Source organism: Astatotilapia calliptera, chromosome 18 (genome assembly GCF_900246225.1).
Source record: "Astatotilapia calliptera chromosome 18, fAstCal1.2, whole genome shotgun sequence".
NCBI classification, from domain to species: Eukaryota; Metazoa; Chordata; class Actinopteri; order Cichliformes; family Cichlidae; genus Astatotilapia; species Astatotilapia calliptera.
In genome coordinates this window covers 2,403,460-2,475,548 of record NC_039319.1, presented here as the reverse complement: position 1 = coordinate 2,475,548, position 72,089 = coordinate 2,403,460, and the positions used below count along the sequence as shown (strand labels likewise).

Sequence of the window (72,089 nt, the reverse complement as noted above, 5' to 3'; positions counted from 1 at the left end):
TCCAGCCACTGGCTCACCAAAAATGTGACACACAACCACTCCCAACCCAGTGCAACTTCACACAATAATATGGAGCTGAATTAACACAGGCACATTAGTCTACCATGTTACATAAGCACCAGTCCATTTATCCCAGCAATGATGCACCACTACAATGAAACATGCTGCTGATAGTATCATGGTTTGGCCCATCTGGCTCACCATCATTAATCACACAATCAATTTTGAATTCAACCAGCAAATTGTAAAGAAAACTATCAGAACATCTGTCTGTGAACTGAATCTCAGGAGAAAGTGGGCCATGCAGCAATGGAGCTGTCAGCAACAGGTTCTCTGAGCAGAAACGTTGGCAAACTTAACATATCTCCTGAAAACGGCAGCTCTCCGCGGATACTAAACTTTGAGAGCGTGTGTGGGAAACCGTCCAGAAGTGGTGGCTCATCATTTGCGACCTCTCGAAAACTCAGAAGTTGATGTTTTTGAACCGTAGCGGTGAGAGAGAGGAAGGACGCTAGCATCAACTAGCTAGCCGGTCGTCACGGCAACGCTACAAGAACGTCTCTCAGCATGGGCCCGAAAAAAGTTCTGTCAGCCGAGGAAGGTGACGATATTAAGAAGTCGCTGGAGTTTATGACAGAGGAGATTTCTGCTGTCAAACTGCAGCAGAAAGCCATCCTGGACCTGGTCGAGGAAGTTAAGGCTCTCCGCATCCAGAACGCCGAGAAGGATCGGCGGCTGGCGTACCTGGAGAACAGAGTGGCGGATTTGGAGCAGTACACCCGGATAAACGATGTCATCATCACGGGGCTTCGCATCAAACCCCGGTCATACGCCCGGGCGGTCGCCGCTGACAATGTAGGAGGGCCAGGAGAGGAAGATGTCAACTCCATGGAGCATCAAGTGGTTACCTTTCTACGGTGTGGAAGTGGATTATAACAACATTGAGGCTTGCCACCCTCTACCCCGAAAAAATGACAGTGACAAACCAGCCATCATTGTGAGATTTGCAAACAGAAAACAGAAAACAGCACTGTTAAAACAAGGAAAGAAACTGAAAGGATCCGATGTCTTCATGAACGAACATCTGATAAAAAGAAATGCGGACATTGCCAGGAAAGCACGTTACTTGAAGAAACAGGGAAAAATTCAAAATACATGGACCACCAACTGCAAAGTATTCATTAAACTCAATGGAACACCGGAACAAGCCAAAGTGTTGGTCATCAGAAATATGGAAGAGCTGGACAAATACTGAGGTCAACTTACTCACATGTGTATGAATACACATGTGACGTGACACACAACACAACACATGGCACAGTCCAAAAGAACTTCATCTGCATCCGGCAACAATATCAACATAACTCATTGGAATTCTCTTTATGATAATCTGGAACTGGGAACATTTCGATACACAGACCATAATGCTCTAGACTTAGAAAAGGATATAGACCCGGAAAATAATTTCTTCTACAACATCAGCTGTAACTGCTGCTACTTCACTGATGAACAGTTTAAGCACACCATCAACACGGAAAATAAATTATCAATAATCCATTTTAATAGCCGAAGTCTGTATGCCAACTTCAACAATATAAAGGAATATCTAAATGAGTTGACAAATCCATTTGGAATTATTGCCATTTCTGAAACATGGATCAATGCGGACAAAGGACTGGACTTTGGACTGGAGAGTGTAGAATGTTTAGCTTATTTTAGAGTTTAGAAATGTGTTATCATAGAATGTAGAACTATTGTAGAGACACTGCCCTCAATATAATAAAGGCTGATTGTGTCGTGAACTTAGGAGTAGATTGTAGGAGACCCCTCCCCCACTTGAGCTGTGAAAGTAAAACAGAGAAGAGTTAATGCTGAGTGGAAATTCCCCAGAGGATGTATGGGTGGGGGTCTCAACATTGTAACTGGATACCTGTGGTCTGGAAGGGAGAGGGGTTTTATGACCTCTAGGGAGTTACCTACACCCACAGTGTTTTAACTGTCACGCACACACATCCACACGCACACTCACTCATGTGCACTCACACATACACACAGGTATGTGCACACAGGCACACACTAGCACTCACATAGACACATGGGAACGCGCACATGTAGGCATTCATGTGCTCGTGCACATAGACACAGACAGAGTTTGCGGCACACCGTAGGGGTTTTATGATGGGGTCGCCCCTATAAAACTGTGTTTCACAGACAAAGGGGTGAAGATTTTTGCAGAGGGACACCGGCCTCGTCTTCCCTTCTAGAGGTGCATGCTTAAATGAAGATAAATGAAGATGAGTAAATGAAGATAAATAAAGATGAATAAAGATTTTGTGAAAATGACTACTGAGTCCGGTGCCATCTCTGGACGCTCGAGGAATAAAAAGAACCGGGGTAAAACTGATTTCTCAACAAGGGTTATGAAGTGAATTTTGTAAATAGAAGGAACAAGAGTGGAGGGGGAGTAGCTGTGTATGTGGATAAAAACCTAAATTACAAGGTGGTAGAAAGTATGACAACTGTAATTGATAATTTATTAGAATGTATAACAATTGAAATTTATAAGGAAAATGAGAAAAATGTCAAAATTAGCTGTATATATAGAACACCTGGCTCTAGTATTCAAGTATTTAATGACTTCATAGAGGAAATATTCTCTAAAACAAATCAAAAAGTTACGTTTATCTGTGGTGATTTTAATATTGACCTGTTGAACCTGAAAAAGCATAAAATGACCGACGAATTCCTAAACACTATGTACAGTTTGAGTTTACATCCTAATATAAGCAGGCCCAGCAGAATTACACCACATTGTGCCACCTTACTTGACAATATTTTCACTAACAATATAGAAAACAACATTGTGAGCAGAATATTAATTAATGACATCAGTGATCACCTACCAGTTTTTGAAGTTTATGACACTAATTATAAGAAAAATCAGCATGAAGAACAACTGAGATACAGACGTGTAAGGACAGAAGAAACTATGACTGCATTTAAGAACGATCTATTAAATCAGGACTGGGACAATGTGCACAAAGAAGCTGATATTGATATTGCATATGGCATATTTTTAAGAATGTTCATGGAGTTATACGATTAAAAACTGTCCAACAATAAAATACAACAGAAAGCACAAATATTCAGATAGACCATGGATCACTGAGGGTTTACAAAATGCATGTAAAAAGAAAAATACACTCTATAGGGAATACCTAAAACAAAGAACAAAAGATGCTGAAAATAAATATAAAAAATACAAAAATAAGTTGACCAATATTATACGTGTATGTAGAAAGGAGTATAAAACATTGAACAACAATAAAGATAATATGAAGGGATATGGGATGTTTTAAACGGTATCATTAAAAATAATTCTGGACAACAAAGTTGGCAATATTATGGAAAACACTGCTGATAAGGTCAACAGCTTTAATCATTATTTTGTAAATATTGGACCAAAACTGGCAGAACAAATTCCTGAGTCACTGCCATCAGTAGACTGTAGTGAAAACCTGATTGATAGGTGTTAGGTGTGGCTGTGTGCAGGCAGGAATAGGACCCAAGGTGCAGACTCCGGAGACAGACGTGACCTCAAAAAAGGCTTTAATTTAATACTCAAAATATAACATAACTGAAAAAACTCAAAACAAACTTAAACTAGAGAAATGACAGAACACACAGCTAGGAAAACGGTAGATCACGACACGGACACAGAGAAACACTGGGCTTAAATACACAGAGGGAGCAATCAGGGAATGGGTAACAGGAGGGAAACACAGCTGGGGCAAATCAGGCCTAACGAGACAAGAGGAAGCAAAACCAGACACATTAACATCAGACATGGACTTTCAAAGTAAAACAGGAAACACATAACACAGACTGAACAAAGACACAGACTCATATGCAGGCACTACAAAGGGAACAGAGACGTGGGAACAGGGCAGACACAAACACTGACTGAACAAGGGGATATAGGAACTTAGGATACACATAGACGCGAACTAGACAAGGGGATGCAGGTGATAGGGGAGACAGAGCAACTAAAGAAGACAGAGACATAAACCATAAGACAGAACTCAAAGAAACCAAAAACTAGGAAGCTTAAATCTAAGTAAAACTAAAATTATCTTATTTGGGAATTCCCTTAGAAATGCACAAGTGCAGATTCATGTAGATGGTGTGGAAATTGAAAGAATACTTGAACATAAGTTTCTTGGTGTGATTATAGATGATAAATTAAACTGGAAGTCTCATATAAATCATATACATAACAAAATTTCAAGAAGTGTTTCAATCTTGAGTAAAGTAAAACACATTCTGGACCACAAATCACTCCACATTCTCTATTGTTCCCTGATTGCACCGTATTTGAATTACTGTGCAGAGGTTTGGGGCAATACTTACAAATGTTCGCTATCATCAATCTTTATATTACAAAAAAGGGCCATAAGGATAATCCATAAAACTGGTTACAGAGATCATACAAATCCACTATTCTTAAAATCAAAAATTCTAAAATTCACAGATCTGGTTCATTTTCTCACAGCACAAATTATATATAAAGCAATAAATAACCTGCTTCCTGACAATATTCTAAAAATGTTTTCTAAAAGGGAACGGGGATACAATTTGAGGGGGGAATTAAATTTAAAACATCCTCGTATCCGTACAACATTAAAAAGTTTTTGCATCTCTGTGTGTGGAGTGAAGCTGTGGAACAGACTAAGTAAAGATATGAAGCAATGTCCGAGCATGGCGCAGTTTAAAAAGCGGTTTAAGGATATGGTTTTTACAGGGTACAGGGAAAAGGTAGAGATTTGATAGGGTGTTCTTGTCTAATATTTTCATGTGTGTGCGGGTGCACGGGTATGTTGGTATGGGTATATATATATATTTGTAGGTTGTGTATCCTTTGAGGTGTTACTGGGGTTATTGAAAATGTGTATATGTGCGTATGTATATACACATACGTTATGCTTCTTCCTGCTCCTTTTTGAACATGAAAGTTATTTGTAGTTGTGGTTGCTCGTTTTCCTTTTGTTTTGCTTGGTTCATTTGTCTCTTTTAATTCTATGTTGTTGTACTTTTTCAACATGTTCAAAATAAAGATTCAATCAATCAATGACAAAAAAGGAAAGATCGATGGTGGGTAGGCAGCAGAGGATCAGGGGACCATAACACCATCTTACACAGTTATTAACTAACGAGCTCATTGACTAATCTGAAACATCACTTTGATTTTTCTAACAGCTTCATTGGAAGTTCAGCTCACAGTGGATCTGCAACATGAGCAGCTGAAGACCTTCAAGAGCTGAACTTGAGGTTATAAACACACAGTTGTACAGAAACTTTGGCAAAATGGTTTAAGGGAAACAACATGACGTTATCAGAGTGACCGTCACAAATCTGATCTCAGTTCATTAAAAAAACAAAAAGTTTCTGATGGAAGAAAAGTGAGAGAGGCTGAAGTCTCCTTCACTTTCCCCTGTCATCACATCTTTGAGGGGGTAAAAGGATTTAACATCCAGCCTCATGTGTTAGACCCAGATTTGTGGTATCACTGTAAGAAAAGAGCTTTTTCCCCATGTGCTCGTAGTAAATCATCTTTATTTTTATTCAAAGTTATAATCAAAGTGTGATCCTGATCAATATGTTAAATAATAAATGTAGTAAGTAAAATAACTGCTGATCTTCTGTAAACACAGTGATTGGTGACGACCTACCAGGGGGAGGAGAGGTGGGGTGAGTGAGCACTTGTCAGAGCATAAATTGGAGCCTCAGAGATGTTCAGGTTCTGTTTCCAGCAGTTCTGTGTGATGAGCAGTTCAGATGATCGGATACCAGAAATTCACCTTTGGAAATTCTGGCAGAGACACCAGAGACATCAACCAGCTGCCCAGACAGTGGACATAGACATTGGATTTGGCTCCATCCATCTCTTTGGACTCCCATCATTCTACTGGTGGATTGCAGCTTCTCCCAACACTGAGAAGATCTGGGGTCTCGCTGTTTTCCTGAAGTATCGAATATTCAAGGATTCCTGCTTTCCTGTTGGATTGTTTCCATTAGCACAAAACACTGAGATGAAACAAAATTCAGCACAAGATCTGCTCATTCTCTCCTCCAACCTCTCTCATCCTTTAAAATCAGCATTAGCTCAGAGTAGGTTAATGAGATAAGTATGATTGATGTGATTTGCTTATTATTTTGTGACTGTTATTATCATTTAATTCTGCCTCTGCTTCTCTCCTGCCAAATAAAGTAAAATATCCTGTAATTACAGTCTAAATTGTGGACATACCCTTTTTAAACCTTTGTGAAATAGTAAAGGTAAATATAAGAATATTAATCATTTTATTATAAAGAGTTCTTAGAGGTTACTCTGGGCCTTTAAATATAACTCTCCCTTGGGGCTGACTGTTCAGGCCTCTGACATAAACCCTGTTACTAACAAGTTCCACGATCTAGGGGGGAGCTGTCATACTGAGGGGACTGGTAGGATTTGACCTGCAAGGCTACTCAGCTCTTTGTTTCTTGTCAGTGGACAGAGGGACAACACCTGGACTTTGGTCATTAGAGCTGGGCGAGTCCCCTCACCCACACCGGCTCCATGTGAACTCTACAGACCAGCTTAACTATAAATCAGCTGTGCAGATGTGAAACTGGTGATCGTTGCATCTCCACTTTTTACAGTATCTATGAAGCGTCTTGAGGCAACTTTTGTTGTGATTTGGCGCTATATGAATAAAATTGAATTGAATTACTGTGTGTGGCTGGGGTGTGTTCGTTACCTTTGTGATGGGGAGCCTTTGTCAGCAGCCTCCCAAGTTTCTGTTGCCCCGATCCACAATGGAAAAGCTCTTCTGCGGTGACTAGCTGCAGGTCGCACACTCGGTGCTTGTCGAGGGTCCTGCAGCCAGCGTTCCCCTGGAATATTGCTCGTGGCCTCGCAGGTTCACGTATCCAGTGGATCCGCTGTGGATCACCTGCCCAGTGTGTGGGAGTTCTCTGGTGGACATGGAGCTGTTCTCACAGTCTCACGAGTTCGTGCTCGGTGCCCTCTCCATGCTCGCTGCTGGGAACATGCCAAGCAGAGAAGGGAAGCTCTGCAATCCTGCATGGACTGTTTCATATTGCCAGCACATACCAGAGAGGCTCGTGCTCGCTTTATTTAATCTAAGCGTACCAGCCAACCACTTCCCGACATGCCTAAGGCTAATGTAGGGAAGGTGGATGCCTCACAGGCAATGGCAGAGTGTCCTCAATATGCTGGGTAGCCAGCTCCCTCTCTCGCCAGCCAGGGGCTACTGGAGGAAAGCTATCAGGAGGACTTTGAGGCTGAGTCCATCCTCTACTCCGCAGGCTGCTACCTAAACCAGCTCATACTTTTTGAGGTGGATAGGGCATTCACAGCTCTGGATATTAGGTTGGGTTGGCCTCCACCTCTGTGGAAAGTGTGGGGCAGCCAATCAGCTCTAGGATGGATCCTTGGTCACCTCACGACAGCCTTCATCTCCCGGTCGGCTTAGCGTCTTGCTGGCTGATCATAGCGACCTGCTCCGTAAAAATGTTTTGTATGTAAAAGATTTTGAGCAATGGTTCAGTATTAGTGCAAATGTTCTCACTGTAACTGAAACACTTTAGAAGATTTTAATGATCACAAAAACCAGCTGTTGGTGGTGATATGATAATAAAGATAATAACACTCACCTTTCTCTGTGGATGTCCAACCAGGGTCACACACAACAATCCCAGCATGTGGGACCATCATCTGTGGGATGTTCTCCTTAAAAATCTCTGTGTTGATGAGCTGAATAATGTGGACACTTGATCTGCCAAAGAAGCTCAACACAACATCATCAATGTGACCCCTGGTGTTGTTAACAGAAAATACAAAGTTACTGTCACATAAAATATAAGAAAGGTTTAGAGAAAGTTCAGAGAATAAGATCCACACCCACTTGCTGGCACAAAAACACAACCTGACATCCAAGGTGAAATTCTGTGATTTAGAAGTGGAACTACAGAGAGGAGTGGTGATATCACGGCCACTGAGCTGTGATTAAATAAATGTTTTAAAGAACAAACAGTGTGCTCTGTAGAGCTGTTTGATAGCCAGAATACACAGAAGTCCTGCTCTCACACTGACAGCAGTGATGGACACGTACAGCTTCATGATGGCTGCCAAACACACAAAGAACACGACAGGATCAACAACCTGTGAAACAGTTTAGCAGTTTTTATACAAAATGTCATCTCTGTCATTCTAACTGTAAGCGATCATTAGCTAGATTAGCCACACGGTATTAGAGGGTTGTTGCTAGTTAGCGATGCTGCACACCTGTTACTCCCGTAGTCTTTATGCTTCAATGATTCCACAGGTCTCATTTTTTCTTATCCTGTTTTAGACAGAGATGACATCAGCAGCAGACTCCACAGAGACCCAGAGTTACTGTTAGTATCTGAATGATATGGATTTAAACAGTTTTAGATTCAGTTCACACAGAGCGCTCTACAGCCTGCTAACATGGAAAGTTAAATGAAATAAAGCAGACTGACAAAAGGTTTGATAGAAGTGTAGTTTGTTCTTTTCATTTAATAACAGAGTCCAAAGTCCACATTATTATCAACAGCTACATTCATCCTGGGGAGCAACAAGTGAACGTGACCATGAGGACCAAGCTGGGTTTCCTGGGTCCAGAGGTTTGAGAAATGTCCTCCCTTTCATTTATCACAGCTTCTGTTGACCCATGGAGGAAGACTCCTGATGTGTCATTTCAGAAACATCAGGAACTGAAGGTCACCGCAGGGATCAAGCAGAACTCGCCACCTTCACCAGCAGCTTCCTCAGAGGGAAATCTTCAGACCTCCACTAGACGCCCAAAATAGAAGATGGACAAATCTGCATTTCATGAGCAGTGTGATAGAGACCTTTACTTTGTGTGATGTTAGAAGTTTTCACATCATCCTCAGATGAAGCACAGAGACTCTGGACTTTTACATAATGATGTTATATTCAGTCCTGTAGAAAGTTATATTGTATCAGAGAAAATCTCACGCCCGCTTTATGCAGCTGACTACATTCATGTTTAAAACAGAAGCTGTGCAGGTCTGAGATCAGCAACTTTCTGAAACACCAAACTGAGTTAATATTTATGCTCCTATATAGTGACACAGTTACATGGATGATTAATCCCTTTGACTTCTTGTCTTTAACTTTATCAATCAAACAGCTGCAGCTTCCACTGACAAAGAGAGAACATGTAGGAAAAGACAAAGTCTTATATACTAACATTACATGTAACTTTGTGAACAAGACCTCATTAAGAATAAATCAGACTGATCTTTAACCTGAATATTTCAAACAAATTCAGTAGAGTAAAATCTATAAATAAATATACAGTCTGTGCTAAAAAAGTCTTCAAAGGAAAAATTAAATATAAACTCTGACTTCAGCTCCAAACTGTTCCGTTAGCTCAGCCCTTAGCCCACTGTGCAGCTCAGCCAGCTCCCCATTGTTCAGCTCAGTCATCTGTTCCGTCACCCACTCAGCCTTCTGTTCAGCTGGTGGTCTCTGCACCTACTGGTCATGCCACGTCAGCTGGTGGTTCCAGAGAACCACACCAGCCTCATGCCTCGTCCGCTGGAGGGTCCGAGGGGCCCGTCCAGCCTCACGCCTCGTCAGCTGGAGGGTCCGAGGGGCCCGTTCAGCCTCCTGTCTCCGCTGGAGGGTCCGAGGGGCCCGTTCAACCTCCTGTCTCCGCTGGAGGGTCCGAGGGGCCCGTTCAGCCTCACGCCGCATCAGCTGGAGGGCCCGAGGAGCCTGTCCAGCCGCCACCTGCGACCGCCTCGTCGTCGCCTGGTCCGGCTGCATCCGAGTCTTCGTCGTCGCCTGGTCCGGCTGCATCCGAGTCTTCGTCGTCGCCTGGTCCAGCCTCTGCCTGTGCTTCTGCTACGCCTGGGCCAGCCTCTGCCTCTGCTTCAGCGTCGCCTGGTCCTGCCTCTGCTTCAGCGTCACCTGGTCCTGTGCCCTCCAAGCCTCAGCCGGTACGCCTGACACTTGAGCGCCGCCGCTGCCTTCCGCGCGGCCAGCCCCCGGATCGCCATCGCCTGAGTCGCCGCCGTCGCCTTCCGCACGGCCGGCCCCCTGATCGCCATCGCCTGAGTCGCCGCCGTCGCCGCCGTCGCCTTCCGCACGGCCGGCCCCCTGATCGCCATCGCCTGAGTCGCCGCTGTCGCCTTCCGCACGGCCGACCCCCTGAACTGTTTCCACGCCGTCGCCTTCCGCACGGCCGGCCCCCTGAACTGTTTCCACCCCGTCGCCTTCCGCACGGCCGGCCCCCTGACCTGTTTCCACGTCACCGCCGTCGAGGTTGGCCCCCTGATCGCCATCGCCTGAGTCGCCGCCATCGCCTTCCGCACGGCCGGCCCCCTGAACTGTTTCCACGCCGTCGCCTTCCGCACAGCCCGCCCCCTGAACTGTTTCCACCCCGTCGCCTTCCGCACGGCCGGCCCCCTGACCTGTTTCCACGTCACCGCCGTCGAGGTTGGCCCCCTGATCGCCATCGCCTGAGTCGCCGCCGTCGCCTTCCGCACGGCCGGCCCCCTGATCGCCATCGCCTGAGTCGCCGCTGTCGCCTTCCACACGGCCGGCCCCCTGAACTGTTTCCACCCCGTCTCCTTCCGCACGGCCGGCCCCCTGACCTGTTTCCACGTCACCGCCGTCGAGGTCGGCCCCCTGAACCGTTTCCGTGTCGCCGCCGTTGCCGTCCGCACGGACGGCCCCCTGATCAAATGAACTATGGACTTCTGGACCGTCACCCTCCGGGTCGGCCCCCTGAGGAGTTGTGAACTGTTCCCTGCGCTCCTGTGTTTTTGATGGACATTGTGTTTTTGTGGCTTTGTTTCTGGCCCTCCGTCCTGGACCCCCGCCGCCCGCCCTGGGTGGGTTGTTTTTGGTTTTGTTTTGTTTTTCCTGGTTTTGGGCGTCTGGAATCCGCCCTTGAAGGGGGGGCTCTGTCACGATCCTGGGTCTTAGGACCCAGTGTTTTGAGTTTTAGTTCATTTTGATGTTTATAGTATGTTTAGCTCATTAGGCCTCCTATGTTGATTTGCTTATTAGTTCCCCCTTGTGTTTCAACCCATGTTAAGTCTCCCCTGCCCTTCATGTCTCTCTGTGCCCCCTCTGTTCTGTTTATGGTGTGTCTTTGCATGTTTGAGTTTCTTGTTTTCTGTCACCCTGCATTGTGCATTATGTTCTCATGGTTGGTCTTTTGTTACTCCCTCTAGTCTAGTCTCTTGTGTTCAAAGCTGAGTATTTCCCTCTGTGTATTTTGGTTCTTAGACCTCTGCCTTATGGTTTGTCTCTGTTTCTTAGTTGCTGTCTCCACTGTGTCTAGTTCGCGTCTCTGTGTGATACTTCCTGTTTTACTCTGAAGGTCCATGCCTCATGTGAGTGTTTCTAGTTTTGCGTCTCTGTCTCGTCCAGTCCTGATTTCTCCCAGCTGTGCCCTCCTTCTGTGTCTCATTCCCTCGTTATCCCTCTGTGTATTTAAGCCCTGTGTTTCTCTTTGTCAGTGTCGTAGTCTCCACCATAGCTGTGTGATTTTTCCCTGTGGCTCCTTGTGCTTTAGTTTTCCCAGTTTAGTTTATTTTGTATTGTTTTTCGTGTCCCACTCCACGCCAGCAATAAAGCTGTGTTTTTTGAGTTTACCTTTTGTCTCTGTGAGTTTGCGTTTGGGTCCTACTTTTGCCTGCACACAGCCGTACTGTGACACAAACGTCTGTAATATGTTCCAGTGCATCAATGTTGGGCTTTGTTATTTTAATGGTGTTTCTTGTATTTTGTGGACATCAGCTGTGTCAGTAACAAACACATCAGAAACTGGAGCTGATGTTACAGTCTGTGAGTGAAGAACACTGTGAGAACATTTTCAGTCCTCAGTGATTCATCTTCAGTTCAAACTGTTTAATCTGCTGTTAATGATTAATGAGGGATTATTGAAGTGCAAGTTTGGTGCTACTGTCCTTACAGATGTGGAGGCAGAAACATGCTGCTGTTTATATTTAATAATCAGTTCTGCACAGGAGCTGAAGGAGAGTCCAGCCTGTCGCTCTTACAGTCTAACACTCATAATAAAAGTACAGTAACGTTAGTCAGAGACTGATCGGTGACTTTTCTGTTTCTCATATAAACGTTTCAGTGCCTCATCTTCAGCTGCAGGTCTGAACATCCTTCAGTTCAGTTCAGTCAGAGTAGCAGAGCTAATGTCAGAACTACAGCACTGACTTTAATCAGCATTCAGGCTCACAGTGATTTCTTTAGTCAGGGTAAATTCACTCATGTGCACTGACGGCTGTCACTGGATTACTTTAATGCTGAAGAAATCTTAAAAAAATGAGGATTCATATAGTTCTGAAGCCTCAGCGCTCCTGTTCCATTACTCTCTTGAACAATATCACCTTTTATGGTTAAAAACAATTATCATCACGAGGAGCACACATCATTCCTAGTTTTCATCCTTCATTGTACAAACTGTGAGCAAATGTAAGAGATGCATATGTTGTTGCCAGAGGGCCACTCAGTAAACATCACATCTGTTCACATCTGGCTGTAGAGCTCCACCCACTGTGGGTTCAGGCTCCACTGTAATAGTTCATGTGATAATATTACAGGTTCTCTGAACAGGCAGGCTGTGGAGTGGACAGGAGAGGAGGATGTGACGGGCTGTCCTTTCACAACGTGACAACAGTGAGTGGCTCGTCTGTCTGATCTGAACTAGTGTCTTATAAAACAGTGAAGGCTGTTGCTGCTATTCTCTGTAAATCTGAAGGGTCTCATAACTATAATACAAACCATCCTTGTGCTACGTTTTTTTTGTTTTTTTCCCTTTTTTTCCTTTTAGTTGTCTAGATGCATGCAGGAGGTCAAAGATCGGTTCCTGAGTAATTCTCTTGTTTTGAATGATAAGAAGACTGAGACTGTGGTGTTCAACAGTAAAATCCCTCGTGCCCAACTCTGTGCTGCCCTGGGTTCCTTTGCTAGCTCTTCCTGTGACTATGTCAGTAACTTGGGTGTACTGCTGGATAGCTCGCTCAAACTCGATAAGCAAGTGTCTGCTGTAGTGAGATCTAGCTTCCACCAACTGTGCCTTATCTCTAAGGCTAGGCATTATGTTCTGCATGAGAACCTGGAGAAGCTTATTCACGCTTTTGTGACCTCCAGGTTGGATTACTGTAACTCCTTGTACTATGGTCTTCCCTCTTCTCTTCTTCTTAGACTGCAAACAGTCCAAAATGCAGCAGCCCGCCTCTTGACTGGTACCAGGAAATTTTGCCATATTACTCCTGTTCTAGCTAGCTTGCATTGGCTGCCCATAAAGTACCGTATTCAATTTAAAATATTACTCCTTACATTCAAAACTATTAATAAATTAGCGCCAAGTTATCCTAGTGAACTTCTCAAACCACATACTCCTGCTAGAACACTCAGATCTGCCACTCAACTACTTCTGACCCGACCCAGATCTCGGCTGAAGTCCCGGGTGACTGTGCGTTTGCTCTGGCTGCCCCGGGACTGTGGAATAACCTTCCTCTCGACCTCCGCGCATCTGATTCCATTGCACTGTTCAATCACGACTAAAAACCCACTTATTCAATCTTGCCTTTCCCTCTAGTTAATACTTCTTTTATGATTTTATATCATGCACTTTTATGCTCATTTAAATTCTTGTTTGCTCTGTACCTGTTGCTTTCCTATGTATCGGTGACAGCTACCTGCTTGCATACTTAGTACTTGCTTTGGTCCTATTTCTATTATCCTCCTCCTATTCTCTATCTTACTTGTTAAGCACCTTGGCATACCCTTGGTTTTTAAGTGTGCTTTATAAATAAAGTTTATTATTATTATATTAATAATATTATCTCTGTGCAGCTAACCTTGGAGGAAACACTGAGGACACCAGAAACACTAGAAGAAATAATAAAATCAAAACAGGAACCAAAACTAAATGAAAACACAAGAATTATAAACTCAGCACATAAACAAACAAACAAAACAAACAGGCTAATGGCCGTCATATCATAAATGTGTGTTCAGTCTCCTGTAAATGAACAGACTCTGTTTTGAAAAGTGCAAATCAGTCCCAGAACAACAGCAAAGGAGCTTCTGAAGATGCTGAAACAAGGACAAGGTATAAGTTTACTTCACAAGGTGGCATGAAGAAGAACACTAATGTGTTCTAAGGTCATCATGAGGAAGTGAACAAATAGACAAAAACTGCAGTTTAAAGAAAGCAAAGTCAAGTTAGTAGAGCGACCATCACATATCTGATCTCAGTTCAGTAAAAATTTATGGAGAGAAGCAAAATTGAACAAAGACTCATAAAAGCTGATCCAGTTCCAGCATTTCTGTCAGGAGGACTGGAACAAAATCCCAGAAACTTCCTGTGATTAAATGACTAAGATTCAATTTGAGGAAATGTGAAGTTATGCGAGTTAAAACTGGTGAACGAGAGTGTTTTACATGGAATCACTCTTTCTGCTGTTAAATCTGTGTGTTTGATCCAGTCAGACTCTGATTCTTCTTCAGCAGCGATGCTGGAAATGAAATTAAGCAGCCAAAGCTGCTCAAATGTGATTGGTCAGAAACACAAACAGAGAGCAGAAATCTCGTCCTGTGATTCCAGATTTGACATATTCAGATACAAAATCAGTTTTTTTCTATCAGAGAGAAAAGAAGGTGACAGAAAGATGAGGCACCGTGACTGATTCATCCTCTATAAACATCCACAGGAAACTGATGGAAATGTGTCCAACAACATCAGCGTCCTAATGAGCCGCTGCTAGAAGGACAAGATCCTGACCTGACATCAGTCCAAGTGTCTGGTTAAATGTACTGAAAGGTGTTAAACAACAAGTGCTGCTGGAAGAGTTTTCATGAAGAGAACATTAACACTGTGAATGAGGGATGGACTTTGACTCAGTTTGACACAATCTGTTTTTCTTTCACTTTGAATAAATGTTTTTGTGGGACTGAGGATACATTTGTTTACATTTGGAAGTTTGATGTCATCTGTTCCTCTTGTTTCTGTCTTAAAACAGGATGAAAAATCTGTTTAAACAGAAATAAATCGAATTGAATTTCTGACAGCAGTAAATAAAAATGGTCCCTGAGCTCAGTATGTTTGTGACTCTGAGATGGAGGTGAAACATGTGAAGCTGGGCTGTGGTTTACTGCTCTCTTCCTGTCACAGACACTGTTTGACATCTGTTCATCTGTTGGTTTTTGTTCAGGCTGCAGGGATCATTTCTCACTGTGGGGAGCATCCTTGTAACAGGAGCAGTAGTAGGTGGCTGAATGATCGAGTTTAATACGTTCTATTCTCAACTCATAGGTGCTATCTTTCTTCTCAGCTGAAAAATCATCTTTTTGTGGATGTTTGTAATAATCAGAATCTACAACACCACTACTCAGATCTATATCAAGAATCACTCTGAATGTTTCTTTTTCTTTCTTCTGGTACCAGAATACATAGCTGCCATCACACTGTTCATTTCCTCCACAGCTGAAGGAGACACTTTCTCCAACTCTCCTGGTCAATGTTAAATCCTCCTGAATCAGCTGTTCTGCTGCCATGGTAACCAGTGCTGTAGAGACACAGACAGATAGATGAAGGTTAGTGTGACAGTGTTTGTTACAGGTTGACTTTGTTGGCTCCTGATTGGCTGGAAACACTCACCTGAACACAGACAGCACAGAGCAGCAGCTGGGAGGAAAAGCATTTTGTGCAGTGGTGTTTCCTCTGGTGAACCTGGGGAGAAGTGGCGCTCTGATGCAGCTGAGGCCAAACAAGGACGAGCTGTGAGATCAGACGAGGGCCACGTGGTTTCTAACAGGTCCTCAAAGCTCCCATCAGCCCCTGCGGCCCACAGATAAGACTGCTGCTGCTGATTGACAGCTCAGCTGAAGCTGCTGTGGTTTCATCGTCTTCATTTCAATCTGACAGCAGATCCAAAAATCTGGGTCACATGATGCACAAACACTCAGAAACATTCATGTTGCTGTGAATTTACTAACACACACTGTTATCTGTGGTTTAACAGCTGTGATGAAAACACTAAATATACAAACTAAATATAACTAAACTATTAATAAAAATACAAATATTAAACATTATTATGCTGTAAAAACATTTAAAAGTAAAGAAAACATTGTAAATAAAATAGATTTAACAATATTTACAATGAAATCTTATTTTTAACAAACACATGTTGTTCTGTTGTGTGTTTAAATATGTGCACACTGTGGTTCTGTTGTGTGTTTAAATATGTGCACACTGTGGTTCTGTTGTGTGTTTAAATATGTGCACACTGTGGTTCTGTTGTGTGTTTAAATATGTGCACACTGTGGTTCTTTCCCACATCTTCTAATGTGTTTTGTTCCAAGTTGGTTTCAGACTGAAGGATTCATTAAAGCCTTTTTAAGAATCATTAAAATGATGATCATCAATTCTAATATCTATAAACAGTAATAAAAACAGGGCTGTGTTTCACGTCAGCTTCATTTATTTGTAGCCATGGTTAGATTTCATCTGCAGCAGGCAGTCATCCACCTTTACACACACATTTACACAACAGTACAAAAGTACTTTTTGATTCCTGAAAGAGAAATAAGACAAATGTTGCCTTTGTATCATCTCTGATATGGAAGGGATCATTTGAAGATGTGAGTGAAGGACACAAATATTTGGATCTGGTGTTGTTCTACATTTTAGGACTAAAAGACAGAAGGAAGAAAGTGAAAGTGACTGTGCGAGGCGTTGAAGTCATGAAGTCAAGTGGAGGCCGCTGACTGCTGTTACTTTCTGCTGTACAGGTTCAACAGGGACTCACAGTCAGCCTGCTAGAACATTTGGATGAAGAGAAAAAGGAGGAAAAAGACTTTGAGGGACAAATCCAATAAGATCAGCATGTTTTGAATGTGGGAATACAACAGTTTCCTCCACCATGACACACACTGGAGCCTCTTTTTGCTCACAGCTTCACTGTTTGTCTCAAAGTTCAGTTTGGAGGCCAAAATTGTTGCAACACATTTGTAAGTTTGCACTAATTTCACTGTGTGACCCTTAATGGATGTAATGAAAGAATCAGTCAGTGAAATATGAAGCTGTGCTGTAAGTTTGGAGGAGAAAAGTGTCTGAGTGACTTTAATGAGGTGAACACATGAATACAGAGCACTGACTGACACGTACACACTCCTTTAATGAGTCGCACACATTTTTGTGACTTCATGAAATGTCAAAAATGACACAACACACAACAAGCTGCGAGCACATTATTGTGTGTTTGCTGTTTGTGTGCTTTGTTTGCTGTTATGATAGCAGGCATACAGCCATGTTCTCAATGTCTCAGCTATCATTGATTATTGCTGCTCTTCCTCTTCTATTAGGCACTTCAACTCAATGAATGACACACAGAAAGATTTCATGACTGTGTTCTTCACAATAAGGAGAATATGTTATCTGCATCTGAATGACTCATGTTGCCTTGTTTCTACTTTGTTTGCATATTTCTGCTTGTTGGAAAGGATTTTCTGAATCATTCAGTAGTTTTTGTAATAATAACGACATTTAGCAAGACTTCAAAATGATTCTCCAACATTTGCTGTTCAGACTTGATCTGTTCTTACGTGTGTGATATCCAGAATGAAAAACTCAGCTCAGGTAATAAAATGGGAGCTGAGCAGACTGCAGGGGCTTCATGGTCTCTCCTTTGATTCCATTAAAGTTCATTTGTCAGCTGTGAGTTGAGGATTTGAGCTGTTTCTCTCACAGGTGAAGAACACAGATCCTTCCTGGAATCATTCTTGAAGCAGAGTTCCTGCTTGTAACTGTCATTGTGTTATTAAAGTGAAAGCCACAGCTAACGGTGTGGAGGCTGCAGAGCAGAAACCCACACAGCCCGTCTGCTGCAGGAGAGCAAGTTTGGATACAGTCAGTTTGTGCTTCACTCACACGGGTTGTTGTTGATCACACAATGAAAGTAGAATCAAACTCTTCATCTTCAAATCTTTATTGTTCACACAAACACAACTACACTGTTTGACATTTGAAAATCAAACAAAAACTTGTGATAAAAATATTCCTGATGGTTTTTGTTACTACAATAAAAGTCACAATAAGCACAAAAAGAATTCTAACTCAGAGCAACAATACATGTAAAGATGTATTTATTTCAGACGATCTTCTAACTGTTGAAGAAAAAGGCAAAATAAGCTCAACACATCATAACTAACATTTGTGATCAAAGTGATGAATGAGATGAATTGATGAGATGTGATGGTGAGAAAAGGCGAGCAGGAAACAGTCAGTCAGCATGTGTGCAGTTGGTGGACGCTCCCTTGTTTGTGAGCATCATCAGCAGAGAGAGTCCACAGCAGTACACCAGACTCTTCACTATCAGCACTGTGTATAGCAGGCAGAGCAGCTTCACCCTGCACTGAGACTGGAAGGACACTGAAGGACAGACAGACACAAAGAGACAGACAGACAGTCGGGTTATTCCTCTCAGATCAAGGAGAAAAAGTCCAAATAGAAACAGTCACAGCTTCTTCTTCAAGTGGATGAATTGATGTAGTGTTTGTGTCCACTTGGGGGCAGAAGAACTCCACAAGCAGCTAACAAACTGATCTCTGACATATTATGGTCTGTCTGCTGTTTGGTGCTGAGCAGCTAGTGTACAGTGGCTTTATCAGAGCTTGTTGGATGAAGATTTGATCAATTAGTGCAACTTTAAGAGCCTAAACTTGTTCCAGCTGCCTCATTGGACATTGGAGCTGTCCATGCAGAGAGGCAGCAGGTGATCTTACAGTCAGCTGGCTGCAGAGCTGGCAGGTCTGCTGGCTCTCTCTCTGGAGGACAGGAGGCTGCTGGAGCTGGAAGCTCTGAAACAGAAAAGGAGTCAAATGTTTGGAGCTGCAGTGAGAAATGTCAGTCCTCTGCTGCTCTGCTCTCTTTGACAGCATCTCCACATGAAGCTGAATCACTGCTGAACACAGTCACCGAGCCTTCATTACCTTGTTGTGTTCGGGCCTCCACTGTGCCCCCCTCGTGCTTCACCCAGCAGCTGTATTTATATGTGTCAGAATGGCTCCCATCAAGCATCCTGATGGCAATGGTGCGTCCCGCCTCTCTGAGCTCCAGCTGCTCTCCCTCAGCAGGGGGCAGCTCCTCCGCTTCTCCGCCGTTCTTCTTCTGTCTTTTCCAGGAGAACTGGACCAGAGGAGGAAACATGGCTGAGGCCACACACAGCAGGGAGCTGTTCCCCTCCAGGTGGGCTCTGGATGCTGCTGGGTACACGCTCACCACGGGCTTCACTACCTGCTCATCTGAAGTTTGACAGCAGCAACAAGCAGCACAGACACACATTCACACAGTCAGCAGCAGCTTCCAGCACTGCACTGCATTCAGTCTGATCCTGGAAACTACATGGACTCTGATCACTAAACTACTCATCAGCACAAAGTTCACTACATACACTGGATTCAGCTTCATATCAAACACAGTCATCACCTCATGTCATCATGGCTCACATGAGGAACACTCAGCATGATTTTAAAACTGAAATAAAATGTATTTCAAATGTATTTCAAATTTCAAAAAATTTATTTTTTATTGTAATTTGGTATATTTATAAAATTTATATATATTTACTATATATATATAAATAAATATATATATGTGTGTGTGTTTGTCGATACTGTTGTTCAAAAAATACATTAATCATTTTTGACATTATTCTGCACTAAACATAACACAACATTTTTTACCATGATTTAATTCCAACAATGAAATTTTAAATTTTTGAATTAATACCATACTTTATTTTCAGATTTCATAATTCTTGGGTTTTATTCTGCAGTAACTGGAACAGCAATACATCTACTGTTTGGTTTTATTATGCGCTTTTCATATGTGTGAATAAATAATTACATTTAAATCCAATGAAGCAGAAACTTGAATGAGGATTTTGTACCTTTTTTTAACATAATATAAAATAATTGTCATACTTTATGTTATAAATTTAAAGTATGTGAAAATATCTATTTATTTCTTCATTCTTTTTAAAAAATCATTTACTGGTAACATTTTTCAAGTTTTTCTTGTGATATTAAATTTAGACTCACACATCAAACAAACCTGACTCAGTAAGAACAATGTCATATTTTAGCCTCATTATTTATATTCCATATTACAAATGTTTTACACGTCCCTGATCAATATCTATGTCAATTTATAGATGAATGTAATTGCAAGAAATCCTCTTTTCATGAAGAAGATAGATCTTTGAAAACTAAATCTAAATTTTCTCTTCAGCATAATTTTTAATTTACAAGTTTGCTGCAACTTATATATTAATATATTTTTAAAAAAATCACAAATAGAATCTTTCTTTGAATATTAAAAACATGTTTACATTTTCATTTATATTTACAAATGTAGTACTGTATTATTTTAACATCAAATATGATCTTGTGTTAAAAACCAGCAGAATCACTGAAAGGATCAAATCCTAAATATTTGTAACATCACTAATATTTGCAGAAATAAAGAATAACTTTAGTTGTTCAGTGAGATTTCAACATGTTTTCAGAGATTACTGAGCTTTTCTTATGTAACAATGGCTGCAGATGAATTCTCTACTAATGATGAAAAACTAACATGTAAAGCCTGAAGCAGCACAAACTGACTTTAAACACATTTTCAGCTTCTACAATAAAACAACTGAAGGAAAATAAATGTTTGTTCTTACCTGTTACATAGAGTTTAGTTCCAGAGACAAAGAATAGGTAGCCGTTTCCTCCCACAGTGAGACAGACTGCTACAAAAACCTGTCTACTGTTGAACGTGTCAGCTGAGGTGAATGAGTCCAAATGAGGAAGCAGGATCATATTTCAGCTCCATGTAGACTTGTGGTCAAGACTGCCTAAACCGAAACAAAGACAAGACCAAGTTGAGACAAAAAAGTCTTTAAACTGCAGTCAGATGCTGCTTTGTTTACGGGTGTCGGCATATTTATGTGTTTTTGCTTTCGTACAGCCCTCCTCACCGCTGTCCACTGTCTCACTCACTGAGAGGACAGATGCACGCTCCACTTGACTGTCGCGTCTCTCACCCTCTGTTTTTCACATAATGATATTATCCTATATCCACGCATGTGATTGGCCACAATATGGAGGTATTCGAGCATAGCTGAGCCAGTGTGTGAGAGCTGGGCAGCGAAAGGAAATTAAGTGAGGAGCGGCTCTCGCTCAATGGGAGTCGACTCTTCTGATTGACTACAAAGCACTCTGTAAGCACGGCTCTTAGACCTGATGCTTTTGCATATGACACATTATCGAACGTTACGTTGTGTGTCATGGATACTGTTGACTCCAGAGGCAGAGCCAGACATGTTATACACCCAGGGCCCTAAAGGGTAGTATGCATGTGGGATGGGGGGGTAGAAATGACTGAAAGATTTATTAGGCTGTGTCTTGAGTTTTGTTCATAAAAGAATGACTTATGTTACATTTTTAGTCCAGGCGAGTAAATAAACGCAACAAGAAGTTTGCCCACTCATTCCCCACCCAAGCAAGAACACCAACAACGATACCTTTTAAAGTGTTAAGCAGCCATTTATTTTCGTCGGCAGTGAGCAATGCCAAAAACAACAAACAAAACTCCCTAGTGGTCCCTACGCTTCCCTACACCAAATGAAAAAGAAGCCAAACAAAAGACAAGTCACTTACCTAGCTTTCTAATGAAAAAACAGGAGAAAACTTGTTCAACAAAAATGGCTTCTCACGCCTACTAGGCTGCGGCAGTGAAGGATATACATCAGGTGAACAAAGCGTGATCGCGACTTGACAACCTATTTACAACTACTTACAAAAATGGACATAACAACGCCAGATATACACGCGAAAACTCTACACTGCACTACAATAAAACAACACACAGGTTCTTGGTCGAGTGGTGGACGTTCGGAGAGAGGGGGCCAGGTGGCTGTCATCGGATAGTTAAAAACCAGAGGTTATTAGTCAATTATCCAATCCGAGGATAGGCCGAGACTCCACCCAGATCCCCAGCAGGCACGCCCAGGTGTCCACCTCCTAAGAGAGAAAAGGAGAAAACAAAAACCCACAGCCACCCTCTGGTGGGAGGAGTTACACAAAACAAACACAACACTGATCATAACACTTCATATAAAAAATATATATATGTCACATCTGCAGGACACCTTAAACTAGTTTTTTAATTAAGCAGCAAGACAGAACAAAATCAGGGCTGCATCAAGACACGAGGACTAAACCCCAATTCAACCAGACCCAAAACTGATCCGGAATTAAAACATTCAAAATCAGGACTACTTAGGATTTAACCAAGACAGAACCAGAATCAGAACTAGATGATAGTAGCACGAAAAATCATCATAGACCTGCACTACACTTATTTTTTAATTCTACCAAAGTCCACTATTTACATTCAGAAAAGTTTATATAATTATTTAGCCTTGTTGTGCAAACAAGCCAGCATAACTTAATAAATATAGAATTTGAAAAGTAACAAATGGTATCTAAAAAGTTACACTAGGTACTAGATACATGTTCTGATGAGTTTTGGCAAACAACCATTTGACTAACAGGTGTGTCTCACCTGGGGTCCGTTCTTCGTACATAGCTTACTACATCCAAGATCAAATCATCGCGCCAACTTTGAGCTCGCTATTCCGGTTACCCGAACACACCTGCTGTTGACGATTAGTATAGCTGGACGCAGTAATGTGAGATCACTGGGTGTCGTAAAAGGGTCTACGCATCGATAGTAGAAACATTGATCGGCAACCCTTTGATTGGTCGGCGAAAATGTCGAAGGAGCGCGCTCGGTATTTTTCGGCAGGAGAGCAAGAACTCTTGAGTGAGGGATTTCAGGAGTTTCAGAGTTTAAGTAAAACACAAGGGAACACTGCAAAGGCTGCAAAAGCAAGGAGAGAGGGCTGGCAGGAAGTTGCTGATTTATATAGCGCTTTTCAAGGCACCCAAAGCGCTTTACAATGCCACTATTCAGTCACTCTCACATTCACACACTGGTGGAGGCAGCTACGGTTGTAGCCACAGCTGCCCTGGGGCAGACTGACAGAAGCCAGGCTGCCATATCGCGCCATCGGCCCCTCTGGCCAACACCAGTAGGTGGTAGGGTAGATTTATTATATTACACTATATTATCCAATATTATATTACATTATATTATATTATAATATGTTATATTATATCCCCTTTCACATTAGAGCCACAACAGGACCCACTAGAACATGGGAACAAGTAAAAGTGAAATATAAGAATATTCCACAGAATGGTAATATTTATCACTTATATTGCTTTTCGTCTCTTGGAAAGAGACCCTGGAATAATCTGTTTGTTTGTTCATAACAGCAACCAAGAAAAGGGCAGAGCAAAAAAAGACAGGTGGTGGTCCTGCACCCCCTCGTCAACAAGTTGGTTAAGTGAATAATACCCTCACGGGAAAATCGATATCTCTCAATGAGCACACTGTCGCGCTGAGCTAAAGGATCCTGTCTGTCCCGCAATATATACACTGAATTCTGAAAACTCTCCTTATCAATCTTGCACCTTCCACAATGGGTGGCTCGCGTATACGGACAGGACATGGCTGCGACAGGCTTCCCAAATCCACCTTCGCTTTTATAGCCGTGGTCTCTCATCTTGATTACACGAAGTAATTTACAATTACAACTCTGAAATATGAATTACATCTGTAATAATCACATACATGTAATAGAATGTTAATAGTACATTTCCCTTTTTTAGGGAATGACCTGTATGTATCTGTGTGACATCAATAAAAGGATCAAGTGCTGCATTATCTTTGGTTACATTGATAATATTTATTTATGGTGAAACAGTGGAAAAATATCGCTGTTGCTTTCGTATAAATGACGCGGACATACCTGCGTGGCCGCGATCTAATCCTGTTTACATAAAGTAAACCTGCTCCCCAGCAGGTTTACGCTTACGGCTCTGTTGCTATGACTGCAAGTCCCGGATGAGCTTCGGGGAACCGAACGATCCAAGATCACGCGAAATCGTCAACAATCAAATCCAGCTAACCTACTTAGCGAGGTACGAAGAACGGACCCCTGCTCTTGTTCCATCTCGTTTTGTCCTCATTCTCCATCTCCCTCTCTGTTCCTCTCTCTCCCTCTTTGACAATCAAGCCAAACACCAACATCATCAAATATACAGTTGAAACCAGATATTTGCATACCATTGTTGTGTTCATCAGTGCATTACTGAAACTGATTTATTTAGCCGTGGAGGGAAACAACTGGAAATATGAAATAAACACACATGTAAGCTAAGACTCTCTAAAAAAAACAGCATTGTTGTTGTTCGCCTTTTCATTTCGCCGTTTGTTGATTCACTCGAAGAGCAAGTAACGTAATATGGGTCAAGTGATCAGTTTGATATCAATCTTTCGTGATTCACCGTCATATTTACATTATTTGTACAGTACGAATGATCAGCTTTGGTACCTGGTCAAACTTAAGCTCTCCTCCGTCTGCCTGTCTGAACTTCTCCTACAGCAAACACGTAGGCAGCAGCTTCTCCCCCCTCGCTCACATAAGTGTTGTGCTCAGTCGCCTAGTGCCTGAACTCAGATCATACCAAAACTAGGGGGAATTTACGACTGTGCTCTATGTGCTTCGAATATTGTGTGTAGTTTTTGTTTTATACAGTTGTCAGTCAGGCATCTAACTATGAAACAAATTACTCTCCAAAAGGCCCGGAGACTCCAAATCTCCTGACCACTATGTCGATCTGAGAAAGTAAGACCGAGACAGCGAGACCAAGACAAGACCAAGACCATGTAAAAGTGGTCTCAAGACCGGTCTCGAGACATCCAACTCTGGCTCCACGATGTGTTTCTCTAATGTTGCTGCACAACTGGTGCAGGTCAGGGGTCTGGCATGCTGGGCGAACTTAGATTAACCCTATTTCTTTAACTTGTTACAGTAGGCAATAACACAATCAAAAGTTACATATTAATCCTAGTTATTAATTCTCAGAACAAGCAGTATGCATCAACAGGTGCTCATACCACCAGCTTTCCTAGCGGCTTCTTCATGGTTCCCATTTGCCTGTGGGATCCCCGGGTAATTGTAGCTGTCCTCTAAGTCTGCAATGTTGCCTTCTGGTAGTTAGATCCCCTCAGTTCTGACTACCTTCCCTCTCTTTGTTATCATTGGACTACACTTTACCAGGCAAATGACTTTCCCATGTCATTGCTGTATATCCTGGTAGTGTGGATCAGTGAATCGATGTCTCGTTTACTCTTGGCATACAGGATGATGTCATCCATGTACAGGAGGTGGCTGACAACTGCGCCACTTCATCGGTATTCATATCCAGTCTTGTCAATTATCTCATTGAGGGGGTTCAGACCTATGCAGAACAGCAGTGGGGACAGAGCATCTCCTTGGTAGATCCCACACTTGATGGTGACTTGTGCTGTGGGCTTGAAGTTGGCCTCCAGTGTTGTCCGCCACATCCCCATTGAGTTCCTGATAAAGCGGAAGGATAAAACAATGTGGTTTGAAAATGCCACGTCACTACCGCCCTCCTCCCTCGCGGATCAGTCCGCATGTTCATGGTGTCCACATTTTTTTTCTGGAATATGTTGAGCAAACCTGGAGAAGCTTCAACTCAAGAGATCATTGCTGTCATTGCTGTGAATCTTTACCTGATACACTGACTTGCTGAGTAAATATTTACTCTTATTCAAAGTGATTTTGTGGCTTCTCTTAGTTTAGCACCAGGTTTATGAACTTGCCGGCTAGCTAGTGTTAGCATAGCGTTGCTGCTGCCACTGGGCTCATGTTACTTAAAAATTAACCCCACAGCTTTAAAAACCTTATATAAAAATCTCTCTGTGAAATTTTCTGTTGATGAAAAGCCCAGACGAGACTTTTTCGGAAGGGGCAGCCGTTAGGAGGGTGGGGGTTATTTTCAAAGTATGTATAATATCATGTTTATATATCATGTTTAAAATGAGTAGCAAAAGACGGTAGGGGGTCTGAAACCAATGTGCCGGGAGTTCGCTGTTCTGAGAACACCGGCCCTAGTGAGCCTTGACATCCCAGTCAGCTATCGCGCTGGTGTGTCACAATCAGCAGGGCTGACTGTGTGTAGAGTGAAGGGTGGACCCAAATGCAGACGGAAACAAAATGTGAAACATGACTAGAATAACAGAAAACGAGCCATTTATTGAGGCTGGCAAAATAACTGTAAACAAAAGGCAAAATGCAAGGCTAATAATAAACTAAACTGGGTGAGCTAAATTAACTTAAAAACCTACAACAGGAACATGGACTTGACATGAGGGGACTTGACATGAGGGGACTTGACGCAAGTTCTTGGCTTGCAAACAAAGCAGATGATCTGACAATGACACACTGAAAACACTCCGAAACCGGGAAGAAAAAGGAAAAGAGAAAACAAAAAAATCCAAAGTGGAATCCCAGACCAAAACACAAACATATGAGACCACCTAACCCAACCCTGGGGGACAAGGCAAAAAGTCCAATATTCAAAGTTTCAGGAGGCCGACACAGATGACAGCAGTACAAGAGTCCACACGGTTCAGGTGGCCGACCAGGTGGCCGACCAGGAGGCCAACGGTTCAGTGGTCCATAGTTCAAGGGTTCAGGGGGCCGGCCACGAGTCCAACGGTGGCGATGGAGCAGATCAGGAGGCCGACAACGTGGAAAATGGCAGTGGCGAAGCGGGCATGGCTGACCACACCTGGAGAGCCTGGCGACTTGGGTATGTACGAAGACGGACAGGGGGCTTGGCTGGCGGTCGACGGCGGCGTGGGCACGTACGAAGACCGTCAGGCGGCTTGGCAGGTGGTCGACGGCGTGAACAAGAATTGGCTGGTGGTCGACGGCGTGGACGATAATCCTTGGATGGTTTGGTTGGTTTCCGTCGACAGGCTGTCCTCACAGGCTCCGGAAACAGCCGCGCTGGACCTGGACGTGGCTTGGCAGGTGGAAGGAGACCAGGCTGAGGCGTGGCAGGCACAGGCGAGGCGTCGTCCTCTGGCTGGGTCGCGTCGAGACCCGGTGGCAGCATGGCGGCTGCAGGTGGTAGACCAGGTGGTGGCGCTGCAGCAGATGTGGCAGGATGCTGGACGGGCTCGGCTGAACCTCCAGCCGGCGTGGCATGGCCAGGCAAGGCGTCGTCCCCTGGCTGAGGCGTGGCAGGGCCAGAAGCCGAGGCTGGACCAGGCGTGGCAGAAGCAGTGGCATGTGGCTGGACGGGCTCCTCGGGCCCTCCAGCGGACACTGGAAAAGGCTGTACAAACTGCCACTCAGCCCCTGGCTCCAACCTGGCCTGGATTACAGTCCCACAGCGGCTTAGCTGAGCCTGATGGCTAGCATCTCCAGTGCAAACAGTCTTATAACTTGGCTTCTTGAAAGCATAGTTCGTGGCATGATCAATGCACAGAGATGCTAGATAATTTTGCAAAGGGATAAGATGGTCCGAGGAAGACTTGGCCGAAACATTCTCAGTCTTAGTAATTTCAAAATCATAAACACTCTTTTTATAGCCGGGCCCATGAACTGGTAAGGCAGTGTTAGTTTTAATATTCACCTTAGAAAAAACATGAGGAGCCAAAATATAGTCACTCACCTTTGTGAGGTACGTTAACGACGTGAACGCCACTTTTTTCTAGAAGGAGTTGTGACTGAAGCAGGGCTAATTGTGGGGTCTGGCTCCTCATCCTCTGACCACAACCTCGCCAGAAATGAGGCTGGAGATGTGAAGTCTGAATGAGACTGTGAGGGTGAGTGACTAATCCGTGATGGCGAAGAGGAAACTGGCGAGCTGGGGGGCAGTGCCGGCACCGAAGGGAGGGGCGCAGCGGTGGATACGACTGGTTGTGGGGTTGCTGTGACTGGTAGGTGCTGGAAGCCATTACATGACTCGACAGTTCCTGGGCCTGCAGCATCTCTTTTATCCTTGTAAAAGCATCAACTATGGCAGGTGAGTCCGGGAGCTGGAGGAGGCGGGGATCCCACTTCATAATAGCCTCAGCGACGTTTACCATTACAAGCTTGCTCTTCAAATCGGGTGCTGTGAGGACGCGGTTGAGGATCGCTTGGATCCGAGCCATCTCCTCCAGACACTCGGTGAGAGCTGAGTCTGCTGGGTCCATGACTGGTCAGATCATTCTGTCACAATCAGCAGGGCTGACTGTGTGTAGAGTGAAGGGTGGACCCAAATGCAGATGGAAACAAAATGTGAAACATGACTAGAATAACAGAAAACGAGCCATTTATTGAGGCTGGCAAAATAACTGTAAACAAAAGGCAAAATGCAAGGCTAATAATAAACTAAACTGGGTGAGCTAAATTAACTTAAAAACCTACAACAGGAACATGGACTTGACATGAGGAGACTTGACATGAGGAGACTTGACATGAGGAGACTTGACATGAGGAGACTTGACATGAGGAGACTTGACATGAGGAGACTTGACATGAGGAGACTTGACACAACTTCTTGGCTTGCAAACAAAGCAGACGATCTGACAATGACACACTGAAAACACAGGACTTAAATACACAGAAGGTGATTAGGGGAAGTGGGAACACATGGAGGAACAGCTGACTGACATGAGCCTAATGACAGTACAGGGGAAGTGAAACTAAATACAATGAACAAAGAACACACGACTCCTTCAAAATAAAACAAGAAACACTGAAACTAGACATGACAACACAAGCTTAACAGACCTAACACGTGATGAACGATACAAGAACTCAAACATAGAAACCAAGGAAACAATAAATAATAACTGCCTTTCCTTAACTAAAGCTAAATAGGAATGACACAAACTAATCACATATCTAAAATGAGACAAATACAAAATGAACTCAGAGCGCTGGGTCAGAGACCCAGCCTGTGACATGGTGGATAACAGAGGCCTCCAAAAATATCGGAGCAATTTTGCAAATATGTGATGTCTTGATAAATCAAGAAGATATTTGATGTTTACACAGCTAAATTCTCACCTGAAATATATTTTTAATTTTGTTTATTTTGTGACCCAGAAAGAGTAATAAGAGTAATATTAAAGCCAAAAAATGTAGCTGTGTAAACTTCAAATATCTGCTCGATTCATCAAGACATCACATATTTGCAAAGGTGCACTGACGCTTTCGGAGATGTCTGTTACCCACCGGCTCCATCAAGTCTTTCTTTAATAACATAAGCACTAAACTGCTTTTATATTTAACAAACATTTCTGCTGAATTACATTTTAAATAATAATAATAATAACAATAGTATTTGTTTTGTTAAAAATGTGTTTAAAAATGGTTTTGTTTTGAAACAGTTGTTCAATTCAATTCAATTTTATTTATGTAGCACCAAATCACAAAGTAGTAGTTGTGAAAGCTATAAACCAGATTAGTGGCTTGTTAAATGGTTAAAATCTAGATTGGCTTTATAGTTGAAAATAAAGTAATTTAGCTTGTCCTTCTAAAGAATTCAGTTAAATTCCACAGTTGAATCATAAGAAACATTATGTTACATATAAACACTGCCAAATGTTAGATCTGGTTATTGTGCTTATTAGAAACTTTATAAATTGGAAGTTAGCTTTTAACAAGCATGTAATGATTATATTTAAATTAGGTAGTCTTTTTTTAAAAAACACATCTCTTTAGGCCTAAACTGACAGTGTCAATACCACACATTCAGACACAGTAGTAGATGGTGTTTTTAATACTATATGTATTCTTCTAATTTGGTTGTATGCGGTGTACATTGACCTTCTGTATGGAAAAAATCTCCATACTGATTTTTCACTCTTTTCAGTCTGGCTATCAAAAGTATCACTCCACCGAGACCGCTCTCTTAAGGGTCTATAACGATTTGTTAATGGCTTCTGATGCAGGAAATTGCTCTGTGATCATTTTGCTTGACCTTAGCGAAGCCTTCGATACCATTGACCACAAAATCCTACTCAACAGGCTGAAGGTTTTGGCAGGCATATCTCGCCCCAGACTGGTTTCCTCCTACTAATCAGATAGGACGTCTTGATGCATTCTCAATCATCCAGGAAAGTAAATCTCCAAAAGTTGATTCAGTTCATACGGACGTAGCGTTTTGTGGGAGAAACGTTTCGTCACTCATCAAAGTGACTTCTTCAGTCTCAGCTGACTGCAGAAATAAAGAAGATAAGCTGTTCTGGCATATGGTGTTTTCTGACGTTTATACGGGCCCGTGTATGTAAATAGAATGTAAATTACCCGTGTATGTAAATAAAGTGTAAATCGGCTGTGTAAATTGCTTATGTTGATTATAACTACGTGTGCTGTGAAAAAGATTTAATACAGAAGCTGTGGTTTGTGAGTAATAAGAAAATATGAAAAGAACTATTGATAAGTTTTTTGTTAAGTTAAGGCCTGATCCGTCTGAAATTCATTGCCAGTGCTCTGACTGAAAGCTGAAAAAGCAGCAGTGTATCCAGAAAACATATTATATGCTGCGATAAATGCACTGCCCAAGTGTCCCCTCTCCCCGCGGCCCTTCAGCCGCAGGCAGCAACAAACAGGTCTTCAGAGGAGGCCGATATGATGATTTTGCACCAGTGCAAAAAGTTAGTCTAGAGCCCTGCAGACCCATATGTTGTGAAAAGCAAAGTAAATGACACGGCTGATATTATTCATTCACCTGACAGGAGGCGCCACACACGACTGTGTCATGTGAATATACTAAAGCAGTTTCATTCAAGGGAAGATGCTAAAAAGTCAGCCAGTGGGGGAGAGGGGACACTTGGGCAGTGCATTTATCGCAGCATATAATATGTTTTCTGGATACACTGCTGCTTTTTCAGCTTTCAGATAGATTAAGTCGGCCATCTTGGATACAACTTTAGTTTTTTTCAGTAGGAAGAGGGCCATGTGACACCTCAAACCTATTGGTAATGTCACAAGAAAAACAATGGTGTGCTTGGTTTCAACGTAACTTTATTCTTTCATGAGTATGAGTCTGAGATGGAGGTGAAATATGTGAAGCTGGGCTGTGGTTTACTGCTCTCTTCCTGTCACAAACACTGTTTGACATCTGTTCATCTCTTGGTTTTTGTTCAGGCTGCAGGGATCATTTCTCACTGTGGGTTGCAAACACCCAACAAGAGCAGTAGTAGGTGGCTGAATGATCAGGTCTGATTTTCTCTAGTGTCAAAACACGTGTATACCGTAGATATTTCAATGTTCTTTTTTCTTTCTTCTGGTACCAGTGCACAGAGCCACCACATCGTAGAATCCCGCCACAGCTGAAGGAGGCTTTTTCACCAACTTTCTTTGTCAGTGTTAACCCACCCCGATTCACTTCTGCTGCCATGGTAACCAGTGCTGTAGAGACACAGACAGATAGATGAAGGTTAGTGTGACAGTGTTTGTTACAGGTTGACTTTGTTGGCTCCTGATTGGCTGGAAACACTCACCTGAACACAGACAGCACAGAGCAGCAGCTGGGAGGAAAAGCATTTTGTGCAGTGGTGTTTCCTCTGGTGAACCTGGGGAGAAGTGGCGCTCTGATGCAGCTGAGGCCAAACAAGGACGAGCTGTGAGATCAGACGAGGGCCACGTGGTTTCTAACAGGTCCTCAAAGCTCCCATCAGCCCCTGCGGCCCACAGATAAGACTGCTGCTGCTGCTGATTGAGAGTGCTGATTAGAATTGGCACTATGCACATCGCCATCAGACTCCTACACCTGCCTTTTGACCTGGGAAAAAGGTTTGGTTGTCTGGAAAGGAAATCCATTTAAAATCATTGGCATGCAAAGTAACTCCTCATTTTTGGGGGCCATATGAAATCAAATCTGTCATCAGTCCTCCTGCAGGGAAATTTATATTCCCATTATCCCTGTGAATCCACCCTCCACGTCTCTCAGATCAAACCTTTTCACTCCAGCCCACTGGAGTGCTACTCTATGGTGGTAAATCAGCCTTCATGTTTAGCACTTTGCTTGTTACTCCTTGTGTTAGCCTCTTCTTATGTCTCCAATTTTGATCCTGGTCTAATCTGCCATCACGCTACTGCTGCAAACTCTTCCCTCCTGCTCACCGTTCACCTCCAGTTCATTGGTCAACCGTGAAAAGCTGTTGCTCTATTTACACAAACTCAGGGTATATGCACAATTGAACAGAAATATGAATTACATTTTTTATTTATCAGAGAGGCTGCTTTGTTTAGTATTTTGATTTTGATTTTTGATATGTATTTGATATGTATGATAATGTGCATACTGCTAAACAAGCAGAACACATACAAAAGCAAGAAAATGTTAACATGCAGCATTTATGTACGCAGAGGCAGAAATAATAATGTAATGTATTATATTTAATGTAAATATTTAGACTATTTATTTTATTTGTACACTGTATTTAATTTAAACATGTTCAATTCAATTCAATTTTATTTATATAAGGCCAAATCACAACAACAGTCACCTCAAGGCGCTTTATATTGTACAATAGATCCTACAATAATACATACAGAGAAAAACCCAACAATCATATGACCCCCTATGATCAAGCACTTTGGCGTAAGACAGGGGTCGGCAACCTTTCTGATGATGAGTGCATCTAAAATTTCAGTGTGCCATATGATTGCATTTGCAATAAATTTAATAACGCTCTATATTAACAGTTACTCACTATATGGAACCACTTTATAGAATTATATTTGTTCACAGATGTTGGCAGCTGTCAGTGAATAGTTATCAGCTATTATGAAACAAAAAAGACTTTTTATCCATAACAGCAAATGAACTGTACAACAGAAAATGCAAATGCTATTTATGGTATCCTCACAACAATGATAAGAAAAATAAACTGGGCCAATATGGCATGTTTGTTGATACACATGTTAATGTGATCTCTGGTCTCCCACTCAGAGACACAGGTCTCCCAGTGTCCAGCATTCAGAGGCTACCTGAGGACTCATGTGAGAGAAAATCTGCTCACACAGACATGTAGAGCAAAACACTGTCAATAAGGCCTCTGCAATGTTCTGAAGACAGTTAAACTTGTCAGGCAGTGATGTCCAGCAGGTGAACATGCAGCTCCATGAACACGCACAGCTGTGGATTCCAGCTGCTTCGATGTTGCATTAACTGGCATTAACTTCAATTCAATTCAATTCAATTCAATTCAATTTTATTTATATAGCGCCAAATCACAACAAAAGTCACCTCAAGGCGCTTCACAGATGCAGAGAAAAACCCAACAATCATATGACTCCCTATGAGCAGCACTTTGGCGACAGTGGGAAGGAAAAACTCCCTTTTAACAGGAAGAAACCTCCGGCAGAACCAGGCTCAGGGAGGGGCGGGGCCATCTGCTGCGACTGGTTGGGGTGAGAGAAGGAAGACAGGATAAAGACATGCTGTGGAAGAGAGACAGAGATTAATAACAGATATGATTCAATGCAGAGAGGTCTGTTAATACATAGTGAGTGAGAAAGGTGACTGGAAAGGAAAAACTCAATGCATCATGGGAATCCCCCAGCAGCCTACATCTATTGCAGCATAACTAAGGGAGGATCCAGGGTCACCTGGTCCAGCCCTAACTATATGCTTTAGAAAAAAGGAAAGTTTTAAGCCTAATCTTGAAAGTAGAGATAGTGTCTGTCTCCCGAATCCAAACTGGAAGCTGGTTCCACAGAAGAGGGGCCTGAAAAATGAAGGCTCTGCCTCCCATTCTACTTTTAAATACTCTAGGAACAACAAGTAGGCCTGCAGAGCGAGAGCGAAGTGCTCTAATAGGGTGATATGGTACTACAAGGTCATTAAGATAAGATGGGGCCTGATTATTTAAGACCTTGTATGTGAGGAGCAGGATTTTGAATTCAATTCTGGATTTAACAGGAAGCCAATGAAGGGAAGCCAAAACAGGAGAAATCTGCTCTCTCTTTCTAGTCCCTGTCAGGACTCTTGCTGCAGCATTTTGGATTAGCTGAAGGCTTTTCAGGGAGTTTTTAGGACTTTCTGATAATAATGAATTACAGTCGTCCAGCCTGGAAGTAATAAATGCATGAACTAGTTTTTCAGCGTCACTCTGAGACAGGATATTTCTAATTTTAGAGATGTTGCGCAAATGGAAGAAAGCAGTCTTACATATTTGTTTAATATGTGCGTTGAAGGACATGTCCTGGTCAAAAATGACTCCAAGGTTCCTCACAGCGTTACTGGAGGCCAAGGTAATGCCATCCAGAGTAAGAATCTGGTTAGACACCATATTTCTAAGATTTTCAGGGCCGAGTACAATAACCTCAGTTTTATCTGAATTAAGAAGCAGAAAGTTAGCGGCCATCCAGGTCTTTATGTCTTTAAGACATTCCTGCAGTTTAACTCATTGGTGTGTGTTATCTGGCTTCATGGACAGATAGAGCTGGGTGTCATCTGCATAGCAGTGAAAATGTATGCTATGTCTTCTAATGATGCTGCCTAAGGGAAGCATGTATAATGTAAACAGAATTGGTCCTAGCACTGAACCCTGTGGAACTCCATAATTAACCTCAGTGTGTGAAGAGGACTCTCCATTTACATGCACAAACTGGAGTCTATTAGATAGATATGATACAAACCACTGCAGCACAGTACCTGTAATACCTACAGCATGTTCTAATCGCTCTAATAGGATATTATGGTCGACAGTATCGAATGCTGCACTAAGGTCTAGCAGGACAAGCACAGAGATGAGTCCACTGTCAGAGGCCATAAGAAGATCATTTGTAATTAACTCAGCCACTTAATACGAGACAAACCAGCTGCTCACTAAAGCTTTCTGGTTTGATCAGAAAAGAAAAAATTGGTCCAAGCACCTGAAAGTCCCAAAAACACATTGTGAATTCTGTCTCGAGTCTACGGATGTATCCATGTATCTCCGTGGGGCTGATGCTGAGCGGACAGCTCCTGAAGCTTTTGAGGTGTCGGAATGTGGAAAGCTAACAACGTCCCTCTCACCGCTAGGCGAAGTTATTTTTAGCCAATTACAAGTTGAATCTGGTAGTTGAGGTTGTTAGCTAAGATACTGTCAATGGATAATTGTACTTAGTAGTCAGTATAAGCTTTAATGATATAAGTTTACATGTGATAGAATACTGCATGATGACCTTTTCCTTGCTTAGAACTGATCTTTATAAAACTTGTTCTGATATTTTTCTCTGAATCTTCCCACAGCGACAGTAAGAAGCTGAACAAGCAGTTCTGAGCTCTTACCAGGAAAAAGGGCTGCTTCCCACATTGCAACACACACACACAATCACACACGCACATGCTCACGTATCAACATTCCACTGAACAAATGTATTCATTTTTCTTGTGTATAAATAAAGACAAGTGCAAGAACAGAGCGCTGATCACAGGGCCCCCACTCTCGTGTGAGCGCTCTGTGACCGCCCTGCAAGTAAAAACTACAGCGTCTTCACTCTTAGACTCTCAGCTGAAGAAGTGTCGTTTAGAATAAATCTCTTGACAGATACCGCCATTAAGAAGCGGCACAACTAATGTGTCTATGCGAGCTCATTTGCATTTTATTTTTTGATGCACCTTCTCAGATTAATTCTCTTCGTGTCGTGCCCAGGGCTGGACTGGGACAAAAAATCAGCCCGGGCATTTTGACTAAAGACCCCCAGGTATGATAGGAAAAGCCATAAAGAATTAAAAAAAGCCGCTGTTGTGACAGTGATGTACAGTCTTGTTGGTATATGTATGATTTCTATACATTTTATATCAGATAAAAAATTTGGTTGTAAGATTCAGATAATTATTAAAAGAAAGCGAGACATTTTAAATGAGAATAAGAAAGAAAAGTATTTCTTTGTGCCCCCCCCCCCCCCCCCCCCTTTCCCTTTTAATGCCCTACATGGACCCCTGGCAACACTTTGCTAGACCCGCCCCTGCACAGTTACCAGCTGTCAGCTACTTAGAAAAGGATCCTGGTGTTATTTCTCAGAAACAGTTCATAACCTAACTGCTGTTGTTTAGCTCAACATCCGCTGGTTTCGTCTTTCTGATCAAAGTAGGAGATAAACAAACAAGAGAGAAAAGCTGATCAGCTGATGATTGATCAGTTTCATGATTGAAGAGACAACAGTAGACGAAGGGGGAGAGAATGAGAGAGAAAGAGGCCCTGCAGCGGAAAGACCAGAATAACTCCAGCTTTGTGTCTTTTTCCATTCTAGCTGAAGTACGAGACAAACTGTGTTTAATTCATGAAATGTGTATTTTCTCTGAATACGAGACGATTCTGTTTTTTTACGGGACGGTTGGCAGCTCTACTAACTAACCTTATGAATAAAATAAAGTTCACTATCAGTAACATCACAGCACCCACCCAGCTGTGTAGAAACTCCATCATACTAGTTTTCATTGTTTATATCGTTACAAACAAAACAACAACAACAATAAAAACCCCATCGGCTCATAAAAACTAAAAATCAGTCCAGCTATGAGCGTGCCGGCACGCGTGCCCAGGGTTGCCAACCCCTGATTTAGTGTCTTCGTTGTCACGTTGTCTCTCATTCATGGTTGTGTGTTTCTTCGAGTATTTTCAAGTCTAGTTTTGTATCACCAATCAGCAAATAAAGCTTGTTTTTGAGTTTATATTTTGTTCCTGAAAGTCTGAATTTGGGTCCTTTCCTGCCTGCCCACAGCCGCTCCATGACACATAAGATAATAGTTGAACCAGACAAGGTAGTGTGCTGGAGGAAGAAGATGGCTGCTGAATGCCACATAATTCTTAAGTATAAGAGAAAACTCAGGTCAAATAGTAAAACATGGAACATGAGCAGGAGGCAGAGGGTTCAATGCCTTTTATCATTATTTCATCATTCTTGAAGCAGAGTTCCTGCTTGTAACTGTCATTGTGTTATTAAAGTGGAAAGCCACAGCTAACGGTGTGGAGGCTGCAGAGCAGAAACCCACACAGCCCGTCTGCTGCAGGAGAGCAAGTTTGGATTGGCTGTCAGCATCTTTTTTTCTCTCGTCTAATAACCACTGAGAACAGATTCATATCTGAAGCTGCACGCTCATCAACTCTCCTCCCTCTTTGTACTTTAGATTTTCTGTTGTTGTCAGTAAACCTTTTTCCCCACTGAGCCCTCCACCCACACACAGCTGAACTCAGTACAATCACCCACCTGAGTCTATGTCTTAAAATGACACAGAGGAGTTTCTTTAAAAATCAGGTGTTAGTATTGTTAATATCTGTCAGGACGGTTAGAGGAGCATCGTCATTAAAAATGTTGTCACTGTCACATCAACTCAAACTTATTTTGTATCAGTGCAGCAGTCTATTTAGAAAAAACAACGTTTATTGTTGTTTTTCAGAAAGTCAAGAGCACGCGTATACAATATTAACACATGAAGAGAGAAATTCATTTTTAGTCATATTCCTGTTTCCTGCTCATCATGGCCTGTTGTGAGCGAAAACTTAACATTGTTCTCAGACAAACAAACATCAGAATCGATGTCAAACATGAGAAGCAAAGTCTAAACAGTTCTGGCAAACAATGATCAGCAGAGAGAGCCCACAGCAGCGACCGTGGCTCCGGGGGTTGGGAATCGCATCTGTAACCAGAAGGTCGCCGGTTTGATCCCCGGGCTCTCTGTCCTGGTTGTTGTGTCCTTGGACGAGACACTTTACCCTACCGCCTACTGGTGTTGGCCAGAGGGGCCGATGGCGCGATATGGCAGCCTCGCTTCTGTCAGTCTGCCCCAGGGCAGCTGTGGCTACAACTGTAGCCTCCACCAGTGTGTGAATGAATAGTGGTATTTTAAAGCGTTTTGGTTGCCTTGAAAAGCGCTATATAAATCCAATCCATTATTATTATTATTATTTGTAAAAACCAAGCCAGCAGAGATTCTGCTGGAAACACAGTCGACTGCAGCTTTTTGTCACTTCCACATGCAGCCTCCTGCTCTCCTCCACTTCCAGGTGAAGTGAAATTCATCTTCAACCAGCTGTCTGGATCTCTTTGGACTTCCTGTGACTCACCACAGGATGGCTCTCCTTCTCCTTGAGTCTTCATTTTAAACTTTATGCTGTGAAGAAAATGCCTTTAGTCATACGGCAGTCTTATCTGTGGGCTGCAGGGATTAATAGGGCTTCATGGTCTCTCCTTTGATTCCATTAAAGTTCATTTGTCAGCTGTGAGTTGAGGATTTGAGCTGTTTCTCTCACAGGTGAAGAACACAGATCCTTCCTGGAATCATTCTTGAAGCAGAGTTCCTGCTTGTAACTGTCATTGTGTTATTAAAGTGAAAGCCACAGCTAACGGTGTGGAGGCTGCAGAGCAGAAACCCACACAGCCCGTCTGCTGCAGGAGAGCAAGTTTGGATACAGTCAGTTTGTGCTTCACTCACACGGCTTGTTGTTGATCACACAATGAAAGTAGAATCAAACTCTTCATCTTCAAATCTTTATTGTTCACACAAACACAACTACACTGTTATTGCTGTTTGTTCATAGCTGGACTGGCCCGGTATGCCCGATGGCGATTTTTTGTTTTTATGGGCCGATCGATTTTTTTTTTTTTTGGAAGGGTATAAATAATGAAAGGTGTTGGATTGGCCAATTGGTCATGATCGACTCTGGGGTGGACCAATTACAGCCGAGGAGGTCGGATGCACCCTCCCCCTTGTTTAGCAATCTTATAGACCATAGGTGTCAAACTCTGGCCCGCGGGCCAAATTTGGCCCACAGCCTAATTACATTTGGCCCGCGAAGCCAATCCTAAATTACTATTAGAGCTGTCAAAGGAGCTTGCAAAGAAAAGCGTCTGGACTTCTTTAAGTTACTTGAAGACGTTTCACCTCTCATCCGAGAAGCTTCTTCAGTTCTAAGGTCAAATGGTGGACAGTCCCAGATATAAACCTAGTGGGAGTATCCCCCCACAGAGGGACAAAAGGACCCCCTGATGATCCTCTAATCACCTGAGCCAAGCTGTGAAACTGGGTGTGGGTCCCAATCAGCCAGAGTTTCGGGTGAGTTCATTGTGTTCCAGGCATGTCCCACCGGGAGGAGGCCCCGGGGCAGACCCAGGACACGCTGGAGAGATTATATCTCTCGGCTGGCCTGGGAACGCCTTGGTATTCCCCCGGATAAGCTGGAGGAGGTGGCTGGGGAGAGGGAGGTCTGGGCCTCTTTGCTTAGGCTGCTGCCCCCGCGACCCGGCCTCGGATAAAGCGGATGAAGATGGATGGTCTCTACTGTTGTTTACTGGGTGCAGCTGGATTGGGAGAGGGTCGCCATGGCCATGAGCCAGGGCCGCTTCTGGGACCATTGTTCTGGCCCCTATTTGTTATTTTACAGGAAACCGACGCAAGGGGAGCTGTGGCGGTGGTTGCATGATGGATTCGGGTGCAGAACACAAGCTGGGCTGGGAAGTGATGGGCCAGCGGAAGGACAAGAAGATGGGAGGCTCTTTCTTGTCTGCCGAAGACGAGGCTGGTGTGGACTCTGCTCTAAAGAAGGAATTCCTGGCCTGCTGATGGACCCATAATGAACATGTGGCATAATTATAGCAGGGGGGGTTTAGTGAATGTAGAAAATGGTAGTTTTACGGGTTTTAGAATTGTTTTATTTAGTTTTAGTAGATTGACAACATTTTATTACGTACATTTTAAGGGTGTTTTTATTTGTGCTCTCTGGCCTAGTAATAAACTGTTTCTGATCAGACCTGCTTCCTCTCTGTGCCCGTGGTATCTGACTCGCTTGCTCCCCCTTGTATTTTAAAGAATCTTTCTTTTTAGCGTGACATTCTGGCGCGACCGCTTTAGTGTCGCCGCGTGTTACATATACAAGTATAAAAGAATAGCTTAAGTGTTTTGTCTTTAACATTTTAGTATGAACTTGTACAAAATGCAGCAAGACATTAAAATCAGTTTTATTGAATATAAAATAGACTGTATCAGATTCACATGGATCCTGGCAGACATCCAAATTTATGACATCGGTACCGGACATAAAAAAGTGTTATCACGCCATCTCTAATATGGATATGCTTCACTCCCTGTTTCATTCAGTTTATACCATTTGGTATTCAATTATACTCCATCAGAACGTTTTCACAAGAACTTTAATTTCAGCATAATCCCTTTGATTTGGGTTGTATAGAAATACTTTTTCTTTAAAACTCAGTTTCATGGTCACAATATACTCAATACAATTTATTTTTATTAAATCATATATTTGTAAAGTCAGACATCGTTTGGCTTCTCCACGTCTGTCATTCTCTCCCATCTTTCCACACATGCCAAGCTCTCAGCTTCAGGCCTGTTTTTAGAATCATCATTAGAAATTATATTTTCTTCTTATTATTAGTTTTTTTAATATCAGTTAAACTTATACCTGGTTATATTTTTATCAGTATCAAGCAATTAAGCACAATTAACCATCAGTAAAACCACATAAATTGTGATTCTGTGTTTAATCATTAATACACTTGATACCTCTTAGTCAAAAACATGTGTAATCATGGCTTGGTGACACATTTCTTATCTTCCACATATCTGTAGACACAGAACTGCCGAGGTTGAAGCTGGATCATGTGCACACACACATAACATTCAGACATTAGAACAGCCATTTTCACTATTAACATATTAAGCAAAATTATACTTTAATTTATCTTTGATTAAGAAATAAGATCCTTTGCCATTAGCAAATGTGGAAAAGCTCTATTTTAACACTCTGATCATTTTTGATATTGGGGAGGACACAGGCGCAGACAGTACAGGTTTTATTTACAATATATATACATGTGGAGGGGAATCCGGGGTTCCACAGGTCCAGGAAAAGGAAAGTTCAGGAAAAGGGAAGGTTCTCTCACACTCACACTCCACGATTCTACACACCCAATCATTCATGTCCCAAGCAGCAGGTAGGTCACAGGTCCAGGGAAAAGTGTCTCGCACAATCATCCAGTGATGAGAGGATCTGCGTCCTGGCCTTAAATGGCAAACACAACAGCAGCGTAATGGGAGACAGGTGCATGAAGCCCACAGTGAGCTCCGCCCAGTCAGAATGAAGAGGAAAAGAGAGAGCAAAACAATAAACACATGTGGCCTTGTGGGGCCAGCCAGGCAGACACAGGGACCACGACAGATTACACTGATTACACTACTCTGCTACAGATAGACGATACAGTGCCAACGTCACAAACACAGAGTTGGTTGGAGTCACACTCATACAGACACTTGGACACCAAAAAGAACAACATACAGGAAGAAATACCTACAAGCTTTTGTATCAGTCCCTTCAAACATTTTACTAAAAACCAGAACGACTTCAGTATCTGTAACGAATTTGGGCTGTTTCATCAACGACTACATTTGTAGGCAAATCAACATCAGAATTCACACTTTTGTGAAATCTCAGATCAACAGAACCACTGATCTGAAATCAGCTCTCACCTTTCACAGTAACCTGAACAGTAGCTTCAATCATGCCCAGACTAGACATGGCCACACATGTGTAGTTAGCTGATTCTTGAATGTTGGTGAGCTCCAGCACACTGCGCCCTAATGGCATCTCGTCTTCTTTGGACAGGTCCACCAAGCCCATGGTCCACTTGATATATGGCATTGGTGAGCCCACTGCTACACATGTTAGACTGACACTGCTGCCTGCCATCACTTCCTGGTTGGAGGGTAAAACGGAGAATCTGGGCGGGACTCTTCGTGCTAATGAAATAAAAAGAAAAAGGAATATGTGAGGTCATTATAATGCTTTTTGTGACGTTATGAATAGTTACGCCCATACAGGGTAAAAGCTAACTCAGAACAGCTGACAGAATGCAGGGCTGATTGCTTCTGTCCAGATGTGCAGACAAGCACAAAGAGAATAATGGAATAACATAACAAGCACATTTAAAGCAGGTCTCACAGCAGAGTGTGTTATTGGTGGGCGTGAGAACAGCGTTTGATCACTCATCCATAAAACAGCCTCTATGATACACGACTGTATGCTTTTAACGAAATCATGAAATGTTAGCCGAGCCCATCTCTTTCTTACCAAAACACTAATAAGCATTTTATAATCAATAATGAGTGATTTGTCTCCCTGTGTCAGGGGCAGCTAAAGTTATACGAGAAGATGCCATTAAAACACTGTCTGCACATTCCCACAGTCTGGCTTAAATCAAACCATGAGGGGCGAGGGTTTAAAGAGTTGTGTGATTTCATGAGATATCACAATGACCTTATTGATTAACTCCACAAATGAGAGAAACATTTTACCTCGTACGTAGAGATTGGCGGGACCAGAGTAACGCACACCAAGGCTGTTTGTGGCGACACATTCATATTTCCCCTGATCCGACTCCTCACTGTTCTCAATTTGCAGCGCTCCTGTGTAGAGAATTAGTGAATTGAGCTGTTTGATAGTGACTTGCTAGAGAGTCAGTAGCCAACTGTAACCCAGTATAACCCAGTTCATGATCAGACAGGATTACAGGTTTGGCAATAAAATACTTAAAGCAATACAAACATCCAGCAGATCAGGAAATATAAAACATGTCTTCTTTACCTTTCTTTGTTAAGAGATGGTTCATTGCAATGAAGCTGCATTTAAGAAAGAAAAAAAAAAACTTTCCTGTGCTCTCATTTTCCCCAACATGAATTTCTGAAAGCCAGTGATTGTTTTGGAAGCGCTGCAAGATGTTTTCATTTTCATTAAACATTAATGTATGTAGTGTTTCTGTAATGTTTGAATCCAGTTTGTGCACCCTCCCAGTCCAGCAAGAATAGAGGATGTGTGCTTCTGAAATATCTTTGGCTGCAGACACTCGTGCTGAGGAAACAGACTGTATGCAGATCCATCTATTTCAGTTTACAGTGAGTCTGCTCACACCTACAGACTAACCTCATACTGCATAGCGTGAACTTTCCATGAATGTGACAACGTGAAGATGGAGGCTTCATGACTGAAAGAGCCTCTGGTCAGTTTTCTCTTCTAACTCAGCACCAATCTGAACTTGTCACGGTCCTGAGTTATTATTTTTATTAATCTGTGACTTCATGCTTTTTCATTACTAATGTTTTGGTTTCTGTTTTAGTGCTCTAGTCCTTCTTTGATCTGTTAAGTCTAGTTCTTAGGTTTCATTCTGGCGCCTCCATGTTTAGTGTGGGTTTAGTTCTGTCCTCACCTTTGTTCTTGTTCCCCAGTCAGTCGTCTCTCATGTTGCTCCTGTCCCTGTACTCAGTGTTCCCTCTGTGCGGTGTCTAGTGTGGGCCTCTGTGTCTGTCGTGTACTTCCTGTTTTATTTTGACAGTCCTGCTTTATGTTCGGCCTCTGTTCCCCATCTCGTCTGTGTAATTAGTCCCAGCTGTGTTTCCCTTCTCCTTTTCAGACACACACTTTAGTAACAGTGTGTGTGTGTGTGTTAGAGAGTCAACAAAGCAACAAGTCTTTTATACATGTGGAAAATGTTGTGTGGAGTGACTCAGAGTTGGCAAAAATACAGACTGTGAAGGTTCTCAGTCATCCAGGTCATCCAGTCTAAGGAGCTTGGAAAGAAAAGCGTCTGGACTTCTTTAAGTTACTTGAAGATGTTTCACCTCTCATCCGAGAAGCTTCTTCAGTTCTAAGGTCAAATGGTGGAGAGTCCCAGATTTAAACCTAGTGGGAGTTTCCCCCCAAAGAAGGACAAAAGGACCCCCTGATGATCCTCTACCTAATCACATGAGCCAAGGTGTGAAAACGGGTGTGGGTCACAATCAGCCAGAGTTTCGGGTGAGCTCATACCCATACCCTGCATTTACGGACTTCCAAAGATCCACAAGGAAGGTGTCCCACTCAGACCCATTGTCAGTAGCTGTCAGGGTCCTGGGTCTGAGCGACCCAGGATTCCTGAGCAGTTATGGACTAATATTATAATATATATTTTGTATTGCTGTCCCTCGTTATCCCTGCTTTTTTTTATGCGTATGTGTGTGTATGTGTTTCTGCGGGCACCTTCAGGCCTGGTGGGTGTGGCCCTGCTGGCGGACTGGCCACACCCGAAGCCACACACCTGCTGCTGATCAGGCCTCGTCGGGGGAGCTACTTAAGAGAGTCTTGGAGCTCCCACCGACGCGGGATCATTTCGTGAGACTTCCCGTCAGTTCGCCAGCTGGTCTGTTAGTGAGTGTGAGCTTACCCAGTGAACTGAGGGTACTAACTACTGCCTCTATTTTCCCAGGAAGGATTGCTGGACAAGAGGGCAGCAGACACAGAGTGCACCGGCACGAGGGAGCAGACACATGAGCACAAACACTGGAAGAAGACACGGAGTGGAAGTCGGGAGCACACAGGGATGTATTATTGTTGTGTATCAGTTTTATCACTGTAAATAAACGCACTGCTTGTACATAGAGCACCGCGCCTGGGTCCTCCTTCCCCACACTCCCCAGAGTTTGCCATGCCGAACCATGACAGTAGCTCAGCCACTTACAACATTTCGAAACACCTTGCTACCGTCCTAGCACCTCTTGTGGGGAACACCCCACATCACATCAAGAACTCCACCGACTTCACCGACAAGGTCCAGAAGCTTACCCTTGACCCAGATGAAACCATGGTGTCCTTTGATGTAGTCTCCCTCTTCCACCACGGAGGCAGTGGAGACTGTCAGAAAACGACTACAAGAAGACAGCTCCTTGGAAGACAGGACCAAATTCACACCCGATCAGATCTGCACACTGTTAGACCTCTGCCTCACCACAACATACTTCAAATACAACAAAGGCTTCTACAGACAAAAAAATGGCTGTGCCATGGGCTCCCCTGTGTCACCTATTGTAGCCAACCTTTATATGGAAGAAGTGGAAAGAAAGGCTCTTGGCTCTTTCAAAGGAAGAGTACCCAGCCACTGGTACAGATATGTGGACGACACCTGGGTCAAAATCAAAAGACAAATAGTGGAATCCTTCAATACGCACATTAACACCGTGGATAAAAACTGTTTGCCTTTCCTGGACTGCGCTGTGCTCATTGAAGAGAACGGGAACCTCAACATCGAAGTTTACTGGAAGCCCACACACACGGACCAGTACCTCCTCTTTGACTCCCATCACCCTCTGGAACACAAACTTGGAGTAATCAGGACCCTACACCACCGGGCGGAACATGTTCCCTCTAAGCCTGAAGGAAAAAAGAAGGAACACACACATGTAAAGGAAGCACTTAAAACATGTGGTTATCCTAACTGGGCTTTTATAAAGTCAGCAAAGAGGCAGAGAAAAGAAGATCAGACACCAGCGAGGGAGGATAAGAAGGACAGACGCAACAACATTGTCATCCCCTATGTAGCCAGTGTATCAGAAAAACTCAGGAGAGTTTTCTCCAAGCATGACATCCCGGTGCATTTCAGACCCAGCAACACGCTCAGACAGAAACTGGTTCACCCCAAAAACAAAACTCCAAAACACAGACTTAACAATGTGGTGTATGCTGTACAGTGCAGCGAGGAATGCCCAGACCTCTACACTGGAGAGACCAAACAGCCACTTCACAAGCGCATGGCACAACACAGAAGAGCCACCTCCACAGGACAAGACTCAGCAGTCCATCTGCATCTAAAGGTCAAAGGTCACTCTTTCGAGGATGCCAATGTTCACATTTTGGACAGAGAGGACAGATGGTTTGAAAGAGGAGTGAAAGAAGCCATCTATGTCCACTGTGAGCGACCATCTTTGAACAGAGGCGGGGGTTTACAACACCAACTCTCTGCCATCTATAATCCAGTTTTGAGTTCCCTCCCCAGAAACTCTGGCTGATTGTGACCCACACCCAGTTTCACACCTTGGCTCATGTGATTAGAGGATCATCAGGGGGTCCTTTGTCCCTCTGTGGGGGAAAACTCCCACTGGGTTTAAATCTGGGACTCTCCACCATTTGACCTTAGAACTGAAGGAACTTCTCGGATGAGAGGTGAAACATCTTCAAGTAACTTAAAGAAGTCCAGACGCTTTTCTTTCCAAGCTCCTTAGACCAAAAATACAGACATTCTGTACTTAAGTAGAAGTACAAATACTACTGTTAAAAACTACTCCAGTAAAGTACTGGTTCAACTTCTTTACTCTAGTAAAGGTGCAGGCTCTGAGATGTACTCAAAGTAATAAAGTAAAAACTATCTCTTTGAATCAGAATGTCTTTATCGTCGTTGTTGCAGGTACAATGAAATTAAAAGTGGTCCCCAATCAGTGCATGATCCATAGAAATATGAAAATATAAATAAAAACAATAAAACTGATTAAAAATCAATAAATAAATCCCTAATAAGAATAGTATGAGCAAACATTCACATACACCTCCACACACATGCCTCAGTCAGTGCATAGATCATTTCAAGAATGGCGTGATGGACATGTTTTGGTAACAGCATTCAGACGTGTTATTGTGGTTGGAAAAAGCTGTGTTTGAGTCTATTTGTCCTTGCACTGATTGCTCTGTCCCGTTTCCACGAGGGCAAAGTAGGGTGTGAGGTATCTATTATATTGATCTGAGTTTTTGTAAGACAGCGGGTGTTGTGTAGATCTTCCAGCGTGGCGAGAGGGCAGCCAGTGATCCTTTGCGCGCTGTTAATGATCCCTTGGACTGCTTTCCTCTGAGCCACTGTGCAGCTAGTGTACCACATGCATATGCAATAGGTTAGTACACTCTGGATGGTGGCTCTGTTGGAGGACGTTTCTATTTTTGTGCAAAGCTAACTGAACCTTGTGCTATATTAACATAATAATAAAATAATATTAGAATATGGGAACACAAATTTTTGTCTAACTTCTTTTAATTCTAATTATACTCGGCTTGAATCTGGAGAAAAAGAAGAAAAATGTATATCTCTATCTTCTGTTGCCTCCATTGTACAGGGGGCTGTGACTATAAACAGGAAAATGATTCGGGAAGAGGTTAAAGTGGATTCAGCAGGTGGGGGAAACCTAGAATCAGCTGTAGTGGCTCAGCGTGGGGAAAAGAATCATAACTCAGTCATTCGATTGAGAGCTTCAGTAGATTTTCTTAGTGTGCAGCTGACCTGCTGCTGTGGACGTACACAGCTGAATTCAACCAGATGTCAGCAGATGTTTCATGAGTTGGCTGATTTCATCCTGTACACTGACAGTACGCTGTTTATGCTGTGTGTTTTCTAGATTGTATAAAGTTTCTATGAAGGTGGAATTCGGTGAATGAATCTCAATCTCTGGATGACATAATGACATCAGTTGAACTCATGAATGAATCAAACAATGTCTGAAAATGCTGCTTATAACTGTGGAAACTTGAACTGCATTGGTGGCACAAAAGCCTGATCAGCTTCCAGCTTGAATCTTTTCCATCAGGTGAAAATGTCTTTATCTGTATATCTGTAAGGTTGCAGACGCAGTCATCGCTGTCAAAGACGTTATTCCAACATCCGCGTTACTTTTAACGTGGCAGCTGTCCTGATTTGACCAATAAAATTCACAAAAAGAATTCATGCAAATAATCAAAGTGAACTTAAATAAAACATTCATGCCTTTAATGGTGAAAGTGAATAAAAGAAATGGTACGGGAACAAAGATGTGAAAGCTGCTTTGCAACATTCTCAGTATGCCACGCAAATTCAAACCTTAGAGATATTAAATCAGATCATTTTAAAGTCTACCTGAGCGAAGCTGTTTGAGGCGCCCGTCGCTGCTGCTGATATTCACAGGAAGCATGTCCTTGAACCACGAGATCTCTGGGTCTGGGTTTCCACTGGCAGAGCACAGCATTGTGGCAGTTCTGCTTTTTTCAACAACTTTAAGCTGGGGGCCCATATCAATGAAGGGAAAGCCATGGGGGATGTTGTTCTCTGAAAAATTGCAAAAGGCAGGTTAGGCATGTTGAGCTGGTAAAGACAAAGGCAGCAAATATATTTCAGATGCCACAAAATTAGTGCAAGAGCAGAAGATACCAAAGAGTGATACTTTAGATCTGCTGCTCTTTGTGATGAGGTTGGAAAGTAGAATTGTGTTTGTAACTGATGATAATGGTGAGTTATTAACAACACAAGGAGTCTGAAGTTTAGACAGAAGAAGGATCATTTCAGTCTGCCTCTGATGCTTACAAAGCTGCCTTAGGCTTACAGTACAGTAACTAACCAATAAGCCATCTTATGGTAACCAACGTAACAGAACAACAGAATACAGAACTTAAACCAAAATTTATGATTCACGTTTTTTTCCCTAAAACACTGACCCTGAACTGATATTCTACTCTTTTAGTCCCTCTTTAAACTCTGGCACTCTCCTGTTTTTTTTCTGGTGTTTGTTTGTTTGTTTGGGGGGTTCTAGTATTTCTTATATTTTATAGAAGACATTTTTAAAAATGTCTTCTAAAAGAAATTCACCTGCTATTCTCCTTATTAAATGTGAGAAAACCACCATGGAAATCTGCATCTGTAAATCTGTAATTGTAATATGTTTGTCTGAAATAGGTCTCTCTTGTAAATGATGCACTGAGTCTCAATGTGACCTGTATACATAAATGTAAGTAAATAAAATAAAATAAAACATTTGGCCTTCATTGAAACTGACATACACGGTGTATTTCATTGAGGTCAGTGGAAACCATAATCATTAGGTTTTCATTTATATTGTTACATTAGGATATATCAGCTCCGTTGTGACACTGCTAATACCAGATAGATTTTGGAGCTGTTGCATGAATGAATATTTGCTTTTGGGGGGAAAAAAAGTATAAAATCTTAAAAAATCCTAAAATCTTAAAAAAAAAAAAACAGGATCCATTTTTACCTTCCAGCACTTCAAGTCTGGCACTGACGTTGACCTCGCCTGCACTATTGCTGGCGATGCACTTGTAAATGGCTGCATCTCTGTATACGCGCAGCGGCTGGATCCGCAGCACCGACCCCAAACCTCCATCAAATTCAATCACCTAGAAGAGCCACAGTAAACGGGAGGAGAGTTATTTTTCAAGGCTTCTTTTTCTTTTAGACAACGTTGGCTTCATTACAAGATTTCAATAAAATCCAGTCGTCCTTGCAGACTACACAGAGCTTTGTCTTTCTTATGTCGAAGTAATTAAATAAATGTTTATAATAAATAAATAAAGAGCGTGATTCACTGTGGGGGCTCTGTGAATTCGTTTTTATGCTTAGCAATGTTAGAGTCATGCATCAGCACCCACCTCAAATCGCTGGCTGCTGACCTTCTTGCCTATCTTGAACCAGGTGATTCTGGGTTTTGGCTCTCCTCTGGCCTGGCACACAAATGAAGCAACTCCACCCGAGATGCCCGTCTGATTCACAGGAAATGTGATGAAACTTGGAGGGCCTGATGAAGATGACGTGACAGGACAAATAAGTTACTGACATGGAGATTCAGAGTGATGGGAGACCTTGTCTGTGGGTGTCACTATTCTCCACACACAGGACACCTGAGAAAACCCAGAGAAGCGCTGCTGCTTCACCTGCAGCTCAGTCATGAGACACACGTCCGGTCTGTGTGTTAGTGTCACATTCTTGTCTTTGTTTTGACACAGTGTTTAAACCAAAACAAAGTTTAACATTAAACTTTTTTACGTTAAAAATGTTTTGTATAACGATGAAACACAATTTTGTGTGATCAGGTAACTGACTGAGCATCTCCCAAAATTAGGAAAAGGCCACTACTATGTTATAATGCTGCACTATCTCAGAGACACCTCCAGCTCTTTAGAGTTTTACAGGACATCATGACTGTGTGCATGATAACACAGTCTGTGATTCATTGTCTGTGATGCTCCTGTTGTCCTGCAGCAATGCTGAAATCAGGACAGTGTAGAAGGTTTGAGTGAGTGCTCTGCTGCAGAGCTCTCTAACTAAGTTCATTTTGAAAGCTTTTACCTTAAATGCTTACACTGAGCTTCAGCCAGAGGCTTACCTTGGCTTTTCTGCAAGTTAAAAGCCAGACTGAAAAAGAAAACAAAACAGAAATAGGAAAAAACACAACGAAAAGGAACAAAAACTGAAGTGTTTCTGGGGACACAATAACCTGACGGACCAGACCTGGACATGACAAACTAACAGTAAATGGCTAATAGCAAGCATGTATATGTGCATTATATGAATCATGTGATTAATATACACATTACTTTGAACCTTTTCTCCTCATAACACTAATGAACCGTCTTCTTCTCCTCAACGAGTCTCAGTGCGGTCCTTTGTATGTCTTGGTGCCAGTTCAGGGTCTGCCGGTGTATAGACCGGGTCCTTGGAAGACCACGAAGGCCAGAAGTGAGAGGCTGTGAAATCGGACAATCTAGCCCATAATGCGCTGCCCAGTGTGCCAAGCAACACATCATCAACTAGAAACATTTAAAACTGCATTGTTTGATAGAAATGAAGGAGAAAATCTTAATTTGATCTTATTTTTCATTTGCTTTGATTTCACACTGGTATTTGATGTATCTGAGGCCGACAGACAGTCATTTTAAGATTAGCTAGTAAACAGTGCGCTAATATACTTCATGAGACAAACGACCAACAAACTTCGGTATTATAATGTAAATGTTTGTCCAAAATGTCATTTATTGTATTATTAAATTAAATTTATTTAATTTAAAAAACTACAGCAGTGAAATTTAACAGGAAACAATCAAGGTGAAATTATTTCTATTTCATATTAATTTAAGTTTTGATCTCAAAGACAAATATTTCTACATCACTACATTTAACTGAGAGCTGACTTATACGAGCACAAAGACAACTCGTGTATGCACATACATCCGTTATGTTTCTTTATTAAATAAAATGCTGAGCTGTTTGATTTTATCCATAAATTAAATGATTATTGAAAAAACAATGAATGAATGTTGATATTTTAAAACTTGAAGCACCATCCAAATGCAGGTCACACAGGTCCCTCTGACACACACAGAGCACGTGTGACATGTGACCGTAGAAGAGCAGAATGACACAGCGTGAGGTCAAAGGTCGCAGTGAAGTTGTTCTGGAGTTTTATGGGCTGAAAATGTGTTCATAAATATTTTGTACTTGTAAACCGGTTTTGTATGTGTAAAAAAGATTTGTGTGTGGACTTAGCCAAAAAAAACCCTGCAAGTTACAAGTAGAAATTTTGACCCTATTTTTCTTCCTTTCATCTGATTGGTCAATGTCAATCACAAATGTAACAATCCAATCAGAGAACAAATGGGTTTCGCTGTCAGAGGGGCGCTTTTTTGAACTGCAGGTCTTTGAAGGGAATAAATGCCCTTTTACATGCCAACCCAGCGTTTTCCTTCATCACCACGAAGGAAAACAGTCTGTGGTCGTCCGAGTTTGGTGATTTTTGTGTCACAGGTTTCACCGCCAGAGCCTTTTCAACAGCGCTGCGGACCGCCGGGGGGGGGGGCAGTGTTTTGGAAATGACAGTCTTCATTACAAAGCTTTCTTCGTTATCAGTTAGCATACATGTTTTATTGAACATTTGAAGAACCAGCAAAAAAAAACAGAAACTCTTGTAGAGGACATAAAGTCAGAGATAAAAACGACAAGGAGCAGGTGCATCTAGTACAGGTTCAAGGTTCAAGGTTCTTTATTTGTCAGATAACACACAGTGAAATGTAACCTGACACGCTCCTCGTCCATCGTTGCACCCCTAATATATATATATAGTATATACACTGGGTGAATGTGCAGTAGTAGCAGCAAGCAGGTGAATTCTGTACATTAATATGAATAGACATCTGACTATTTTACAGAATAGACAATATAAACATATTTAAAATTAAAGGAATTGAAATGTACATTGTGCCTTGGTTTAGTGTCTGGAAGAGTCCTGTCTCAGTCAATTATAGATGATGTGAGAGGGCGGGTGTGTGTGTTTAGGGCACGGATGGCTTGGGGATAGAAGCTCCTCTTGAGTCTCTCTGTCCTTGCCCGGAAGATGCGGAACCTTCTACCAGATTGCAGAAGTTGGAACAGTTTGTTGCCAGGATGGGACGGGTCCTTCAGTATCTGCGCTGCTCTAGTCCGGCATCTCCTGGTGTAGGTGTCCTGAAGCGGGGGGAGAGCAATCCTGCAGCAGCGTTCTGCTGTACGGATCACTCTCTGGAGAGCTTTTTGGTCCTTCACACAGCTGTTCCCGAACCACGATGTCATGTTCTGTGTGAGGATGCTCTCCACAGCGCCTGTATAGAAAATCCTGAGGGTCTTTGTAGAGACCCTGAACTTCCGCAGTTGTCGTAGGTGATACAGGCGCTGCCTAGCCTTTTTGGTCTGGACCTGAATGTGGGCAGCCCATGTCAGGTCTGAGGAGATGTGGACACCAAGATACTTGAAGGACTGCACCCTCTCCACTGGAGCTCCATTGATGATAATGGGCTTGTAGTCTCTGTGCTGACTCCTTCTGAAGTCCACCACCAGCTCCTTGGTCTTGCTGACGTTCAGCTGGAGGTGGTTGTCCTGGCACCACGATGCCAGATTCTTCACTTCATCCATGTAGGCCGCCTCATCGTTGTTGGAGATGGCACCCAACACCACTGTGTCGTCAGCAAACTTCACAATGGTGTTGGAGCCATGGGTGGCCACACAGTCTGAAGTGTAGAGGGAGTAGAGCAGTGGCGAGAGGACACATCCCTGAGGTGCTCCTGTGTTGATGGTGATGCTGTTGGAGAAGCACCTGCCCACCCTCACCACCTGAGTTCTGCCAGTGAGGAAGTCCAACACCCATGCACACAGACGGCTGTTAAGTCCCAGATCCCTCAGCTTTGTGAACAGTCTGCAGGGCACTATTGTGTTAAACGCTGAACTGTAATCAACAAACAGCATTCGCACATAGTTACCCTGTTTCTTGTCCACGTGGCTGAGAGTGGTGTGTAGGACGTGGGCGATGGCATCCTCTGTGGATCTGTTGGATCTGTATGCGAACTGCAGCGGATCTGTGGTGTCTGGGATGGAGGAGGAGATGATGTTCTTCAGCAGCCTCTCAAACACCTTCATTACTACCGAGGTCAGTGCAACTGGCCGGTAGTCGTTCAGGGATGAGGGTTTGCTGTTCTTGGGCACAGGGATGATGGTGGATCTTTTGAAGCATGTGGGGACCACAGGTAGAGCTGCTGCAAAAACCCACAGAGCTCAGCAGCAACAAATTCTGGATCCTTTGCTTTTAGTTAGCAGTTAGCATTAGCAGCACATCCTGCGTCTGATGTGAAAGGACTTTTATGCTGCACACTGTGACTCACAGCCATGGTCCCGGGTCAGCCCTGACTTTGTGTTAAACTAATCCTAAAGTAATAATGGTGTTTCTAACCACTGATGTACCACAACTTTATCCTTTCAACAGCTACTGGAAGTTAGGGGACCCAGCTGCTACCCTTCAAGGACCTGCAGTTCAAAAAAAGCGCCCCTCCGACAGCCAAACCCATCTGTTCTCTGATTGGATTGTTACATTTGTGATTGACATGACATTGACCAATCAGATGAAAGGAAGAAAAATAGGGTCAAAATTTGTACTTGTAACTTGCAGGGTTTTTTTTTTGGCTAAGTCCACACACAAATCTTTTTTACACATACAAATCCTGATTTACAAGTACAAAATATTTATGACCACATTTTGAGCCCATAGAGTTTGTCTCCAAACAAACAACATCCTGTATATGGACACATTGATCAAAGAAAGTATGGAAATAAAGTATAAGCACATCTAAATATGGAACTGTTTGTCAAACATGATTTGGACACAAATTGGGGAATAATTGGCGTTTCAAATTTACATTATGAACGAACGAGCTTCAGGTGAACTCCCTGTTTTTGTTGAACTTGTACATTCAATAGAACAGCTCGCATCAGACTATTTTTCTGTACTGCACTCTATGTTTTTGCCCAGTGTTTGGGTTCTAAGTAGGTTTTAAAAAACCTAAATCAACATCTTTTTAGTCTAAAGAAGTTCAGGAAATCCTTTTAAATGTATGACCTGACATCTTAGACACCACAAAAGACAACACAATACATGCTTTAGAGGATGGAGCAGTTCCCATAGTCAGGTGGGAAACAGGAGGGGATTGGCTCTTAATTATATTACAGTGACCCTATGACAGCAGTATAGGTGAGGTCCCCAACCCCGTCCCCACTGGGCGGTGCTGCCTGGCTGTCCCCGACACCCAGAGGTACCACAAAAGTAAAAGTCTAATGGAGCGCTTTCTGCTGTGCAGTGTGAGTCTGTTCTACACACTCCACGGCATGAAGGTTTGTTCTCTTCATGTAATCAGTCAAAGTGCAACAAATTAGTGCAATAAGTTGAACATTAAATATCTATATCATTCCTTTAAATGAACAGAGCTCCTTGAAATCTGCTGCAGGTGAGCCACTGATCACTGCACTAATTACAGCATAAAATGCACTTTGTGTCAAAATACTCATGAAGCATAATGTTTTATTGGATGATGATAAAGCTAAGGTGTAAATGAGGGCACTTACTCTCTGCCAGAGACGAGAACAGCATGCAGCTGAGTGAAAACAGGACCAGCAGCCCCCCTCGGGGGCGAGGGGACCCTGCCAGGTGAATATTACACACCATGTTACAAACTGTTTCTGCTCAGTCCCCTGCTGGCCACGTCCCAATATGTCAAAGTCAAAGACAAACACCTGAGACAGCAAACACATACAGAAGAGAGGTACACAGACATCAGCAATCAAACTTACCACATCTCTGCACACAGGCTGCTCAGAACATTAAGGGAGGAGCCAGAGAGTTGATTCTGTTCTAACTTCTATTCTGTATGTTGTGTTTTCAGTGGGAGAAACATTTAACTTACCTATGTGACTTCTTCAGCCTTAGAGACTGAAAATGCAACATCAACGTGCAAAGAATCAACTTTCCGGGCTTTCCTTCCCTCTGTGACTGAGCATGTGTCAGGACACTGAGGCAAGCATCAGTTCAGAGACATAAACCACTATGAATCCATTTCAGCTGCATTGGTGCAAATTAGGGCAACAACATGTATCCTGAGAAGACAAGAGCAAGGCAAAGCCCCATAGTGGTAACACTCTGCTCTTATCCCTCCTCCTGACTTTTCTCTGGTTTACTTTTTGTTATTGTCCTCTTCTCTGCTGATGGCATGAGACAGTATCTGCAGCAGATTCAAGCTCCACAGGTTTTCTGCAGGGAGGAAGAGGAGGAGCGTTGCCAGAGCCCTACAAAGTGACCTCCACCTACTGAAGCTACTGAGGCATGTTTCTGAGGGTACTCAGGTCTATACTGAGGAAACGTGACAGACATGAAGGAGTCTGGAGGCACAAACATGACCAGTTTCGTGGTGGTCAGTGATGGCCTGGGGAAAGGAATGGTTGTGTTAGGCTGTGGAAGAAGATCTCAGAGCATCTTTGTGACCTCAAAGAGTGAAATGGAAATCAGTGATTTTGATTCTGACTATATATTTCTTTCGTTTGTGTAAATTTTGGACTCTGTTCTCTCATTGATTACACTCAGCATACCATCAGGTGTCTCACTCTCTGTGCAGGTGGAGAGAGCAGGGCTGTCACGATGCCAGAAATGTGGTAATCACAGAATTACACAATACACCAAACCTGACTTTCACATGATGATCACAGGTACATAAGCATCAGGTTATTTAAGTCTTTTTAAATCACTGCTGCATTTATTTCAATATTTTCTCTATCAATAATTTTGTGGCAGAAACATTTTTGTCACATTTTTGTCAAAATGTTTAACACAAAAAGTCTTTATACTTCAGAGAAGTTTTAAATTTTCTGATTATAATTATATAATTATTATTATTATTTCAACATCTGTGGGACACAGATGTTGAAATAATGCGGATACTGGTCAAAGCAGCCGTTTCTTTCTGTGAAACCAAACCCACAGAAACTATCATATAACACTGTCAGCTGTGATTATGCTAGAAACTGCCAACACATGTTCATCCACACTGTGATTGTTCGGTCATTAAAATGTTAAAGTTAAAATTTTCCTGTTAGTAAAAGTTCTGGTTATAAACGCGTCATGTGTTTGATCCCAGAGGAGAAGCTGTATATGTTTAGAAAAGCATAAAACATGTAACTGTTAACAGTTTAAATCATTTTATAAATATTTGCATGTAAAACAAACAAATGTCAACATTGTATATAAATACAAAACTAAACTCGATGAGAACATTCAGGAACGATAACGGTGAACTTACTGAATCTCCTTTTTGTCTCCTTCTCTCAAAGTGTTTCGTTCTTTATTTATTTTTCAGGGAGTCCAACAACCTACTTTATGTAAGCAAACAGGAGTCAGGTGACCTGGTAACGGGCAGACGTGGGCGTGGCTAATTGTCCCAGTGTAACAGCTGATATTTGCTTACATAGTCCATTTTCCTCTAACAGCAGCACAGAGCTGCCAGCATGTTTAATGATTGACAAGATTAAAGACAAAACGTTGCTGTGATCAGTTCACGATAAATCTGATAAATAACTGCTTTAATATAAGTTTGGTCAAGTTGTTCTGGTGTGTATAACTGTGCTCCTCTTATAGAGAACAAATGTGAGATGTTGATTCCTGCCAGCAGAAACCAGCACAGGCTGCTTCATGTGGACTGGAACTAATAACTGCTTTTAATATTAGTTCGGGGGAGTTGTTCACAGTCTAAAAAGTAATTCAGAGGCTTAGTAAATATCACGATGAATATAAGTTTTTTTTTTTTTTTTTTTTTTGAAGTGACATCAGAAACAGCAGCATGTGGCATCACGTGATGGCGGAGCTTCAGTTCATCCTTTGTCATCTTTTTTTTTTTTTTTTTTTTTTTTTTTTTTAATAGGACAGGGGGAAAGAATGAAAGAAAGAGGGGGAGAGGAAGAAAGAAAACCAAAGGGGAGAAGAGACGGTGAGAAGGGGGGAAGAGAGAGAAAAAAAAAAAACCAAAAAACAAAAAAACCTCCTGGGTCACCTGTATGGAGAGAAAGAAAAACAAAAAAACAGGGGAGACAGCAAACAACAAAGAGCAACATAATAATAATAAAAAAAAAAAAGCACCATCACAATAAACTAGCTAGTCATAGATATCAATAGTTACTAAATAATAAACGATATTGTGCAGCACGCAAGATAGACAGCGCACACTGTGCTTTGAGGCAGCAGCCAAGAAAGCTGTAGTCCGCATCTGTGAATACCCATGTGTACACCTGTGTGCATACCTGTGTGGATCAGCATGCTTGCATTCCAAAGGTTTCTCCATGTAATGATCTGCTAGAGAGTGTGGGGAGCCACAGCCCCGTCCTCTATGGTATCAAGCAGGTATGGAGGAGATCAAAACTCCAGACATCCAGAGGCCCCCAGAACACAAGAGATGAATATAAGTTAGATGAGCCTGATAAAATCTATGAATATCCTTTTAGTAATTATTTGAGTTTGATCAATTAAAATAAATGTCTAGAATTTCAACTTGTGTGTTTGTGTTAAATTAAGGTATTTATTTAAATTTATTTCAGACGAAAAAATCAGTATTTGGTTCACAGAACACCTTTTTTGCATATACTTAATATTTTTGTTTGAAATTGAATCTAAATATTTGAGAAATAGGTATCTATACTTATCAGTGTCTTGGACTAAAATCATTAATTATTCAAATCAATATTTTTTATTGTCAGCAACTACAACTTAAAAGTGTAAGTAAAACACGATAACATAGAGTAATTGAGTATTAGTGCGCGGCACGCATAGCCTCACGGGAAAGTTTTCATTTCATCACAACAGCCGTCAGCAGACACAAACTCACGGGGGAACCACCTGGAAAGGTTGCCTCCCATTCTGCTTTTAAATACTCGAGGAACAAGAAGTAGGCCTGCAGTGTGAGAGCGAAGTGCTCTAACAGGGTGATATGGTACTACAAGGTCATTAAGATAAGATGGGGCCTGATTTTTGTCAACAAACTTTTCTGCCCATTAAGCTTTTCCTATGTGAGCTGTTTCTCAGGTGATGAACTCAGAGAATCATTCTTTAAGCAGAGCTCATGCTTGTATTTGTCATTGTGTTATTAAAGTGAAAAGGCAAAGTTAATCGTGTGTAGGTCTGTCTGATGCTTCACTCACATCTGATATTTTGTGTCACAGAGGTAGTTGTGACAGTAGTTCATTCTTTAGCGAGCTCATTGCTTTTACCCATTAGATGTTTCGTGCGTAACACCTTGGTAAGGACACATTTTTACTGGCCATCAGTTGGGACTGAAACAGTTGATATTCATTTCCAGCATTTCCAGATTTTCAGCTGGTGGCATGACTTTCCATAGCTTTTCTCTTTCTTTGCAGGTTTAATATTTTTTCTGTGTCATTTCTCATCATTACATATAACTTAATTTATCGACATTTATGGTTCGATTTCTTTGAAAATCCAACAAGCTAATTCAACTTATGGGAGATGCAAAGTTGGAAGAACACATTCATCATTTCCATTAAATTCATTATTTCTAACTCTGATAATGTCAGTATGTCCAGTTTATTTGCTAATTTTCCTGTTCATACTAATTTCATCAGTTTTCACACTGAATTTTTCAAGTGATCCCAAATATTGATGAAGAACTATAAATGTAGTTTCTCTCTAGATAGATAGATAGATAGATAGATAGATAGATAGATAGATAGATTCTCATCCATTTTCCACTCATGCCTTTTTGTTCTGAGCACAGGGGCCTACACCCTGTTACCCTTACTGCATGCATGTAATTCAATGTGAGGGTTTTTTTTCTCCCACACGCTGTGAATGCATCATTAATCCCGTCCCTCCCAATCGGAAACATTTTCTATCTGGCGCACTGGCACCATAAGTGTTTTTATTCTACCAGATAGGGAAAATATGGTGACAGCGGGAGTTGCAGGCAAGTTAGGGATTGAGACTCACTGTCGTTTGGATTTCACAAGGAGGAAGTCGAAAAAGTTTTGGTAATTTGACAACTATTGCTGCTAAAGGTAGCAATACCACAGATTTATTCCACCAGCGGAAGAGTCATCTACTGCTAATGAAGACAATTGTAAACATTAACGTGTTCAACGTCTCCCCGCACACCAAAGGAAACATTAAATAAACGAGCTGTGATACCTGTGACTGTTCTACGTCAGTCGGTTTTATAGTCACTGTCTAGACTTCTATTTCTGTCATTTGAGGTCAGAAGAGTTTTTTTCTTTTCTTTTTTTTTACAATTTTACATGTTATAAGCACAAACGAGCACCTTTGTAATTTCAGTTGTTTTCGTTTGTGTCGTCTACCTTGATGTCCACTTTTGTTGCTATAGTTTGTGTTTGTTAGTGTCGACCACAGAGAGAGTTTACTGTCAGGTGTTGACATTGGTGAAAAACCTCAGTGAGCAACTGATGGTTAAAAGTGGTTATAATAAAAATGTTCAATTCATTCAGATATTTCTGTATTCAAAGCAAAAAATGGTTGATGTGAATGAGTGTACCAATTTTAGACACGATATGGTTGAAACTAAAACTTCTTATTGGAGCTTATTTAAACATACCGTGATATATATCGTGTATTGTGATATAGCCAAAAAATATTGTGATATTAGATTTTCCTCATATCGCCCGGCCGTACACAAGAGCCCTCAAGCTCCCAGATTAAAGACCGCCCCGGGGCAAGTGGGGAGTGCAGACTGAAGGCCTTATTTTATTCTCTAAACTATATTTACATCTCTGTGGTGAAAACATGACACAAACACACACTACAAACTTCAGTAACAACTCAAAAAACAGATATAACAAAGAGCAAAGCACTCCCCCAGGTTTTGGGGTGTTTTTTACATTTCTTTTACCGCAGGCACGCAGTAAAAGATCAAGTGCTCGGGGCCTTCAGCGGCTCTCATTTTTATTCATTTAAATTTCTAAAATGTTCCATCTTGGAAAAACAGACTTTTCAGTCTTTGTTTATCAGCATCAGTGGGTCCGACTCACTTGTATTAACACATTATCTCGTGCTACTGTCTGAATGTCATAACCTATTAAAAAACCCACACAAAGCCAAAACATGTGGGCATGAAAAAAATCACTTTGTTGTCCCACACAAAATATCACAAACAATGTTCGACTCATAATGTTGATGACTTGAAATATCCACAAGATGTTTTATATAAAGGGCAATAATGTGTCATACAGTGCAGGTCAACATCATATTCTAGTGTTCTAGTGTCTATCATTTTTCCCCTGAGCTCATATTTCTATTTCAATTCAAAACACCTTAATTCCAGCTGTTTTTCAGCTAGAAGTATGTCCTTTTTTTTTTTTTGCCTGTCCCATTTGGTTCTTTAGCCGTCAGAATTGTTGTCTGAAGACCAACAAGGATACCCAATGGATTTACTTTGCCAAATGGATCTTCGTGGCATTGCCGTATTGGTCCATTTGGTCGATCTTTGTTTTTATTATTTATTATATTTTATTTTCAGATGTTACAGACGGGACAGACATGAGTGAGGGATAGGAATGGGAGAAAGAAAGAGGAAGGAAAGGAAAAACAGAAGGGGAGAGGGACAGTGAGAAAGGGGGGGAGAAAAAAATAAATAAAAATCTCCTGGATCACCTGTTGAGAGAAGAATAGAAAACAAGCAAAAAAACAAAAAAAACAAAGCAACATACTAAACACAACACCATCGCATTAATCTAGCTAAGTGTAAACAGCAGTAAATACTAAATATTCAATGTTGTTGTGCAGCACGCAGGACAGATGTGCTTCGAAGTAGTAGCCAAGAAAGGTGTAATTTAAGTCTACGAGCAGTGAACACCCGTGTGCATACCTGTGTGGATCAGCGTGCTTGTATTCCAAAGGTTTCTCCATGTAAAGATCTGCTAGAGGGTGTGGGGGGTCCACAGCCCCGTCCTCCAGGGTATGAAGCAGGTATGGAGGAGATCAAAACTCCAGACATCCAGAGGCCCCCAGAACACAAGAGACCAAGGAAGACTAACAGAGGGGCAGCCTTGTTTTATATAAAGGGCAATAATGTGTCATACAGTGCAGGTCAACATCATATTCTAGTGTCGATCATTTTTCCCCTGAGCTCATATTTCTATTTAAATTCAAAACACCTTAATTCCAGCTGTTTTTCAGCTAGAAGTATGTCCACAAAACACCAAACAGTATCTATACTTTTTGTTTATCCCTAAAGTGCTCTGAGGAAAAAGAGAAAAAAATGAATTCAAATTGAATTTTTTTTTTAAAACTTTCATCCAAAAAAAATCATTGAATCGCTGAAAATCGTCTCTTTTATTAGTGATTACAGGATATTTATGTTTCCTCCTCTGGTCCAGTTCTCCTGGAAAAGACAGAAGAAGAACGGCGGAGAAGCGGAGGAGCTGCCCCCTGCTGAGGGAGAGCAGCTGGAGCTCAGAGAGGCGGGACGCACCATTGCCATCAGGATGGTTGATGGGAGCCATTCTGACACATATAAATACAGCTGCTGGGTGAAGCACGAGGGGGGCACAGTGGAGGCCCGAACACAACAAGGTAATGAAGGCTTGGTGACTGTGTTCAGCAGTGATTCAGCTTCATGTGGAGATGCTGTCAAAGAGAGCAGAGCAGCAGAGGACTGACATTTCTCACTGCAGCTCCAAACATTTGACTCCTTTTCTGTTTCAGAGCTTCCAGCTCCAGCAGCCTCCTGTCCTCCAGAGAGAGAGCCAGCAGACCTGCCAGCTCTGCAGCCAGCTGACTGTAAGATCACCTGCTGCCTCTCTGCATGGACAGCTCCAATGTCCAATGAGGCAGCTGGAACAAGTTTAGGCTCTTAAAGTTGCACTAATTGATCAAATCTTCATCCAACAAGCTCTGATAAAGCCACTGTACACTAGCTGCTCAGCACCAAACAGCAGACAGACCATAATATGTCAGAGATCAGTTTGTTAGCTGCTTGTGGAGTTCTTCTGCCCCCAAGTGGACACAAACACTACATCAATTCATCCACTTGAAGAAGAAGCTGTGACTGTTTCTATTTGGACTTTTTCTCCTTGATCTGAGAGGAATAACCCGACTGTCTGTCTGTCTCTTTGTGTCTGTCTGTCCTTCAGTGTCCTTCCAGTCTCAGTGCAGGGTGAAGCTGCTCTGCCTGCTGTACACAGTGCTGATAGTGAAGAGTCTGGTGTACTGCTGTGGACTCTCTCTGCTGATGATGCTCACAAACAAGGGAGCGTCCACCAACTGCACACATGCTGACTGACTGTTTCCTGCTCGCCTTTTCTCACCATCACATCTCATCAATTCATCTCATTCATCACTTTGATCACAAATGTTAGTTATGATGTGTTGAGCTTATTTTGCCTTTTTCTTCAACAGTTAGAAGATCGTCTGAAATAAATACATCTTTACATGTATTGTTGCTCTGAGTTAGAATTCTTTTTGTGCTTATTGTGACTTTTATTGTAGTAACAAAAACCATCAGGAATATTTTTATCACAAGTTTTCACTTTGATTTTCAAATGTCAAACAGTGTAGTTGTGTTTGTGTGAACAATAAAGATTTGAAGATGAAGAGTTTGATTCTACTTTCATTGTGTGATCAACAACAAGCCGTGTGAGTGAAGCACAAACTGACTGTATCCAAACTTGCTCTCCTGCAGCAGACGGGCTGTGTGGGTTTCTGCTCTGCAGCCTCCACACCGTTAGCTGTGGCTTTCACTTTAATAACACAATGACAGTTACAAGCAGGAACTCTGCTTCAAGAATGATTCCAGGAAGGATCTGTGTTCTTCACCTGTGAGAGAAACAGCTCAAATCCTCAACTCACAGCTGACAAATGAACTTTAATGGAATCAAAGGAGAGACCATGAAGCCCCTGCAGTCTGCTCAGCTCCCATTTTATTACCTGAGCTGAGTTTTTCATTCTGGATATCACACACGTAAGAACAGATCAAGTCTGAACAGCAAATGTTGGAGAATCATTTTGAAGTCTTGCTAAATGTCGTTATTATTACAAAAACTACTGAATGATTCAGAAAATCCTTTCCAACAAGCAGAAATATGCAAACAAAGTAGAAACAAGGCAACATGAGTCATTCAGATGCAGATAACATATTCTCCTTATTGTGAAGAACACAGTCATGAAATCTTTCTGTGTGTCATTCATTGAGTTGAAGTGCCTAATAGAAGAGGAAGAGCAGCAATAATCAATGATAGCTGAGACATTGAGAACATGGCTGTATGCCTGCTATCATAACAGCAAACAAAGCACACAAACAGCAAACACACAATAATGTGCTCGCAGCTTGTTGTGTGTTGTGTCATTTTTGACATTTCATGAAGTCACAAAAATGTGTGCGACTCATTAAAGGAGTGTGTACGTGTCAGTCAGTGCTCTGTATTCATGTGTTCACCTCATTAAAGTCACTCAGACACTTTTCTCCTCCAAACTTACAGCACAGCTTCATATTTCACTGACTGATTCTTTCATTACATCCATTAAGGGTCACACAGTGAAATTAGTGCAAACTTACAAATGTGTTGCAACAATTTTGGCCTCCAAACTGAACTTTGAGACAAACAGTGAAGCTGTGAGCAAAAAGAGGCTCCAGTGTGTGTCATGGTGGAGGAAACTGTTGTATTCCCACATTCAAAACATGCTGATCTTATTGGATTTGTCCCTCAAAGTCTTTTTCCTCCTTTTTCTCTTCATCCAAATGTTCTAGCAGGCTGACTGTGAGTCCCTGTTGAACCTGTACAGCAGAAAGTAACAGCAGTCAGCGGCCTCCACTTGACTTCATGACTTCAACGCCTCGCACAGTCACTTTCACTTTCTTCCTTCTGTCTTTTAGTCCTAAAATGTAGAACAACACCAGATCCAAATATTTGTGTCCTTCACTCACATCTTCAAATGATCCCTTCCATATCAGAGATGATACAAAGGCAACATTTGTCTTATTTCTCTTTCAGGAATCAAAAAGTACTTTTGTACTGTTGTGTAAATGTGTGTGTAAAGGTGGATGACTGCCTGCTGCAGATGAAATCTAACCATGGCTACAAATAAATGAAGCTGAGGTGAAACACAGCCCTGTTTTTATTACTGTTTATAGATATTAGAATTGATGATCATCATTTTAATGATTCTTAAAAAGGCTTTAATGAATCCTTCAGTCTGAAACCAACTTGGAACAAAACACATTAGAAGATGTGGGAAAGAACCACAGTGTGCACATATTTAAACACACAACAGAACCACAGTGTGCACATATTTAAACACACAACAGAACCACAGTGTGCACATATTTAAACACACAACAGAACCACAGTGTGCACATATTTAAACACACAACAGAACCACAGTGTGCACATATTTAAACACACAACAGAACCACATGTGTTTGTTTAAAATAAGATTTCATTGTAAATGTTGTTATATATGATTTTGTTTTTTTAACTACTTTGTGTGCAATTTATGAACTTTTAAAATATTTAACCATATTATCGTTTTTTTTAGATTTTTCTATTTATTTATAGTTTCGTTATACTTAGTGTTTTCATCACAGCTGTTAAACCACAGATAACAGTGTGTGTTAGTAAATTCACAGCAACATGAATGTTTCTGAGTGTTTGTGCATCATGTGACCCAGATTTTTGGATCTGCTGTCAGATTGAAATGAAGACGATGAAACCACAGCAGCTTCAGCTGAGCTGTCAATCAGCAGCAGCAGTCTTATCTGTGGGCCGCAGGGGCTGATGGGAGCTTTGAGGACCTGTTAGAAACCACGTGGCCCTCGTCTGATCTCACAGCTCGTCCTTGTTTGGCCTCAGCTGCATCAGAGCGCCACTTCTCCCCAGGTTCACCAGAGGAAACACCACTGCACAAAATGCTTTTCCTCCCAGCTGCTGCTCTGTGCTGTCTGTGTTCAGGTGAGTGTTTCCAGCCAATCAGGAGCCAACAAAGTCAACCTGTAACAAACACTGTCACACTAACCTTCATCTATCTGTCTGTGTCTCTACAGCACTGGTTACCATGGCAGCAGAACAGCTGATTCAGGACGATTTAACATTGACCAGGAGAGTTGGAGAAAGTGTCTCCTTCAGCTGTGGAGGGATTAATAAGTGTGATTATAACCTGATATTCTGGTACCAGAAGAAAGAAAAAGAAACATTCAGAGTGATTCTTTTTATTGATAAGAGCAGTGGTTCTGTTTACTCAGGTTATGATCATCCTCAGAAAGATGATTTCTCAGTTGAGAATAAACAGAACAGCTGTGAGTTGAAGATAAATAAAGTTAAACGTGATCATTCAGCCACCTACTACTGCTCCTGTGATAAGTCTGCTCCCCACAGTGAGAAATGATCCCTGCAGCCTGAACAAAAACCAACAGATGAACAGATGTCAAACAGTGTCTGTGACAGGAAGAGAGCAGTAAACCACAGCCCAGCTTCACATGTTTCACCTCCATCTCAGAGTCACAAACATACTGAGCTCCATGTTGGTTTACTGCTCTAATAATTAAGATTATTTAATTTTAACAATTATGTCAGCATGCTTAAATGAGTATTGTTTGTTAACTTTGGCCAATAAGCTTGAAAACAAAACACAGCTTCATGTGACAGTTTTGTTTTTTAGTGTTCAAGTCCAAGTCCCATTTAATCTTTCTTGCTTCCTTAAAGTGTTTACAGTTCAACTTTAGAATTCAAAAGAGCCCTCAGCATATTTTAATATTATATTTATTATATTACTATTAATATATTTCTCCAAAGAATCATGACTGTATATGAGTCTTGTAAAACATTTGTCTTAATGTTGTCTTATGTCAGATTTCAGTCAAGTCAGTTTTTAATTCAATGAATTCAATATCACACTCGCCATCATCCAATCAAGTCTGTGTAACTGGGAAGAAAATAGTCCGTTTAGTGACACAGGATACAAACATGGAAGCAAGATGCATAATTAGGATTATTTATAATAAATATGAATAAATTAGTGCAACTTCTTTAACCATAAAGAACAACAATCCTTTAGGACAGTGTCTCATCAATGCACTGAACTCACTGTTATCCCTCTGACAGCCTCCACATGTTCTCACTGTAATTTCCCCTCATGAATGAATTTATGCTGCACTAATCTGAATGTTTGCAGGGAAATCAAACGCATTTCACTCGCAGTACTCGAGCTGACTTACCTTTGTTTGAATGACGACTTGTACGCGCTGACTCCACAGACAAGGCACGAAAATATGTCAGGCTACGTCAATAGCGGTTGGTCTTCAGGGTTTCCACTCCACGGCCGTATTTCATACGGGTCCACATTTCCAATGCACGCTATTTTCTGCAAGTACCGCTGCTTCGCCTCTGGACGCAATCGGTCTCTATACAGTCCATTCTCTTTTGAGCTGCTTTTAAGCATCTTTCTTGGAGTCGTTGTTCCAACACAGTGTGTTTGTTTTGATTCGTAGACCCCCGAAAATGGCGCTGCGCTCCCATTGCGGCATGATGTCAACTCCAAAGCCTTATGCTCTGATGCATTGTGGGAGATGGAGTTATTCAGGAGATGCTGTTTCCTGAATAACTGAATAATCAGATCAGTAATTTCGTGACACTAATCAGTCATTTTGATTTAAAACACAGTTTAACTGAAGTGGTCAAACTGTTGTGATGATGTGGGGACTTTGCTGTGACTTATAAAGTGTCTGCTTACTTTTATTTGTTCTGTAAATATTGTAGTAGTGGCTAGTTTTAACCTTCTGATCCACACATCTGCTGCTGGTTACCAGTGAAGGAACTGATGTACTTTATTATCGTTTGTTAAAGATTTCTCTTTTGTTCTGGTCAATTTGAGCTTTAGTTTGTTTACAGCACAGCTGCATACAAGTGACAGCAAGTCAAAGTGAAGTTACCTGTCTGTCAGTAGCAGCCTGTATTCTGATTTATGTCTTTATTCAGTGTAAAGTTTAACTTTGTTGCCACAAAGACTTAGAGAGGAGGACAGAGAGGGCGAGAGCAGGATGAAGACAGCAAAGAGAGCAAAAAGAAAAAGTAAGAGAGGACATGTGGTTAAATTCACCAAAAAGGATAAAGCTTATGAAGAGTTCACATAACTAAAGAGTGTTTTGTACTGTTATCAGTTGTGGATCCCCGACCTGCTGCTATAATAATTACGATGAGATTATATATTTGCTATTTTCTAGTTTGTAGTTGAGTGAGGAGGATGGAGAAAGAGAGGACAGAGAGGTTGTACAAAAACAGGAATAGAATAGAATAGAATAGAATTCAACTTTATTGTCATTGCACATGCACAGGTACAGGGCAACGAAATGCAGTTTGCATCCATCCAGAAGTGCTTTAGTGATATAGATATATTACAATATATATTAGCAATAGTATAGATATGTAAGTATATTACAGAAATGGGTCTATTATGGTATGTTATAATGTACACGGTATGAAGTATGTTGTGAATATGCTATAACTATAAGTATGTACAGGCTGTAGTGAGTACAAGCTATGTACAGGCTATGAACAGGATATAAATATGAAAAACTATACAGAATATGAAATAAATAACTTTACAGAAATCTGAGATATAGAGCTATACAGAAATGGGAACTGTGCAAGTTGTAAACAGTTGTAGGATTAAAAATTATCGAATGTACAGAATGATTATTTACACAGAGCTATACAGTAGTGCAGTTAAGATAAGTGAGGGTGTAGATAGTTTCTACAGAGGCTATAAAGTGCTAGTGGTTGTGAGTGGTGGTTCACTCCATGTTATTATTGTGTGTTTGAGGGTACAGTTGTCCATTGTGGGGGTGTGTATGTTCAGTCCATGAGTTTAACGTGGGTCAGATGTGATAATAATTTTTATAAAGTTTTTCATGTATTTTATTGATGAATTGCTTTCCAGTAGCACATTTCTAAAAATGCCAGTGAACATTGTGAACAGAGAATATTGATATGAATGATATCAGGAATCACTCCAACCACGGCTGAACAGGATGCCTGCCACTACAAATCTATTCTCCACTCATGGAATTGTAATGTTTGTCTAATTCAGCTGAGATGTGCAAACATGAAAAGGGTTGATTGCATTCACAATCAGCATATTCCATTAATAATAATTACAAGGCACTGCATGCATGACATTATGATTGGGAGGTGAGTCGCCTAAAAGTTGGAACCAAGAGTCTCACCTGAGCAAACATGAGACAGAATTCATGCTGAGGTTTTCAGACATGAAGCATAATTTAGGTCTTATTTTTCTGCGGGTTCAGTGAATTTCTGTCAGAGGATGAAGAAGCTCTCAGTGTTGGAATCTGTGAGATGTCAGCCTTCAACAAAGGCCTTGTTTGTCTGTTTACATGCCGTCGGGTGAACAGGGGATTCTGTGCTTTGTGTTTACATCGTTTGTGGGATTTACTGACCTGCTCTTTTAATTTGTTGTTCTTACTTTTTTTTTTTTTTTTTTTTTTTTTGCCTGTCCCGTTTGGCTCTTTTGCCATCAGAATTGTTGTCTAAAGGCAAAGAAAGATGCCCAACGGATTTACTTTACCAAACTGACCATCCCAGCCTTGCCGTAATGGTCCATTTGATTCACCTTTTATTGTTTATTTTATTTTCACTTACTGAATACGGGACAGACTTGACTGGGGGAAAGAAGGGGAGAAAGAAAGAGGGAAAGAGAAACAGCTGAGAAGAGGGACGGGGGAGAAGGGCAAAAGACAAAAACCAACAGAACGGGCAGAGAAAAAGAAATGCATATATCAATCACCTGGATCACCTGCTGAGAAAGAAAAAAGAAAGCAAGCAGAAGAGAACAAGAGTAATAGAATAAACAACATCACAATGATATATGGGAATATGACAGTAAATACTAAATGTTAAACATTATTGTGCAGCACATAAGATCAACAGAACACAGTGTGCTTTGAGGTAGGAGCCAAAAAGGGTGTAGTTTGTGGGTGTGATCACCCGTGTGTACACCTGTGAGCATGGACGCGCTTGTTTTTAAAAGGTTCCTTCATGTAATGATCTGCTAGAGGGTGTGGGGGGGCCACAGCCCCGTCCTCCAGGGCATGAAGCAGGTATGGAGGAGATCAAAACTCCAGACATCCAGAGGCCCCCAGAACACAAGAGACCAAGGAAGACCAACAGAGGGGCAGCCGCGCCACTGTCCCGGAAAGAGCTGAGGAGAGTCCCAGATGAGGGCTCACTCAGCAGCCGCGGAGCAGAAGCCAGGGGGAGTTGCAGTGACGCGCCCGTGAGCTCCGCCGGCAGCCAGCTGCGCCTGAGTGACCGAGCCCCAGGCCGAGAGGCCGGGGGCACCCCACCTCCGAAGTGGCCCGAGCGAGCCCCAGGCTCCAGGCCCCGATAAGCGGCCACCAAGGAGTGAGCCGGTGTGTACCCGGACGCCCATCCCCGGACACAAAGAACCACCAACGCACCGATGTCTGAGGGGGTCCGCCACTGGCAGGGGAAGTGGTGGTAGGGGGAGATAGGCCTCCATACCTTGGAGGGCCTGAGATGTCCCCAGAGAGGTGGCGCCTGACACCCAACCTGACATATAGACACAGACATACAGGCACACACAGATACAAACATCCATTCCCACCCTCATGCTCTCATATGCACTCACTCCACACTCAACCAACGTGGAGACAGACATAAAGAGACGCTGTACACACGATCACACTCCCCAAGCGTACTCTACAAACCGGGTCTAGGTGCCCCCGCCCCTGGAGGGGGGAACTGCACCCAGACCCAGGTGGTGTTTCCCTTTTCCCTGCGGTGGGGGGAGGCAGACCGCCCCGACTCCGCAGCAGCAGGAAGGCTCCACACTCCAGACCGCAGTCGGACGGCCAACTCCTCCTCCTAGTCCTAGCCCCCCTGCTCCAGCAGGTCGCAGAGAATGGGGGTGAGAGAAGACTCCAAACCTCCCTCCACCCGCTCATTGTAATGTTGATGCATGTGTGTTCTAAGGTGCAATTAAAACCCAGGAGGGCATGGAGCTACCTGCCAGAGAGCAGCAGGTAAGCGCATAGCCCCTCCTGCTAGCCCTCAATGTCTATGTGTATTTAAAATTGAGAGGTGGGCAACGATGCCAGGGGTGGGGTGTACACCCTGATGGTACTTTGGACTCCGTGATTGTGCCCACCCCCAAGATCCTATATGTATGTGTAATGAGAGTGTGAGTAATGTGAATGTCTAAGTTGTGGGATAAAATTGAGGCAGAGGCAGCCAGAAGGGGACAGAGGGGGGGGGGGGGGGGGGTGGCCTCCTCTGCACCCTGGTGACATACCCCTACTCCAAGGCCCTGCATGTGTGGGTGGTTGTGGTGGAGCGGGAAGAGGGAGGCAGCTGGAGATGGGGAGGGAAGGAAGGGAGGGGCAAGTGACCCCTCCCTGGGGCCAGCTCCCCCGCTGACCCCAGTAGGCACCCCCATACTCCGCGACCCGCCAGGGAAAGGGGGCCCAGGCCCATCCGGACCGGGGCCCAGTGCAGCAGCGCCCCCCGGCCCCACAGAGCCCGGGACAGTCCACCCAACCCCACCACAGAGAAAACTGCACCCACCCCACCATCCACTCATCTTCCAGACTACATAAGACAATAAACACCCAGGCTGAGATCTTCCTCCACCTCTCCTGTGTCTCCCCCTCCTGCAGAGAGTTCCTGAGGAGAGGAAAGCTCCTGCAAGATGTGACAATCTCCCCCACCAGTTGAAGAGCCCCCCAGGTGGCTCGACGCACCGGCGGCACCCTGCTCCAGGGCTGGGCCCCCATGCACCCACCCGCCCACAACCCCGGCAACACACCAACCAGGACCCAAGCCCCCGAGGCCCGGTCCGGGTCCCAGCCCAGAGACGGAGCGCCCCCAGAACCTCACGCCCATCCCGGACCCACCCAGGGGCAGCCAGGCTACCAGGTCAGTAACCCACGTCCGTCAGCACAGACCCTCCCCTAGCCCCGCTGCACGCAGCCGCGAGGAAACAGTCACCTGAGAGCCAACAGAGCCCCTAACCGGACATGACCGCTACCCCGGGTTGAGCCCCCCAAGGAAGATGCCTCCGGGGAACCCCCCAACGCCCTAAGCCTGTCCCTACCCCCACACCAATCACAACAGTGAAGGCGGGACCAAACTATGACCCCCCACCCCCACTAGGTGATGGAGCTGATCAAAGGAGCCCAGAGCAATTGATCTGATGTGGTGGCAGAGGCTGTATCAAGACTAATGTAATCTAATAGATAATTTCTATATTGGTTAGAATTAAGATTATTTTTATTTTTCCAGTTCATGAGGACTGTTTTCTTGGCTATGCATAGGGCAGTGAAAACCATATGGGCTATATTCTTTTCTGAAGTGACATTATCTAAGCTGCCCAACAAACACACTAAGGGGGAAGTTGGAATGTTACATTTCAGACACTTCGATAAGTCTTCACATATCTCGCGCCAAAACTTCTGAACTGGTGGACAGAACCAAAGAGCGTGGATATAATTGTCCGGTGAATTGGTTTGGCAGTGTGAGCAGTTGTTGGTAGACGTAAAGCCCATCTTGAACATCCGATGACCTGTATAGTGCACTCTATGTAATATTTTGTATTGAATTAATTGAAGACTGGGATTTCTAATTAGATGAAAGGTTTTTAAGCAAATCTGAGACCAGAAGTTTAGGTCTAAGTTAACTGATAAATCCGCTTCCCATTTTGCAATAGGAAGGGATATTGATTCATCTGTTTTAGAAAGCATTCTGTATATTTTGGATAGTAATTTGGGGGGTTTAAGAGTAAGAAATTGAACCACACTTGGTGGTGTTTGTAGTTCAACTTGACCCGGTTTAAATTTCTTTTTTACTATGGATTTAATTTGTTGATATTCTAAAAATCTTTTCTTGTTGATCCCATATTGTGTAACTAGTCCGTCAAATGAAATAAATTCTGTTCCTTCTAGTATATGTTCTAAATATTTGATTCCTTTACCACTCCAATCTGAAAAGTTTATCATATTATTGTTTTGTAATATGTCAGGGTTGTTCCAGATAGGTGTACGTTTGCATGGGATTAA

At 42.4% G+C, this 72,089-nt stretch overlaps 2 protein-coding genes across 5 annotated transcripts; both read right to left on the bottom strand.

Annotated features, from left to right (window-relative positions):
• Window positions 1–18,213: 18,213 nt before the first annotated feature.
• On the bottom strand, window positions 18,214–20,971 carry LOC113010334 (uncharacterized). The gene is made up of 4 exons (XM_026149372.1): window positions 20,818–20,971; window positions 19,082–19,393; window positions 18,875–18,949; window positions 18,214–18,521 (listed from the first exon to the last, which is right to left on the bottom strand). The coding sequence occupies exons 1-4, from the start codon at window positions 20,954–20,956 to the stop codon at window positions 18,373–18,375; spliced, it is 675 nt and encodes a 224-aa protein (XP_026005157.1). The 5' UTR covers window positions 20,957–20,971; the 3' UTR covers window positions 18,214–18,372.
• Window positions 20,972–40,019: 19,048 nt separating this feature from the next.
• LOC113010308 (receptor-type tyrosine-protein phosphatase F-like) lies at window positions 40,020–56,356 on the bottom strand. Of its 4 annotated transcripts, none has more exons than XM_026149335.1 (7): window positions 56,292–56,356; window positions 54,568–54,735; window positions 49,299–49,444; window positions 48,905–49,046; window positions 47,773–47,961; window positions 42,389–42,499; window positions 40,020–41,833 (listed from the first exon to the last, which is right to left on the bottom strand). In XM_026149335.1, exons 2-7 carry the CDS (start codon window positions 54,665–54,667, stop codon window positions 41,553–41,555), a joined length of 969 nt encoding a protein of 322 aa, XP_026005120.1. In that variant the 5' UTR covers window positions 54,668–54,735; window positions 56,292–56,356; the 3' UTR covers window positions 40,020–41,552. The 4 variants fall into 4 exon arrangements, with proteins under 4 accessions (XP_026005120.1, XP_026005123.1, XP_026005121.1 ...); XM_026149338.1 differs by having other exon boundaries at window positions 54,568–54,642; window positions 56,292–56,335; XM_026149336.1 differs by having other exon boundaries at window positions 54,568–55,421; window positions 56,292–56,331.
• Between the last annotated feature and the right edge of the window lie 15,733 nt (window positions 56,357–72,089).

Excerpts from the sequence above, each read along its gene's own strand:
- LOC113010334 (XM_026149372.1), bottom strand. The coding sequence starts at position 20,956 with ATGATCCTGCTTCCTCATTTGGACTCATTCACCTCAGCTGACACGTTC. Across the intron at positions 18,950-19,081 it reads GGAGGCCCGAACACAACAAG|AGCTTCCAGCTCCAGCAGCC; the intron begins GTAATGAAGGCT and ends TTTCTGTTTCAG. Across the intron at positions 18,522-18,874 it reads AGCTCTGCAGCCAGCTGACT|TGTCCTTCCAGTCTCAGTGC; the intron begins GTAAGATCACCT and ends TCTGTCCTTCAG.
- LOC113010308 (XM_026149335.1), bottom strand. The coding sequence starts at position 54,667 with ATGGTGTGTAATATTCACCTGGCAGGGTCCCCTCGCCCCCGAGGGGGG. Across the intron at positions 47,962-48,904 it reads CAGACTTGAAGTGCTGGAAG|AGAACAACATCCCCCATGGC; the intron begins GTAAAAATGGAT and ends GCAATTTTTCAG. Across the intron at positions 41,834-42,388 it reads CGCCAATCTCTACGTACGAG|CACGAAGAGTCCCGCCCAGA; the intron begins GTAAAATGTTTC and ends TTATTTCATTAG.